Source organism: Centroberyx affinis, unplaced genomic scaffold (assembly GCF_046629955.1).
Source record: "Centroberyx affinis isolate AG114_WGS23_722 - 3 ecotype Tasmania unplaced genomic scaffold, CSIRO-AGI_Caff_v1 ptg001683l_1, whole genome shotgun sequence".
NCBI lineage: Eukaryota > Metazoa > Chordata > Actinopteri > Beryciformes > Berycidae > Centroberyx > Centroberyx affinis.
Window position 1 is genome coordinate 43,844 of NW_027280102.1, and position 61,022 is coordinate 104,865.

Consider the following 61,022-nt stretch of genomic DNA (forward strand, 5'->3'; position numbering starts at 1 on the left):
AGTACATTTATTAATAGTGAGTTTATACTGACCTCATGCTTTATGGTATTTTTTTTAACTCCCATATGGTATCACTAAAGCATTCCTATAATATTCCCATGGGATATTTGTATTTTTATATTTGTATTTGATATTTAGATAGTATCCTTCTAAAATGTATTATAAGATTACTACTGTTCTTTTTCATGAGCAGCCAGACCTACTGGAACTAAGACCTTAGACCTAGCTATTCCCCTGGATGGAAATAACACATTAATAATGTGGAGTGAAGGTGTATAGCCCTCCTAATGTTTTAGATAATATCAGGATCACCTGTCACTTCTACAAAGTTGTTTGTCATTTTGAAAATAGCTTATTGCTGTCTGAATAGTAATACTTGCATAGTTACAGTACAAGTTAATCAAAAGAATATTAGGGGGCAGTGCTTAGAGGTTAGAGAAGTGGGCTTGTGACCAAAAAGTTTGTGAGTTTGAATCCCTGGACCAGCTGGGAGGGAAGTCAAGAAGTAACACTCTCCGCTCGACAACTACTGTCGAGATGTGAATGTGAGGCAAGGCGTTGCTGGAAAAGCACTTTAGTGTAGCGAATTTCATTTGGAAAGTGTGGAAATTGAGAAGTGATAAGCTGTATGCTTGAAGGCAAAGTATGTGTATGTTTATTGCAATCAATCAATCAATCAATCAATCAATCAATCAATCAATCAATCAATCAATCAATCAATCAATCAGTCAATCAATCAGCACAAGCATGCTTAGTCCACTTTCCCTAGATAAATAAAATAAAATAAAATAAAAAAAAAGTTTTGCCATGTTATCCATGTCAGCTCTATAGGCTGCATCTAATTAATATCCAAGGCTATAAAACTAGAATATATGCTTGCTGCAGAGGAAATTGCCAACTTTTGGGCAGAGTTCCCCATTCCAATCTGCCATCATACGTTAACTTCGGCTGGCATTAACTAATGACTATAAAACACACTCATCCATTATAGGAATTGCACGGTCGCCTGCTTCCCCTCGTAATTGAGCAGGCCAAGGTCAGGAGACTGGCAGTGTGGGTAGTGAGAGGTGTGACCGGGGGATGAGAGATAGGCTTACAGCGCACGCGGCACATTTTCTACTCCTTCATGCCCTTCCATCACCAACACCATCCATCTTCATGTGACTCGTGGAGGAAGGGAGGGGACAGAAATCCAACTCCCAACGCACGTTATAAGAGGCGACTGGCATCACTCAAAACCAGGCCAATCCCCTATTGGGCATTTGGCAGCATCAGGAAGTACACTACTCTTTTAGATGAGGTGTGCGATGACAGTGCCCCCTCACTGCTGGACAGAGACTGAGTAAAGCTACTTAACGTACAGGTGGTTCTCAGCACGTGCCGGTGTTGTCCTATTTTTGTGAGCGGAGGCCTTTTTGTCATTAAAGTAGAAGTCCTTGTTATGTTAAATTCAGGTTTGAAGTACAGAATGAGGTTTCTAAACTCTTTGTAAAACTTCCACACGATGGTAAAGGACGTTGGACTTTGGGGATCCTCGGGGAAAAGAGAGGAGTGAAAGCAAGTCTGTGAAACTAGCCCCACCTTGTGGATGAAATGAGACACAATATGACAACAGCTGCCTTTTGACACACTGAAGGGTCTTATGGGAATGGAATTTATATCACATGTTTACGATTGATATATGGGCCTAATTATCAGCATTCAACCATCCCTCTCCTCTCCCATGTGCTCACACACTTACACATATATGCACACACACACAGACAACATACACACACATCATATGAAAAGAGGGCACTGACAAATCCCTTGATATATCATTATGGCAAACAGATCTTAGGGTACGTGTTTTTCTTATGGAAATGCATGAGTTTGAGCCCAATTACTGTTTTTATATTACAGAAAGTCATAGCTTTAAACACGTAACTTCACTGACTTTATTGTTCTTGGATTCCTGACTCCTATTGTGTTCAGTTGCTTCACAAAAGACACAGGTGATGAATTATTAGATGGGCTGTGGCTAAATGTAATGTTAGGTATGAATATCTGGAACGTCTCACTCTTGGAACCTGTGGAAATTATTCACGTCAACTCTGTGTGGGAACAGTCAGGAATTCACAAAACATTCAACTTGTAATTGCTTGCGTTCCTCATACTGGATGGTATTGTTTTGCTTTCTTATCTCCTAAGGTTTAGGTGGAATCTAATAAATGAAAACCATTTGTCATCATGTTAGCTCTGACAATAAAAATACACAATTGAAGCACACCTGCATCAATGCAGTAAAGACGAAAAAGAAGAAATACTTTCTATAGCAGATTTAGGTCAAAAACTTGAATAATTAGAGATACTCTGTGGTCAGTTGATTATAGGTACACCTAGCTAGTACCAGGTTGGACCCCCTTTTGGCTTCAGAATAGCCTGAATTCTTGAGGCATTCACCTGATCCCAAAGGTGCTTCACTGGGTTGAGGGCTTGGGACTGTCAAGGCCATTGGAGTAAACTAAAGTCGTTGTCATGTTCCTGGAATCATCTTGAGACGAAGCTGGATGTATCCACTTGAAAAAGTGTTGACTGCGGCCATGAAAATGCACCTAGTCAGCAACAATATTTAGATATGTTGTGGCATTCAAAAGCTGCTCAATTGGTACTAAGGGACCTAATGTATGCAAAGAAAACATTCCCCCCACCATTATACCACCGCTGGCAGCCTGTACTGTTGACACCAGGCAGGATGGATCCAGGGATTCATGCTGTTTACAGCAAATTCTGTGCCCACTGGAGCTTCATCCTCTTGTTCTTAGCTGACAGGGTGAAACCTGGTACAGTCTTCTACTGCAGAGGTTCTCAACTTTTTTTGGCTCATGACCCCTTAAAATTAAGTGATGCCTACTCGCAACCCCCATCACACGCTGCATATACACAGTTCAAACAAAGAATGATTCAGGTTTCAGGTTGATTCATTTGATAAGGAGGCCTAGATGTTGAAAACTTCAGTATTTCACAAGAAAAAAGCAAAAATTTGACAAAAATCTGAAAAAATATACACGATAACAACTTTGCATAGCAAAAATATGTTTTTTTCCTATCCTGAGGATGATTCATGCAATGCTTGTCTGAACCCTTATATTCAAACAAGCTTATTAACATATGAGTGCTTTCAGCTCTGAACTAGAAATTTTACCTCTATTGCCAGAAATATCAGTTACCTTTCCCAATTTTTCAGATTCATCCTTGTCGCAGAGGGTGATGCTAACTCTGCTCTCTTGTTTATAACTATGTGAGATGGTGAATATTCATTAACGCAGACTGAGCTGCCCTAAGGCAAATTACTAATGCATTTCTCATCTGAAATTCAGCAGTATTCAACTTTTTTGGGCAAAAAGAGGCATGCTATTCTCTCGACCCTGCCTGGAATCTTCCACGAAGATCAGCACTGGCCCTGAAGAGATCATCATTAACGCGCGCACACACACACACACACACACACACACACACAGAAACAGGGAGAGGGAGAGGGAGAGGGGGAGGGAGAGAGGGAGAGATAAACAGATAGACAGATAAAGAATGTCATTCTTCTGCAGTTGCATAATTATAAACACTGGGCATGTTTGAATCTGTGCTCATGTAGATGTGGATGCATTGTTTGAGTGTATTGGTGATCTATAAAACCGCTCCAGGACGGGGACTCTCTGTTACTCTGTGTCGGTCAGTCATGGCTATCTTCGAACACTCGTTGCTGGTTTTGTGTTTGGTGCCGCTGGTACTGGGCTCACCCTACCACCCACCAACATGTTATACCAAGGTGCTCACCATGGCAAAAGAGCTCACCCAGCGGGCGGCAGAGTTAAAGACGCACCCTGAAACTGTAAGTCAGCAGGCAATGTTCTTTAATTTAAATTTTTTCGCAAGATCAATTCTTATTTTTTGAGTTATTTTCTGTGCCATACTTTGTGACTTGTGCAATGTGTATTATTATATAATTAACTTATTTATCTTAATTTTAATTATCTTCATTTTCCATCATGAAATACATATATTCCACAAATAACCATATTGGACATAATTGGTTTTATTCCTTAATCTATTATCTGGATACAGATGTTTAATTTAATCAAATCAGAGCAAAGCAAAGCAAAGCAAAGCAAAGCAAAGCAAAGCAAAGCAAAGCAAAGCAAAGCAATATAACAGTCTAAAATTCAACTGCTTTCAGTTATGTTAAGCTTAGTAATGTGATACAACTGTGATTTTTCAAAGTAGAACTGGTCATAGCAGGCACATATGTGATTATTTTGTCAATATCAAGTTTTGAGAATCAATATGTTTTATATTGATCTTCCAGAGTCACTGCATGGCGCATATTCCAGATCTCTACATAGACATCCATGTAAGTATGACCAGCTTAGGAAGAAGTGGTGCCAATTTCCCCATAATAATATCAATATTTAAACTTTAATCAATCAGAATGTCTCTAAATCAAATTCGTTATTCTAAATACCCTCAGGGAAAATCCATTTCTGAGAGGTGAGCTTGACAAAAGTTTGATCTTTGAAGATGATGGTGATATTTGATTCCTTCAGACAAAGAACTAAAGTCCAAAGAAAATATGTTTCTCATGAGTAATGTTACAGGCATTAGTTGTTGCATACTCTCAGGTGATGCCTAACACTCACACTCCAAATGATTTTGTTGTACAGCTTTTTGACTGCAGTCTGCAATTACGTAATTGTAAATACACACAAGAATAGATATTGCTTGCTGTTCATGCCGACAGAATGAGTGCGTGATGTCCAAGATGCGGACCTACATCTCCCTGGTGGAAAGCCTGCGGGAGCGACGCTGCTCTTATACCAGGGAGGTGAGGAAGGTGGGCGTCACCGTGAGACAGCTCTACATCTTCATGTCACAGAAATGCCACGGGGTAAGACAAGGGATCCACTGGTCTATTAAGTAGAACAGATACGACATAGCAAAGACTCAAAAAGAAAAGACTACAATAGGAATGTTTAGGCTAGAATATACTAGGCGGTTACACTTTATTTGGATAGTCTGATGTTGAGACTGAGTGTTGATGATGATACTCAACTAGCAGATGACAAAATGTAGAAGTTCAACAAAGTGTTACTTGCCTATTTGATGCATCTCCAAAGACTATGTAACCCTAACCAAAAACCCTAGCCCTAACCCCATTTTTAAACCTAAACCCAACCCAAACCTGACCCTAATTCTAACATTAACCTCATCCTAAGATTAACCCTAGCCCAGATATTGAAGATCTATAAACTAATTTTCACACAATTATGAGTATCACTTGAAACTCAATAGAATTTTTTGTGACACATCATAGTCAGTTGATAGGAAGTTGAGTATCAGCATTGGACTATCCAAATAAAGTGTGACCACCAACTCTCCACCATGGATTATTGGATGAATGAATGAATGAATGAATGAATGGTTTATCAGTTGATTAGGTAATTTGTCTTTTATTGTCACCTGGCTGAACATATTTCTATGCTATGTTTCTAAGTGTGAGGACAGAGCAAGGACAGACAACCCAGTCAACCAAACATAAAACAGAAATGGGGAAACAGGAGCAGACAGAGCCACAGCCTAGTTAAAGTCATAAACAGACTAACGCTGATGAGATGCATGCAAACAGACCGCCGTTTAATGGGTCAGTCGATGGGTCGTCCTGTGGGATTAAAAGGGGTTTATGACGATGCAGATTATGAAAAACGCTGAGTGCTCGGTGGATGTGTGTTCCTCCTCACCTGATCTGTGAACCCACACACATCTGGGTCTGCGGTTATTTTCCCACAGCAGACTGACACTGACCTGTCTGAACAGAGCATGCCATAATGTCTGGACGGCAGGGTGACAGTTGATTCATTACGGTCTATTCAGAAAGTAACTGAAACAGGGTGTGCTCTAATGAAGGTCAATTAGAGATTGAGTATATGTAATGGCAGAAGATGGAGCATTAACTGTTAATTATCAAATAAATGACAATGGCTGACCTGATATTGAGGGTTTATATATAAATATCATATAAATCTACAGCCTAAATTGTAATAGAATCCATTATACTAACCATAATACTGGTTAAATGGCAGACTAGTTTCATACAGATTACAGCTCTCTGATTTTTATACGTTGCTCTGATTTCACTCCATAATGTTGGAGTGCATTGTATTTTAAGTCCATTATCCCTGCCAAATGTCATTTGAAGGTTTTTATTTGTTGTTATGCTGGTCACAGACACACATCTCTCTTTCTCTCTCTCTCTCTCTCTCTCTAACCAGCTGAAACACATGTGTGGTCAGTAAACCCTCCTGGGATGAATAAGTGTTGAAGCAAACATACACACACACACCCGACTCACTCGTCTCTCGTATCTTTCTGTTTATAGGATCTGGTGTTCACAATCAATGACTGTGCTGCGCTGGAGCGCTAACATGCTGGAACCTGAAATTACAGTATTGCGGTCTGCAGCAATATTGAACAGAGAGAGAGAGAGAGAGAGAGTGAGAGAGAGAGAGAGAGAGAGAATCGGTGTTTGGGGTGTTTGTATTTACATACTGCATGCAAGCCTCTGAAATGAGGATACTGTATGAAATTTGATTGGTTGAACTATATGGTTGTGTTACATTAACTTGAATGTTTTACTTTTACTATCCATTTCCTGGCTTTAGTGGAGTATATTACCAACAAGTATTGCAACTTTCCTATAAAACCTGATTAGGATTAGGAAAACCTTTTTCATAATACTTTTTTTTTTTTAAAGAGCCTTTTGTCTTTGTCATTTAACATTAAAATGTGTTAACAATAAATGTAAGTGTGGAGGCTCCTCCTGGTGGCTCATTTTGCTCATTTTACTAACTATCCCCTCCTTCCTGTCTCTCTCTCTCTCTCTACTGTACTCACTCCAATAAAGTAGTTGTAGAAATGCCATAAAATTATCTTTAAAAATATATGCAAGTGAAATGTTAGCATTGGTGCTCAGCCCAGAACACATCGCTGTGTCTGCTGACTGTTAGATGAGTTGAATTTAGCAGTCACAGACTCCTGTTCATCACAGCCACACAACACATATACTGCAAAATATTATCCAGTCTTGTTTAAATTCTCCTTAACTCTGCTCTATCAAAACCTGTACCATGTACTTGGTAAAAAATGTTTTTGACACAATATTGCTTCCAAAATGATAACACACAACAATATATTTATTTCACTTACTCTATTTTCTCCACTGCTCAGATCACGCTACCTTGTTGCATGTGTAAACGGTTCATTAAAAGTAGAAAGTTACAAAGCAGAGATGCACTTAACTGCACTTCCCTAACTCCTGCAGCCAGTTCTCCCATGGAGTCTCCCCTGGGGAGAGCCATGGGCCACCCTTGGGTCCTCTTACTTGCATCCCAGAGAAAGTTTGGACCAATCATGCACTGAAATGCTGGAAGTTGACAGATAGTAGAGACCGAAGTGAGGAGTAAACAGTGTTTTGTGGCAGTGGTGGTGATTTACAATCCATAACAAAAATATGTTTGCAAACATATAGCCATCAAATAATACACAGCACAACAGGTAGACAGATAAGATGACATGAGAGATGAGTGAGGAGTGATGGGATTCAATGGAAAAATACAGTTATACTGCAAATGCTATACTGCCTATTAATCATTATATATGCTATCAATATACTACTATGTCTCTGATGAGTTGTGCTGGCACTAGGGAGTCAGAGTATTGAATATTTTTGGCATCCGATAATAAACCATACAACAGGTTGAAAGGTAAGATGATTCACTCTGAAAATACTGTCCAAAAGACAACTTTGACAAGGGACGGTATACTGTAAATTGGTCACTGTATATATACAATTTATATACTGTTATACACCTATTAAACACTTGTGAGTCAGAATGCTTTCTCCAGGCTTAGCAAACTCTTGCAAATAATCTCTTGATGATATTATGGGTAATATCGGGATGTAGTTAGTTATTGTGTGGCTTCGTCCACAACTGCAAGAATGACCAGATATATTTGGTCCATATTTGGATCCATTCACTACTTTGCAAATAGAGGGACGATTGTGGGGTAAAAAAAAAGGAAAAAGGGAACACCATGGTTTATTTTGTGAGCATCTTGCCCCATCTGCTGGTGAAGACAGATTAAGCAGAGAGAGTAAAGTTGTGAGCCCAAAAAAAATCACACGTGTCAAGGGTCTCAGTTACATATGGCAAGGTGTGGCACTTGGCATACTTAGGCCTGGCCGAGTCCAGGTTTGCTCATTTAGTTTTCAACATTATAATGGAGAGTAAAGTTCAAACCAACAATTCCAGAAATCCAGTGGGAAGCCGGAGCTAAACAATAATCATATCAGGGAAGCTTTCAGGGCCAGTGTTTCCTAAATGCTGTGATAGTTTGGTGACCTATTGTATGTCAGATAATTTATCTCATTGACCAAATAATATGAAGATAGTTTGGTGATCTACCTCTAATAATTTATCACAATGCGCAGCAGACAAGTTTTACAAGGAATTTTAAACTTTGAGATGTGAATTATACAAAAGGTACTGAAACTATCAGGAAGATATTTTGCAATATTTTGTACATTCAGTGTATTTGCAAATAGGCTTTGACTCGTCTGTTTCTTATTAATCACAGTTTTCAGTATATATCACATCACACTGTCACCCACTTCCTGATGCAGATGGCGTCCATGGTCGTCCCTCAAGGTGCCTCTTCACAGGTGTCAGCTCAATGCGTTTCAGCTGTTCAAAGATCATTCCTGTCTTTCATGTGTCTCACACCTTGCTCAGCTTGCAGCCTTATCTACTTTCTGCAGCACAAAGAGAGCTGGACGAGGAGAGATTTCTAAAACCCATCATTTAATGCTCAAAACCATCTGACGTCACCAGGCACTTTAAACCTCTTACACTTACACACACACACACACACACACACACACATACACACGCACACAAACCTTATGGACTTGCGTGGACTTGCATGAGCTTGTCTCTTTGCTGTATTGTCCTTTAGGGATTTGTGGGAGTATTCCCAAGCTCAATCAGCACTACAGCAGGTTGTGGTGACGCCACTCACACACAATTCCAATTTCCATCTCAAACACACACTTTCCAGATGTGTGAGATGAAATAAACTGTATGGTGAACATACTGTACAGCAGAAAAATATGTGAATTCTTAGCAAATTGATTGTTTTTGGTTCAATTTTTGAACATGTATCATTATTATTATTTGTAGTATTATTATTGCTAGTATAAAATTAACAAACTTGTATATTTCATTTTACATGCAAATTTTGTTGTATATTTGTTTGTTTGTGTAACAAAATCAAATCAAATTTTGCATTAAAAAACAATAATCAAATATGCCCTAAAATGAATAAAGCACAAGGTAAAAGAACCTCTCATCCACTCTCTATCCACTTGGGGGAAAATGTTACCTGAAGTTAATTGCATATTTCAAAATATAATATAATATTTCAAAATTACGAGTGATTATATCCTCTAAAATGTGAGTCTTTTGTGTAAAAAGATCAATAATAATCAATTGTGAGGTTTATTTTTATGACAACAATAATTTTGGCAGAGTACGGTGGATTGAAGTCTCAGTTTACAGTGAAACTCTTCAGGTATTGAATTCTCAGACATTCTGTGCTACAATTGATTGTTGATCAGTTAGATCTAGTTAGGCTCATTCTCTGTAAAGTCCTATGAGACATGCTTGTGATAAAGGGCTGTATAAATAAACAAATTGAACTTGATGAACTCTCATGCAGTACATTATGCTTTCTTCTAACACCCAGTTTTCTATCTAGGCACTCATTCTATCTTACTGTAATAACACAAGCGATAGTTACATCAGATGCTGTGTATTGGTAAAATTACTCCTCAGTGTATCCTTCCCTCCCTCATTCTGTAACTGCTGCTGCTGCTGTCTGGACCTTGACATGTTCAGATTCATGTTTACTTGCAGTCTGCAATGGAGAGAGAATTATCTATTATTTGCATATCATTAATGCAAAAATACACAAGTAACAAAAGGTCACAAAAACAGTCACAACCGAGTAAAACAAAGCAGAAGTCTTTATAAAGTTGTAACAATACAGTATATCTTGTTCACTAAAGCAAAGGGGATGAGTCATAATATTTCCCATAATTATAATATTTTCCCATAATAGTTGTGGTCCAAGGAGACTAGCGGTGCTGCAGAGATTCTCACCCTGTCTGCAGCAACTGTGCACTCTGACACACACACACACACACACACACACACACACACACACACACACACACACACACACACACACCTGGGCGTCAGCTAGTCAATCTCTGGCTGTTCGGTGTTCTATCCATAAGCCACTTTCCCGGTACGCATTTTTTCATTTTCTTATCCTCAATGCCAGTCTTTATACTGAACACTAATTTATTGATCCAAGTCATTTTGATTTCATGGCATCTCAATCTTTAACCCCTCAGTTAACCTTTATTTGTTCTGCTTCCTCCTGTTTAAAACCAAGATGAAGATTAGACACCGTCATCACACTGCAGTAATTGATTATTCATGGTAGATCTTGATGTCTGAACCCGATGAGACCAGGCTGGACTGGTCTGCTTGGGCTGAACTTCTCACTTTATTGCCGAGGTAACTGATGGGTACAATTACAGAATTTGTTCTTGAAAAATACTGATATTTGCAAGATTTTGTTAGAAAAATATTTGAAAATTCAGGTTTTAGTTTGGTTTGGGCTCACAAACAGCTATAACCCACAAGCTTGGTTTCTGTTTGCAAAGATCAGGCTTTTTGTGATCAGGCTGAACTAAATTTTTCAGGCCAGACTGCAGCTGTAGTTCAGGATGCTGGTTCTGGCTCTGCTCAGCACTGCATGGATTTGTATTTAGCTATGCATTTACGGTACATTTAGTCATTATATTAAAGTAACTTCTGAATTATTATTCTAACAAACTAAATATGTTGTTATTTAATTCATAAAGTCTTTTCGTCTGCCTGCCTACCTTTCAGCTTCCCTTCAGCTGATTGTCTTCCTCCACTTGCTCCAGGCAAACAGGCAGCAGTTGACATGAGTCCAATTAGCCACTGGGTGTCGCTATAGCTCTGCCTACAGATACTGGATGTGAGCGCAGGACAGTGATGAGCAGGCTGTTAATGTAGTTGTAAAATGAATAGGAACCACAATACGATTCATTTAGCCTAATAAACGGCCAGTTTAAGACTGACTGATGTTATAAATTAAGGATCGTAAATGTGACAAACTATCTCCTAAAGTCTGAGTCTCACTTGGCTTTATGGTGTTGGTCTTTAAAGGCGGAAACATGCTCCAGTAGCAGTTATACAAAAATAACTACAGTAATCCTATGATACATTTAAAGGATACTATACACACATCACAGCAAAACTATAAGTAGTAGTATAGGAATAGTAGCCTACCTATAATGATGCAATAGGAGGTAAACGTACAATAAACTACAGTAAGATCATAAACGCACTACTGAGTACCACCTTAGTGGTACTAAGTTCCTGGTGATAAGTAGTGATAGTAATAGTGATAGGTTCTTATAGTGATATTATAGTTCATATAGGGAAATTATAGTGATATTTCGTTACTGCCACAACTGTTTGAGCAATGGGTGACACTGCCGCTGTCACAGGACACACCCAGCACCCAACCCGGACATGAAGTCCTCTGAACCCTCATCGTCGCATAAAGAGGACGGATTGTTCTTACGTAAAAAACTACATTTCCATGACGGCAGTGGGAGCGCTGTTGAGTAACAAGGTGGGGCTTTTCAATAGAGAAGTGAACTGAAGCAACAAGTTGCCCCGGCAGCCACTAATTATCCGCCGTGTTTCCAGCGGCAGGTGGTCACCGCGCGTCCAGCAGCAACCACAGCTCGTGAATGGGAGTATGAAACGTTTTAACCTGAAAGCCTGCGCGCTGGGCTGAAATGGACGGCGTGGAATAACTTGTTTGAATCTATTTTTTCGGTTTTCTTTTATTTTCTCAAGGACGTGGAAAAGTATAGAGCGCTAATTGTTAGACAAGTGTTTGACGGGCTGCGCGTCCGGCGTGCGTAATGGTCTCCGGAGTGGAGTAGGCAGCCGAGACTTCTCCTTTTTATTTGTTTTTATTTTTTAAGTTGAAGTGAGTTTCATAGGAAATAATGGCATTCGCTAGATTCAGCAAGATACTTCGCCTGCCCACTATTGAAATCAAAAAGAAAGTCAAGCAGTACGAGCACGTCCATCGGGATATCAACCCTAACGACATATGGGAAATCATTGGCGAGTTGGGCGATGGGGCGTTTGGAAAGGTGTACAAGGTAAGTGCGAAATGCGAATTGATGATACTGAGAGTTAGTTCAGAGTAAACTTTTGGTTCCCAATTGTCATATTTCTTTCAGACTTTGGATAAACTGCCTACAGTTAAATTGTTTTTGGCACCTGCTCTCACTGCCTGATGATGGTAGGGTACTTCGCATTTGCAGTTTGTCCCCCTGTGACTTTGCCTCTTTTATGTCAGGGAAACAGTGACAAACAGGGGCATCATATACATGTAAAACTTCAAAATTATGTTCATGGCCATCTCTTCCCAAATGAAAAATCACAATCATGTTCCTGTGCATGGGGTACTCGCATGTGGCATGTGGTAAGATATTACAGGCTACATAGTTTATAGGTTTGCTGTGATGCGAATATCGTAAATGATCTTTCACTTAAAGTCTTATAAGAGATAAATCATCTCTCTCTCTGATCACATGCGGGTGCTTCAACAACCCAGCATTGTTGAGTTTATGACTAAAACCTTGACTATGCGGCTGGTCCAGAGTCAACTCGAGAAGAAACTGAGAGTCACTAGTTTTTGGTGTCATGGTTGTTGCCACACCCGACTGGGATGGAGAGTGATTGTACTTGTTTCAGCAGAATCAGTTGACATTCAGCATAGTATATTTACATTCCCATTACATGTCAGTCTGAGATTGTTGCACTCCCTCCTGCTGAGGTCCACTTCACTCCAGTTTGATGCACTAAATACAGTGACAGGTCAGTTGAGTGATGAATCCACACCCAAATTTGACTTTTTTTTTTAAATTTTCTGTGCTAAGTAGCCTACTCTGTTTCAGTGCAGTTTTGATGTTTATGGTATTATAGTTTTACTCATTACATTTTGAGGGAAAGTATCCCACTTTCTACTCCTTTCTGAAAATACCTGTAGTTACTCTTAAAAAAAGGTTTAGAAAATGTTAAAAGCTAATAGACATGAACTTTGCAAATATGAACCAGCCAGTTTTAGGTTGAAGCAATCAGAAAACATGGCAACACTACTGACCACAAGTGCCTCTTTAGGTTTTTCACCCTAACGCTTGCCCTGAAATCAGTTTCGTGCCAGTCAGCGGACGGTGAAAGCACACTTCATTAGTGCTGTTCACTCCTCCCAACCTAAGCAGCAGTTTTGGCTCAGAGGAGCTATTTAATCTGGATCTGCTTGCTAGTTAGCCCCCTCTGTGAAGCACAGGCCCTCTGTGTCTGCGGCCCAGCGGAGCCCAGCGAGCACAGTGAATGTCTTTGACACACCAGGGGCCTCAGTGGAAGAAGTGATGCCTTACTACAGGTCTGCATTGAACAGAAAAGGCAGTCTTTTTTTAGAGGAGTCTGCCTTATTTAGGTATTTTGTTTTTATTGGATAGTATACATGTGTTAGGGAAATGAACAGGGAACACAGGCAGAGGGAGAGGGGTGTGGTATGACAGCGTGGGCTTCAATCCCATTACACATGATTTGATGACCCAACTCTGATTTGTGGTGGAGTGATTGGGACTGAGATAAACTTGCATCTCCCACCCATCCTGGGTGATTCAGGTCTCCCTCTTCTGCCAAATCTTACCCAATGCTCATTTTATGTTTACAAGATGTGTCATGTAATATCATAACCTAAAAATAAAATTATTCATCCAATCATTCATCCCTAAGTATATGTTGCATAACCACAAGTCCAAGTTATAGATTGCGCAAATTCTCATATACTGTATCTTGTGAACAGAGCAGGCATGTGAGACATGAAAACACGAGTAAAGGAACCAGTCCAGTATACTGTGGAAACAAACAACGCTTTCATTTTGCCTCCAAGAAGTGGAAAAAACATACATACTAAGGTTGAGGGAGTGATTGAGCCTGGGGCTAAGGTGCTGCAAGTCTGAAGAAACCATTAAAAGTCAGTTTTAGGTTTTTTTTTGTAGGTGTGATGACAAGGCGTTTGTTTGGGCAGTTCCAACTCCCTAATCGTTAAAACTAAAGCCAAACTAAAAGACACCACCAAAGATACTTTATTTTCTAGATTTGAAGGTAATGTGGCTATAAATGTGGTCTTAAATGGGCTTAACTGGAATAACTCCACTGTGATTAAATGTATTAAACATCATTCATTTTAATTGCAGATGGGTACAGACAGTACAACCACACATAAATCAGACACCAAATGACATAAAGTGATATGAATGGCTCACAAAGAGGTGACAAATGAACAAAAAATTCACCATCATTCTGCTTGATTAACAGGCAAACTTCATTGCAGACTGTGATAAACCATCCAGTCTCCTTTTGTCATGCATATATCCAGCCTCTGCCTGGCTGCTATTTCCTTTCCTTGAGTGCGAAGGGAAAGGAGGAGGAGAACTGATCCACACCTGCAGTTGTCAGATGGAGTGGGAGTGTGGGGGGGGGGGGGGGCAAGAGAGGAAACCGTGGGCAGGAATCATGGGACCACTTCCTGTATCGCTCTGTCAGACCTCCGACTAATCAGCTTGTCTGTGGGAGGGAAAGGCCCCGAGTGGTGGATCTCAGATGTTTTTCCGCTGTTAAAAGTCCTTAATGCCCAGCCCCCCCCCCCTTCCCTTGTAAGTATTTCCACAGTCAATCCAAGGCTCCTCTGCTCTTGGCTAATTAATTGGTAGAGATGATGGGAGGAGCCTCAACATCTTCCTCACCAATGATATCAGCTGCTTTTCGAGTGCTATCAGACAGGAGCCAAGCAGAAAGCTTATAGACTTGGTCTGGGTGGGTGACTGCTGACAGTTTTTTTTTTTTTTTTCCATACTTCTTGCTCTCATCAAAAGACAAAGTTTTGATACTTGACATTTGAACAAACTGAAGCCCCCTGCTTTTTTTTCCAACAGATTTCTTTGAGATTTAAAACATGAACTTTTTCTGACTGTACAGCGTTGAGGTTGAAAGTACAAAGTGCATCTGTCAAGCCGACACTGTAAACTAAAGGTCAATGACACCGGTGGGGAGGACAACACCTCACTCTGCTGGTTCAGGAGAGCGTTAAGAGCAAGTCAAGCTGTGTGTGTGTGTGGGTGTGTGGGTGCGTGCGTGTGTGGGAATGTGCATTGCTGGGAAATCATGCTTAAGTCAGCTGTGGAAAAAAATATCTTATCCACTCCATAACTTTGCAATATGGTCCCTCAGTTATCAGATATATACTGCTGTATATCCCTAGGAGTTTACACTGAAGCTACACTTTTTCATATACTATAGTCTAGTCTAGTGGATCATTTTTAAGAGTTTAAAGACTTTAAAGAAGTTTGATTAATGAGTTAAAGACCAAAATGTTTATTTTGATGATTAAAATTGTTTGCTGGGCATGTGGCCACAGTCTGAGGCTTTTAGTGAAAGACGGATTGCTTTGCCACTTGGTTTAACAATAAATGAAGCATTCAGACAAATAACTTATGTACTGCAAGTCGATTTTTAGTTTTTCAAATCATTGATCTTGTCAGTCACTTCAAGGTAAAACATTAATGTTCATTCACTCCCCAAATAATTTTAATTGCAAATGTGTATTTGCAGTCATGGCAACTGATCAAATATTGCAGAACAGAAAGTTCTTTGTCTGTCTGTATCCTGTTTGTTGTAAATTATTTCCCATTCATGCTCCAATTATTTTGAACCAAGATTCTGAGCACATGATTTGACAAAATAAACAAACTAACCAAATCCAGAATACTCCACATGGCTTCAGTGTGGCTTCATGTGTGTGTGTGTTTAAGATCCATACACATGGAAACAAGCTGTTGTTGACGTTCTCAAGTTTTCTGTGTCACAAGGCCACAGTATCATATTGTCCCCACTGGTGTGTCAGTGACGTCGGCAGGACAGGAAGACAGTGAAGAAGTGTCTCATACACTCGTACCTTGTTTGCACTTTATCACTACATGCCGGGTTTCTTAAATTTGCTCAGCCCGGCCGGGACCTGAATTGGAGAAATGTAGTCTCACCCATGGGACCCAGTTTAATGAAAACATTGTAGGACTGTTGTCAAGTTCTGGCCCAGAAAAATGGCTCAGAAGCTTTCAAATTTACTTAAGGTTGCCAGGGATTCACTCAAGTCTGGCTTCAAGTAAACACTTCCGAAATTAACGGCATAATCGTACTGCAAAATGTACTGAACTGCTTCCAGACCTAAAATGCTGCAAGGTGTGTAGTTTGCATTGATCATGACTGTAGTGTTTGATGCCCTGTGGTGCTTATAGGACATGACAGTAAGTACTAGGATGTATGATAAAGTTTCACAACACATAGTAAGTCTGACAGTCTGTTACATTTAAAGTTTAACTGGGAATTCAGTCCTTTGCTGACATATGTTTCAACCAGCATGGGAGGTATAATCCTTTGCTTTCTCTCTCTCTCTCTCCACACACACACACACACACACACTAGTGTTCCTTGTAATTCACCCCAGTCACTTCACTGTCTTCCTCTATGAGCCTCATCCTCATCTTTCCACATAAGTCTCTCCCACACATCCAGCCATAACAGGAGAATGTCTCACTTCTTGTCCATCCAGTGCGTCACAGGATGTTTTTTTGTGTGTTTTTTTTGTCTGTATGCATGCTTGCACTTGTTGGGAATGAGTGTGTGTGTGTGTGTGCATGTGCGTGCGTACGTGCGTGCTTGAATGTTTGCGGCTGCAACTGAAGCGTGAAACAGAAGTGTTGAATGGTTCCCTTCACTAATTAATGGGCCGCGTGCCGCTGAGCACGCTGCCCTGCTGCTGCTGCTGGTGAAGCATGTCGCCATAGACACACGCAGGCTGGAGGGTTACGCTCCATGAACTTCCTATCATGGGGAAAAAACTGTCCATCTTATCCCTATTGTCTCTAATGTAAAAGACAGTGTTCTAAACCTATTATTTGGAAGAATATACTGGGGAGATTGCTTGTGTTGTGGTGTGCACAAGCCTCATACTGTATGACCATCAATGTATGTATTCTTGATCCAGATGGTTTTGAATCCAAGGGCTACAGTTTAATTTCAATACCAACTCCATAGATTCAGAGCAGTTCCATGCACGTCATGAAAAACAATGTGAACATTATTAACTTGACCTGGGTTCAAATCCCCATGCTGGCAAGTTTCCACCCTGCTGAAGTGTCCTTGAGCAAGACACTGAATCCCTACCATCAAGTCATTACAGGGATCAATAAAGTGTCTCATTCACACTAAAACTTTCAGAGTTTCTTGCAGTGTCAGGCCGATGGAAAAATCACTTGCAGCGTTTATCGTCTTCAGTAAAGCGAAAGAGAAAACAAACTTGCATGTGGCAACACCAGGAGGGGGAGGGGGGGGGGGTTGAAGAGCAACATCCTCTTTGTGACAAGAAGCAGTGAGATTTATGGAAAATGTAGTCTTAATTTTGATAAAGGCTATCACTCATCTCAAACATGGCCTCATTTGTTTATGGTAATTATACCAAGGTATCACAGTTAATTGGCAATGTTATATTGATGTTTAAAAATGCTACATGGAGCACCCAAATATTACAACATTTGATGAATACATTTTCTTAACAAAAATGTGAAATACCCTTTGCCCTTTTAACCAGCTCTCAGTCAGGTGGAGAACTGGGTCTCTCTCTAATCTCAGGGAGCAGCTGGGCCCGCGGTGCCTGATAAGAGCCTGCTGGCTGGGTGTGGGTCCAGCAGGCCGGGAGTCCTCTTCATGCTCCTTATGACGTTGTGACAGATACATACAGGCAGCCTCTCCTGCACTGGAGCATTGCCCCGCCCCTTTTATTGCTATGGTGATATGTACCTGTAACAAGCTCACAAGATTTTCACCAGATTTCACCAGACCATGAGGGGTATTTCAATTACCCACATAACGATAAAAAATAATTGTATAATTCATTGTTGCTGTTTTTTTTTATAATTTGAATTCAACTTTGATATTTGGTCTTATAGATTCTTTGCATAGCCAAATCAGCATCATCTCTTACTTTTATAGACTTGCGTTCACGTCAGTTTTTCCTCGACCTCTTTTGTTTTACTTTTATGTTTCTTGGCTTTACTTGCATTGCCTTTACTGCAAATGCTTTGTAACTATTTGCATAGCCCTTTTCAAAACAAAGATCATGATTATTTAAGATTATTGTTGTAGGCATACACTTGAAGTTATTTCATGATAGTTCTTAAAAGTTATCAAGTCAACTGAATAACCTGGCCTCTTGAAATGCCTCTCTGAGCTTGAGTATTTGGTTGTAACCTTATAACCTTGGTGTTTGTTTAGTTCCAGAAATATGATTATGTAAATCCTCCTTTCCATGGTGACTTGTATTGTGTAGGCAGGAGTCAGGAAGTATGTCTCATCTGTTAACCAGTCATGCCTGATTCATCAGAACTTGCTTTTGAAATACTGCACAACCCTGGCCATGATTAAAAGCTTGGATGTCAAAGTTTGAGTATGAATGATCGAGATCTTCAGAAATGTAGGCAGAGGTTATTTTGTTTCACGGCTCTGTGTTGCACATGGCCATTTTCTGCTTCACTGCTTTGCTCGAGTGAGTTGTGCACACTTTGTGGTTTTGAATGTGGGACATTTTGCAACGTTGATGAAAACTTTCACATCCTGAAAAGACGACACACATTGCTTAAACTTGGGGTCCAAACTTTGAGCTTCCCTCGGTTATGAGCTTCACACCCTGTTACAGTTACAGTCTATAAAAGCATGAATTTATGTTCATGTGCAGTCAGCGGGTTATGCAAGAGAGAAAGAATCTTGTTGATGAGTTGATAGAAGAAAATAGGCCACATTCTCTTTCTAGACCCTCAGTTTTAGTGTCCTTCCCCTTTCAGAGCAGGAAGAAATAGTTCTCTAGTGTTTGCAGTTACACCCAGCGAAAAGGCTTTTCAGTTGTTGGCATTTTCTGGCCAAGATACAAAATTTTGTATTATTTTCTCTGTCTCTATTTAAGGTTAGGGTTAGGCCTTGAGGTTAAAGTTCTGGTCACGTTTCTAACCCAATTTTTAGGTGAAAACCTCTAGTTCCAGATCCAGATTTGCGGCCTAGAAAGTAACAACAGCAACAGCTTTTTACTTTCAAGGAAATAAAGATCATCCTATCCAAAGCCAAAGCTGATTCACCCAAAGCTTAATGTAGGCTAGCCAATCCCCCACAGCGCCTGTTCAGCTTTCTGGGGATAACAATCATGTCTTAACCTTCTCTGTTGATCTTATGATCTGATTCAATCTGATTGAATTGATTGATTGACTGATTCACTGAGTGAATTGTTAAAGGATAATACCGGTGTTTTTAGCTGCAACCTGCTGTTGGTATAATTCACTTGGCCAGTAGGGTCAGTCTGTTGGTCCCAGAAATGTCCAAAAACCCCATTGCACATATAGAGCTGCAGGATACAGAGATACAACATCTATGTGTTTCTCAGGCTGTCACACTGGTGCTTTAGCTCACTTGGTGGGGCAGCAGACTTTCATGCAGGATTCCTGAGTTTTAAGATCAATTTTTCCACCAAGATACAAACAAAAAAATTACACCCCACACCAAAATTAATCTTTCAGTTTGATAACATTGATTGAGGTACAGCTGTGCCCGCTAACACCCATTCGGCACCAAAGTGTGCTAAAACAAACCTTAAAAAGAGCTTTCATATACTTTTCCCAGGTCTGCTGCTAAATAAATCAAACCCTTTTTCTCTGCTTGTTTCTCTCCTTGTCCGTCTGAATAAGAGATCAGCGCTTCAACAGGCGTCTGCTGTCAGAGGTTAGGTTTTACTAGCTGGTGTCATTATGGAGGGGTGAGAACCACATTCCTGTTCACACACACATGAAGGGGGTTGTACAGGTTTATGATCGGGCAAAGGTCTAACATACAGACATTCTCCTGCAGGGAGTTGTTGTACAAGTTGTGTGTGTGTGTGTGTGTGTGTGTGTGTGTTTGTACGGACTATAACACACACTCCAAGCAGAAAATACAGACGTCAGCATAACAGTTATACCACTGATTCAGCCTGGAGGTGATTGACCCCAGGGAAAGTGCTCCATCTCCCCAGTTATGTGAGTTCATCTGTCCCTTATGGCCTTTGAATTATTTTTTAAAACACCATCAAAAGGGAGAAGGAGCTTCCACATCAGCCAGCTTTGGAATCAAGTCTAAAAAATGACATTAAGAAGAGATAGGAGTAAAACTTTTTTGCTATCTCAGTTTATTGTCCTTTTTATAACTGGCAGGGGTGCATCTCCTTTTCTCATTTGACGGTGCTTCTGATCTATGCTTTTGAGCCAACACACACAAAGTAATCGCTAATGCCTTAGTCAACACAGATGGAGTATCAAACATTTTTATTCACAAGTTGATTCATTTTGAAAAGATTATGTGCTCCTGAATACTGGATGATAGAGGCTGGCTGAGTGTGTGTGTGTGTGTGTGTGTACTAACCCTAACCCTATACCAGTGCATATGTTTGTATACTTGCGTGGGGGTTACTAACTTCTCCTTTTACAGCTTTGCCCTTTCTAAATCTTTTGTTTACCAGCAGTGGGTGTGTTTCTCGGCAGGGAGGGTTGCTCTCATGAATTGTGGCCTTCAGATAGACAGCTACCGAAGACAGACAAACAGACATATAAATATGCATGACAGATGGGGAGAGACAGACAGGCATGGATGACAAACTTATAGGGAGGGAGAAACAGAAACAAAAAATGTATGGCAGACAATGGAAGAGCCAGGCAGGCAGAGTACAGTAGGAGGACAGAACAACCAAAAAACAGCTGAAAAGACAAAGAGGAGTGTGTAAAAAAAAAAGACAAAACAAACAACAATTGGATATAGGGAAAGGTGGAGAAAAAGGCATACAGACAGAGAGTAATGTAAAGTAAGTAATTTACTAGAGCTGAACAGTTAATAAAAAAAACAAAAAACAAAACTGAAATCGCGATATGAATCGCTGCAATTTCCAAATTCCAAATTTTTGAGGCTGCAATTAATTGCTCAAGAAAGAGGACCGTCCAAAATCGATTTCTGAACAAGGTGTTTTGTGCACGTAATCTCTGGCCCATTAATCATCAATATTGGTGAAAACCTTTCATCATACTCAAGCTCACTAAATCCTGCACATCTATTTTTGTTTTTTAACAATTATAACAATTTAACAATTTCAAAGTTCTAAAAAATGTATGACAAGAAAAATTTGCAAATGCAATATGTCAAATAATCACATTTAGATTTTTTGCCTATCTTTTAGCCCTATAATTTACTAATCCCATTGATATGAGGTCAAAAAAATGACCTTGCATAGATGCCTCAAATGTACAACAGCAACTTAACATTTGTGTCATTAGTCAATCTCCCCACTCCTTTAGACAGTTTGGTTGAAGCTTAAAAGTGGTTGTGATTAAATAGTGAATCCAACAGTCTGTCTTCTGTCTGCCTTTCGGTCAGGCCGGGCGCTGCAGATAATCCACGTGCTGCCTACATGTAAGCCAAGTCACTAATGAACAGGAAAGGCAGCCAGGCAGGGAACTAGTCAGACGAGCAGCAGGACAGACCGGCAGAAACAAGTCTGTGCGCCGCATCCCTCGTGGTCTCCATGGAAACCTGGGGCCAAACAAAACCCAAAGACGTGGTTGTTCTCTTCTGGAGGAGAGTCTCACTGTTGTTCCCTGTAGGAGTTGGAGAGAGTGAAGCCTTGGCCTCTCTCTAAGAAGAGTCAGTGAGGTAGAAACAGTGCCGTGCTGTTTTCCCCAGGGAGAGCTAGAGCTGTGTAGACAGAGAGTATCCTTGCGTCACTCCTACAGTCCTGTGGCTTTGCACTGTTATTATGTTATTATATTTTACTATGTTTTCTGTTTGACTTACTTCAGAGAGGACGTCTGTGTTGTAAGGCTGTGGCATCTGTCCTCTCTTTCACAATGCGCTGTTTCTTTTGTTTTCTTCTCACTTGACATTCACATTGTTTTTATGTGTAGTAAATAATTCAAAACAGGTAAACATGACGTCCACCATGAATGACGCAGGCTCCCCTTGGGCCAATCGGTAACGAGATGCATCATCCCTCAAAGTTGGACTGGTGGTGTAGCAGTTATGGCCTTTTTAAGTGTGAAATTGTGACCTTTAACTATAGTGTCACCATCAGGTCAATTAGTGTAATGCTTTTAAACACCAGAACACCGCCAAAATGCATCATCCGTCTAATCTTTGTCATAAATGCACCAGTTTGTGTCTGAGATATCACATTTGAGTTAAAATTGTTGACATTTAATTATAGCGTCCTCATCAGGCCAATCGGTGTAATTTGTTTGTCAAAATCGGACTGGTGGTGTCTGAGAGATCATGCTTGAGTTTCAAATTTTGACCTTTCATTTCTTTAACTCCTAAAAACCCTGGAACACAGTGGAAAAGATGCATCATCCTCCAAGTTTCAGCAAAATCAGACCAGTTCCCTGTATGTACTTGGCATTACATTCTCTCTCCAAGTCATTTGGAGTGTGAAATTTACTTATCACAAAGTGAAAGTGGAACCTCAAAGCCTACAGTCTTTAGATAATGAGGGGGAGGCTGCTGCTGGATTCAGGCTGTTCCAAGCCTGTTTGGTGGGTGACATGTTTTCCGCCAGTTTAGCTAATTAGGTTAGTAAGATTAGAGAGCTTTGAGCAGGATGATGCCTTCCCGCAATGACTTCCTTATTTCTCTCTCGTGTGTGCATGCCCAAGTATGTGCGACACACACACCCACACACACCCTAACTTCTAGGAAGTCAGGGGGTCCCATGTGAGAAACAATGAGGCGTTTCAGTGTAATTTCCGCTGTGTACAGTAATGGTACCACATGTGGACGCACACACACACACACACACACACACACACACACACACACACACACACACACACACACACACACATAAATGTGAAGACGCTCAGTTCTCTCTGTCTACCCACTTCTTCCACTCCCCCTATCCAGCTGAAGCCCAGAAGCGCATTCCTCAGTTTTGTTCCCACTGAGATGTAGAGGTGTGTGTGTGTGTGTGTGTGTGTGTGTGTGTGTGTGTGTTTGTCTGTCTGTCTGTTTGTGCACCATTCTGCGCACGCATTTGCCTGCCCTTGTGAATGCCGGGTCGGAGGGTTGTCTGTTAAAAGGCGAGACTACACCACAGCAGAAAGAAAGGTTATAACTCCCAGACCTGCACCTCTCCATATCTCTTGTTTATATCTGTGCACAATTCACACTGTTAGCATTGTTGAGTATGAAAGTAGGACTTTGTCACATCTTCACATGAAGAACGCATTTATATCTGACAAATCAGTTCGCCTCCATTTGATGCACAACTTCTGGCAACATGTCTCATATCTCTGTGTTGTCTGCGAGGCAAGTGTGCAGTGGAAACTTTGGGGAGGCGTATGTAGCCCACATAGAAAGCCTCTGCGGCCCACAGATACCCACATTCCCCCATGTAGTCACTCTGTAGCCCTCTAAATCTGAGACTGATGAACACAAAGCAAGGAAATGATGCAGAGAGCTTTTGGTTAGGGGAGAGAGACAGACAGGGAGAGTAAGATGTGACAGGTGTGATAGCACTAGTGTTGTCACAAAAAATACATTTCAACACTACTTATCCTGTTGCCAATGTTTGAATTTAATATTGAATTTTCTAAGCATGTGATACTTTCACTCGGCGTGTCCTGCAAGCTGAAGTTTCATTTCATCGTCTCCTATAGAGTCCGTATACATGCAGATGGCATGTGGACTGGAATAGTTAAGAGAAGAAGAAGAATTGGAGTAGTGAATTGCAGCAGTCAGCGCTAAATTCAACAGAGACAAACAGCTGAAAACATGTCAAACAGTTCACAACATCTGGAACTGAATCCCAGTTCACCTAAACTGGTTGATGAATGTGGTTCTAGGAGCGAAACTACTGGAACTATTTTGCTTACAGTGCCGACAAAGATGAACACCCAACCGTCAATATGGCAACAGAACTTATATATATATATATATTTATAAATAAATAAATATATTTTAACAAGTTTGTGATGTTGCTTGATGGGTTTTCTTGTTTGCTGATGTATCGTAGTAGTATTGAATTTTTAGATGTTAAACTTCGTATTGGTATCAAAGTACAAATTCTGGTACTGTGACACTAAATGGGACTTTACAAAGCAGAGGCTTGGAGAGATTCACTGTAAAGGTACTGTAAGATGTGTAGATGAAGAGACAATAATAATGTAGCATTTGCCATTTGGTGGACACTTTCATCTAAAGTGTCTTGCTGTACCATGAGTGCATACATTTATAGTATGGGTGGTCCCATTGGGAATCAAAACCCTAACACTTTCATTGGGGTGTGAGTACCAGAGAAGAAGAGTGGAGAGGTTAGCAGAGGAGTGAAAGTGTCAGATGTCTCAGATGTCTTAGTGTTTACAGTCAAGGCTTGTTAACTGACTGTTTGATGGCAGTAGGAGGCGTCCTGTTGACTCACACCACCGGCTTTCCCTGGTGGGGGCAGATCGGCTTCTCAGGAGCTCTGTTTGACACACACACACGCACACATACTCATGCACGTACCAAGACGAATTAAAGTATGTGTGTGTATGTGTGTGTTGCTGTGTGCCTGCTCTGTTGATTCAGATGTTTTCCCACAGCTCCCGTGAGGCACTGAGGCATCAGACCCCACTGGGCTGTTTAGTCTGCCGAGAATCTGCAGGTCACCGGGTGCACATGTGCATGCACACACACACTCACACACAAACTCACACACACACACACACACACACACACACACACACGCTATGGCAGTCCATCTCTTTCTCGTTGTGATACATCACTGTCACATTCATATCTTCACTCGCTTCGACCAGTTTTCTCGAGCACACACCAACTCTCACATTGTTGTTCACACTCTCACTCGCTAGCTAATGTTTCACTAACACTCTACTGGATTGTTCTTTCCCTGCTCTACCCTCGGCTTCTCTTCCTATAAAGAGAGGAGCGACAATCTCTATGAAAGATGATACATGATGTTTTGCATCACCAAAATGTCTTGTTTGTAGCCAATAATCACGTTCATCATGTTTTATTTTTAAGTGGTAATCTGAGAGATCCATTTTTTATTTTTATTTTGGTGACATCTTTGGTGCTAAGCGCTCATTGCTGTGGTGTTTCTGCACTGCACTTCCCAGAGATCACCTGTCAATCAAACAGTGTGTCCAGTACTGTGACGTCTTTTTCCTTGGATTTTGTCTTGATGAAGTTTCTGTAGGTGGCGCTCTCGTCTTCGTCTGTTCAGCTATGGAGGCTATTGCTGCTCATGCTAACTACCCAGTCCTTTTATTTATTTCAAACAAAAAGTTGTTGCTGCTACAGGAAATGTAAAAAAAAAAAAAAAACATGACTTCCTTGTGCCACAGGAATTTTCCAGGGAAAGACCTACCAGACACAGAGTGTTCAGAACAGCAAGTGTAACAAATGTAAAAGCTTTCACGAACTCCATGAGTCTCTATCATTCAGAAAAATGGACGTTTATTTGTATGAAAAATTTGCAGATTATTACTTGAAGACAGAAGCTCTTAAGATGTTGCATCATGGATCGCCTCCTCCACTGACCCACTGTTTTTACATCTTATAATTCCCCTGTTTTTGAACATCCAGTGTGAAAGATCATTTATTATGGCACCGACCACATTTGTGTGGTTCTGACTGCGGGCGTCCAGTCATGTCTTGTTTACCCACAAAACCCCTTCAGTCGGCGTTCACAACATTCTAGCCGTGACACAAGGATGTGCATCATGTGTTTGGTGCCATGCGTGTGCTTCGCTCTGAGTCACTCCGCAGTTTGGGTGTTTTGATGCGTGTTCCTCCGACAAAAACACAGAGCAATCAGCGCTGATGTTTACAACCACTACTTGGAATTCTGTGTGTGTGTGTGTGTGTGTGTGTGTGTGTGTGTGTGTGTGTTAGCTTAGCCCAAGTAACACTTCATGGGTTTCGTGGTTCCTCCTTCTCCCCGATTGCTCAGAGAGGGTGTGGAGTTTCCTTTCCTGTCGTGCCTCTAAATGTTGGCTAGTCAACATTTTAATTACAGCCCTGGGTTCCTTAACGTTTCGGGCTCCCTTTGGTTTTCAGTTGGGCTATAAGAGTCTGGCACAGACTGATGGGCACGTGAAAAAAATAACACAATGGGGATTAGGCTTTGAGCCAAGATGATAATTAGCCAGGTTGATGCTTTGAAGTCTTGGTTGTGTGTTTGGTGGTTGTTGTTGATTAATCTTTGGTTAAATTGTCTCTCAACACTTTGATCTCCATCTTGAACAGCAACTGAAACCACATTCCCTCTGTATGTTAAAACCTTATGATTATTATCATTCTTTTACAAGTAGCGTAATTAGTTTTATGTTTTTGCTAGTGGTCATTGTTTTTTAAGAGTAGGTGTCACTGACATTGACTGACTGAGTTTGATTTGGATATCTCCCACCTTAGTCTGCCGCGTAACTAAAGAAATTAAATGTTGTAAACAGGGTAATACATTTTTGCAGTTTCCTCACCCACCCTCTTCATATCACACAGCCGCACCCTGTGATAGCTCTCCAAGTGCGAACCTTAAACTTCTTCATGCAAGTTTAGTTCATAAGAATAGCTACTTTCTGCAGAAGTGAAACTCTGTGAGTTCGTTGACCCTTAACACTAATCGGAAAATTTAGCTTTTTTGCTTCTGGCGTGGAAGAGTTTTAGCCAAAGAGAAAGGATTTGTGTGTTGTGGACAGACACAATGTGGCTGTGAATACCAATTTTGTCCATCACTTCTGCAGGTTGCAGACCAAAACCACATTCAAACCTGGTTTTACCTGTTTACACTACATCATAATACATATCCAATTGGCTGAAATGTTATCAGAATTTCTCTCATGTTAATTCACTGTCAAATGATGAATGTTGTAAGAGGACAAATAACAGAATAAGAATAACAGGCAGAAAATCCCAAGAGAGGTCCAGGCACTCTTGCCCCTGCAAAACCTCATGTAAAATGATGAAAACTGTGTGAGAACAGTTGTGTGGGGAGAGTCATTTGTTTTCAGCTTATGCAAATAATAATAATAAAAGTATGAAGTAAGAAACCATAAAAGGGGCCTAAGACAGCTGCGGCCTGCCATTAACCATACATGTTGAATTTAATGTTGTATTTCTCTGTGTTTCAGGCCAGGAACAAGGAGACGGAGGCTCTGGCTGCAGCCAAGGTGATAGAGACAAAATCTGAGGAGGAGTTGGAGGACTACATAGTTGAGATTGACATCCTGGCTAAATGTGACCACCGCTACATCGTCAAGCTGCTCGACGCGTTTTACCATGACAACAAACTCTGGGTAGGTAACAGGCCTGTCCTGCAGAGCCTTCAGAGAGATCTGAAGTCTTTACCATGCAGCTGTGTGGTGGTGTGGGTTCAAATCTGGGCGGTAGCATCATCCCATCTCTATCACATCATTCCCATCAGTCTTTAGTGAGTACAATTAAACAAGTCAGCCACTGCAGAGAAAATACTGAATGTGAAAATAATGTAAAATATGAATGTCTATTTAGCTAGCTGTCTATGTATATCTATCAGTAAGAGCACAGCAGGCAAGAAGTCAGTGGGATGTGGTCTAGCATTGAATAATAAAAATGACTAGAGGCAATGTGCCAATAATGGGCTGACAGAGCAATGATGGCCTCACCTTAGAATGATTGATTGTAGTGGAAAATGAAAAGGTGTGTAAACTATGACCTTCAGTTGGTGATCATCACGAGGCAAACAACCACCAATATGAACAAAAATCTTACTTAAATTTTAAGTATATTTAGTTCAGTTTGAAATGGATAAACTGTGTATAGGTTGGTTTCCCCTCCACTACACCCCTGGTTAGAACCAGTCACAAATTGCACGTGTTGTTTTTGTGTCCCACAATGGATGGATGGATGGTGCAAGTTGTCCAAAGCTCAGAAATTTAAGTGGACATTATCTGAAAAAGAACACACACACACACACACACAGCGTAGGCGTGATAATTTCAATCAAGACATAGCTTTTACACTTGCAAGGAATTGCATTTTTACATTTAAATTACAGTTTAAGTCCTCCCAGAAAAAAATCAGATTGAGCAGTATTTTTGACCTTGTATGTGCGTGTTTCAGTTTCATTGTTTCCCACAATGTGTCAAGTCAAGACTGCAGTTACTGACTAACCTAAACACCTAAATAAACAACGCACACACTTATATATACATATTTTCTATCTACCAGCTCTGTGTAATACGCAAGGACAAATAAACTCAGTAAATCTAGTCTAATCTGTGACTGCCTTGTTTATTGCTACAGTATTTAATCTACAGTATATTTATTCTGTTCTACATATGAGACATCTGTTTAAAAATAAAAATAAGGAAAAGTGAATCACCTAAACGGAATGACGGAGGACCCATGGGTGACACAATGAATCAGTGGTGACCTAATCTTCACCCTGAGGTCACTGCAAGAACGCAGATCGATGTCAGTTCAGTGTCTTCTGCTCTTCAGTTATTTTGCCTCTCCCCACTCTCTCATTGAGTCAGCTGTAAACTCTCCAACTCACTCTATAATCTCCCAGTCTGTCTGGCCAAGACAAATACTAGTGACCTCATGCTGGGCCATGACCTTAAATATCTCAGGAATTACAAGGCAGCGTAAAGACTAAAGATAGTTGTGTTCATTTTTTCATTTTTTTCCCTCCCCCCTATAGAATTTGTGATGTTATTATAAACTTTGAAGGAATTCGGATTCATTCCACTTGTTTTTTTATACTGTAGGAACATGTATATTTAAGAATATATGCACATATATTTAGAAGTGTGTCTTATTCCATTTCCAGTGTCCTTTGAGTGTATATTGAAGTTAAATGGTCAAAGTAGGGAAGTTATGATTCCTCAATGGGAGCACTGAATGTCAAGTGGAGACATAACCCCACTAATTTCACTGTGTTTTCAGACCATTATTGAAGTTTGTATACATGTAGATTAGTGCAGAAATGATGAGTCGATTAATCGATTAGTCGATTGATAGAAAATTAATTGATTATAATCTTGATAATTTATCAAGTAAAAATACCAAACATTTGCTGTTTACAGCTTCACAAATGCTAAGATTTGCTGCTTTTCTCTGTTTCATATCATTATAAAATTAATACTTTGAGGGTTTTTTGGCTGCTGGTCAGAGTAAGTAAGACATTTTTTTTAGAACACAAATGGCACAAACTTCAAATGTGACAAATTCTCAAGATGTGACCTAGGTTACTGCCTCTACGTCTCCACACACACACACACACGAAACACACACACACACACACTAGACAGAGTTGGACTGGTCATAGCTGGAATTCCTGAGCATGGAAGGTAAACGTCCCTCTTCATTCAAACCTGGACTTAGTGAGACTGGGTCAGCTTGTGGTGTTTAGTCAAACGTACAAACATCCCTACCTACAGCGTTCAGACCATATGTGAGGTTCCTATGAGTGTGTGTTTGGAGTCTCAGCTTTCACTCTATCTCACTTCCCAGTCTTTAAAAATATCATATATAATGTTCCGATACTACGCTACACTATAGTGTAATCTCACTTACACACACACACTCTCACTCTCTCTGCCGTCTGTTATTCTGACTATATTTTAAGAACAACCACACACACACACACACACACACACACACACACACATACACACGCCTCTCTGGGACAGTATAAACACAAAGCCACAATTGATATTTTTACAATATTTTAAGGGTGTGCAGCTGCGTGTTTGAGGCATCAGACCATAAAACCCTCTGTACAAACACGATATACAGTGAACAAGCTGTATGTACAGTAAGTATAGAACCTCAGTGCTGTGTGTGTGTGTGTGTGTGTTCTAGCTTTAGGATATGGAGAATTGGCCCAGTGGTTGGTGGCCAGGCCTCAGTAACCTTGAGTTGGGTGGAGCGGGCAGGGGGTGGCATGGTGCATTCCTGTGCCCACCCACCCAGAGAGACGGGGAGAGAGAAAGAGAGAGAGAGAGAGAGAGAGAGAGAGAGAGAGAAGGGCTGTTTGTTCCCCTTTAGGGACAGTTTGGTCTTGAGGCCGGCGAGGCAGCCAGACCCACAGCGTGAGAAAAAGGAGGCCTTTAACATACGGACGGCACTGCTGACATAAGCACAGAGAGAGAGATAGAAAGAAAGAAAGAAAGAAAGGGAGAGAGAGAAAGGGCAGAGGAAGACAGACAGATCTCCTTGATTTATACACATCATTTAGGTGTAGATGCAGCATTGTTATGCCTGTATGTCTGCTGGACATTCTAAAGGTAAAGCAAACTGTCTTTTAAAAGGGCGTTAAGTAATCCAGTGGTTCTAAACGTGGGGTCTGGGGACCATCAGGGTTCCAGGGGGTCCCCAGCAAATTGATGACTTGTTAAACTTCAGCATTATTTCATTTACAAGAAGTTAACACAATTGGAGAATGTAGAAGAATGACTGTTTTGATCATAGTTTCTCTGTTATCTCTCTACCCACAATACAGATAGTCATGGAATTCTGGACAAAATCATATCTAACAGTAAAAATATTCTCAGATTTGGGTTTGAGAGACAAAATCTCATCAAATGGGGGTCTGTGTCCCTAATGTGAACTAAATTAGGGGTCCTTGATATGAAAAAGGTTGAGAATCACTGAAGTAATCAATTACTTTTATCGATCTGTGTTGCAACAACACTGATAGAACTTGTCTCCTTATGGTGGCCTTTAATTGACATTAATAATAAAGTCACATTTTTAGCGTGGTGTTGGGGGCAGATACCGTCACGGTTGGGTGTTTTCTCATTTGTAAACGTGAAATACCGGGTTGTTGTTAGTGTTAACGTTTTCCCTGTGCTCCCACCCCTTTTGGTCATTTACATATTGTGGAAGTGATTCATAAAAGCTCACCGAAGCGCAGAAAATACCACCTGCTCTAGACAGATGGTATATTGTAGAAATTGTTACCCAATAAAAATATATTTAAATGATTAAAAAAATCAATAGATGAAGTTACATTGTGTCCCAGGCCATGAATTATGATTTTAATTACCGCTCTGATTGCAGTTATAAAAGCCAGTTTCCATCTGATATGATTGGGTTTATCATGGCCAACATTGCAATTGGCAGCAGCAGGATTGCATGAGGAGGAAGAGGTTTTCTCTGCCGTTGTGACACGTCTGTGTGTCCACACACAGGCGTGGACAGGGTGTTACATATGTAAAGCTTCATTAACATGTTGGTTTTGATTGGCTGTCACCCGGGCTACAGCTGAGGATAACACAGCGGTAGTGTGGCTCCATCACGGTATTCACTTTTACGAATTAGGTAAAATTACCGGGTCGCAGGTTTTGCCCGCCGCTATTCTGTTACTGCAGAGTTTTATGAATTAGACATACTTGACTCCCTGGTTTGAATTCATGTCAGCTTGTTAATATACAGCACATCCATATCTCATTTAAATGATTTGTGTGTGCCTTGACAAATGTTTTGTTCCTGGTTGTCTCTACATAAGAAACACTGAGTGAACACTGAGTTAAAATCTGTTAAGATAAAAAAAAGCTTTGCAGTCGGTTCTTCCTAGTGATCAACACAAAGTGTGCAAAATATTAGGACTTCATTTTCTCTTTCCTCGAAACACACAGATTCTAGATGAAAGCGGAGGCCTTTGGATTTTATTTTTTTTTAATTCCACTGTAATCATGAAGGGGAGGAAACAGGATTAAAGATGTTGGGTCCTAAGCCCTCAGCTCAGTTGTAGGAAGGTGCTCCTGACATTTTGCAGTGTATCATTGTGTGAGAGTGGGTGCTTGTATGTGTATGTCAGTGCTTGAGTGTCTTTATGTGTAATTAGTCTATGTGTATAATTTGTACCCGGAGTCTGTCTGTAACTCTTTGCTGAGTGCTTTTGCTTTGACAAAGAAGGAAGAGAGGCTTGAGCTCTGGCTGTAAAGGAATGCTGCCTGGTGTTGGAGACAGAGGCAGAGAAACAGACGGACATGGACAGAGGCATCAAAAGATTGTGTATCTATCTCTTTATCACTCTGATCAGATATGCAGAGAGAGAAACACTGACAGAGAGATACGTGTCAGAAGAGATCCAATATCAGCAGAGCATTACTTTTTACTTTCTGTTTCCTGCTAGAGAGGGCTTTTCAGTAACGTAACAAACAACAGCTTATTGCGTTTCTAATTGTACAACTTGGGTGTCGCAACACAGTTTGATAGACATAGTCAATTGCTTTGCTCTTTTTGACTGGGAAATAATAATTTTGCCAATGATAAATCTGATTGATTTTGTGTTTAAATGTCAGCTTGTTAGCTAGCAAATCATAGTATCATGTAAGCCACTTTTACAGGCAAACAATACTATGACAATAGTGTGATTAAGTAGTTTAACTAGCTAACAAAGCCAAAACAACTGTTTAGGTCAGCTTAACTGACTCTTCTCAAGCTACAACGTAGTTTTTGCAGTAATCATAGTAATTTAGAATTTCAAAACAAATCTACTTTATCAGACTACGGTATTCATTTTTACTTATAATGTTAATTAATGGATCTACATCCACATCACAACAATCATTTTTTAGCTCTCTCTTTTACTTGTCCGATTGTTATATATTTAGCCATGATTTACGTACAGCCAATTCTACAACTGGACCTCCATGTTGGAGCTGGCCGTGGTTGCTAGGAGATTTGTGATGCAACTGCAAAGCCCCAACAGAAGTCAGTATGTTGTGTCTTTGTTGGCACTTCCTCCTTTTTACACTCTCACACATGCCAAAATACACAGTTCAGAGAAAACACCCTAAAACTTCAACATGTCATAAGAAGGAGAGAGATACAATGGCATTTCTTTCTTTATTTCTTTGTTTTTGCAGTTTTGAAGCAGGTCTATTTTATTAGAACTGTCAAGCAGGGTTTTACGCTCTGTGGACTCCTGAGAAAATGAGGTGGGAAACCTCTGTCAAAGCTGTGAACTGGAGTAACACCCCACTGTTGACGAGGTCTGCTCAGTTTAGCTTTAGCTTTTTCTAGAAAACTTTTTTAGCTTTCGTAGACCGTGTCTAACTGGGTTCAGCTTGACTCAAAAGAGAAAGAAAATGGCAAAATTCTCAGTATAAAACATTCGTACATAGGCTGAATCCAACTTGGCTTAGTTTAAGAATTCAGAGAATGAGCTTTGTGAAATGGCTGATTAACAGATTAGATTTATCTCTTAAGAGTGGACTAAAGAGTCGAGCTAATGCACAGAACTGTAACCAATAGCTACTGTATATTTTTCTAATATTGCTCAATTTCCATTTTCCTATTAAAACAGCAACACTGGCCACTCCAAATACATGGCATACGTTGGCTGTTCAACAGATTTTTGGGCTATGTCTTTACATGTCTACACCTGAAATGCGTAATGATAAAATAATCTTGTGCGTGTGTGTGAGAGCCTGTGTCTGCATGTGAGTTCAGCCCACAGTGGGTATGCTTTGCATGCAGCCTGACCAGTCGGATCACATCTGTCACCAGAGCGCAACGTCGACATCATCCGTATTCCAAGAATTCCTTCAAGCCGGGAGAGAAAATCTAGTTGGAGAGACTCTACCGAAAACACAAACCTTGTATTGATGGATACAGTATAAGCAGCTGCACTGTAAGCAGTTACCTCTGAAACAGTTTTGCAGTGTAAAGTAGTTTAGGTTAGTCAGTACAGTATGTTAGTATTGTAGTGTTGTGCATTTTGTTTTAGAAGATAAGTGTTGAGCAGAAAAAATGTGATTTGATTTTAGTATTTTGCAAAGAAACTTTGATAGCTTTCAATTAATAAACCTCCCTCTGATAAAGTTTTAATGAAATTATGAAGTGTGCTGTCAAACAGGAATATCACCTGACCTGCATTAACTAGGCACTGCATAGAGACATAGCTTGTAAACGTACTTATTTCGTAAATTTCTCGGACAATCAAAACACTGCTGCATCATAAATCTCACGCTCGAAAAATCCAAAATCCAAAATGTATCAGAACATGTTCATTTTCATTTTATTGTAGGTGTGTCTTTGTCTTGTGGAAGAGGTCAGACACTGCCGATGGTAATCTAGCTTCTGTCTGTCTCTATGATAAAATAAAGAGATATAAAAATGAAACATTGTGAGTTGGAGACAGGACAGTGCACAGCACTTACTCTTTCAGATCTCAGTCATGTTAGCAAAAAGATAAGATATGAAACTGTCTTGAACATGACTGTGACGAAGACAGGCATGCACGAGGCCCCGAAACCTCATAAGAGACCATTGTTTTACCTCTGGACGCTTGCCAAAAGTCACAGTCATTTCTTATCTTCTGGGTTTCCAAAAAGTGTGTGTCTTTGTCCGAGTCTGTCTGAGTCTCTGTGTGTGTGTGTGTGTGTGTGTGTGTGTGTGCGCACATGTATTACTCAGTAGATACCTTTTGTACTTCTTTGTCTCCTTGTATGTGATTCTTCTGTGTGTGTCTTTGTCTGGACTGAAACTCCGCACCCTGTCCAGTACCCGGTTGATGCTTTGACAGTGCAAGACTCTAATGGATAACTAGGAGTTGGTCCTTTGTTATGATAACACAAGAGTATATGTGTGTGTATGTGTATGATTATGTAAGTATGACATCACACAGCAGGTATGCTGCACGCCACTTGGGGTTGATCTTCGGTGACTTGGCATCCGAAGGCCACTTATTAAATACTGGTATTAAATCAGTGAATAAACTTTTACGCATACACGTGTCAAACACACTGATACATTTATACATTGTTTATGACGTGCGTATAAACAGACACACACACAGACACACGCAAACACAAACACACGTACACAGACTGAGGTTAATGTACTCCAACTGCTCCCCGCAGGAATATTATTAAATCCTAAGGTCTCCTCTTTGTTTTGTTTGGTTCTGTATTACTTGCATGACAGATTTAGAAGTTTTCCTGACAGTAATGTGTGGGTGAGAGTGAGAGAGAGGCTGACTATGTAAGGAGAGGAAATGAAAGGTGATTGTTGGAAGTTAGTCTTGGCCAACAGGACACCTTTTTAGGGAGTGATCTCTCTTTCTCTCTCTCTCTCTCTCCCTCTCTCCCTCTCCCTCTCTGTTTTACTTCAGTGCTGGACTGGTATTTATTTGGCAATGTGTCTCAGGAAGAGTGTGGAGTTACAGACTGACAGTTTGTTATCACGCACCTCAGTCTGAATCCAGCTCTCCACTTTTCACTTTGCACAGGATTCTTCTCTTCTGCTTGTGTGTGTGTGTGTGTGTGTGTGTGTGTGCGGTTGTGTGCACCTGCATGCACCGGCAACTGCATGCATATGTATATATTCTTGTGCAAAGACTCTTACTGTGTGTATAGTACTTTTACCACAGATGTCAAAAGAAATGTTTGGCTCAGCCGGAGTAGGGAGTGCTCTCCCTACTCCGTAGTGATGACAGTTAAACATTAACACTCCGCAGTCTACTAATAGATTCAGACTGAGTTACTTAATTACTTTAAAAGCCACATGATGATGGCTAATGGAATCCTTTTTTTTTTTCCTTTCCCAAAACTCACCTTCATGCCCCAGTAATCCACCTGGTACTTCTGTTTTTTTAGCAGCACTAAACAGATGCTTGGGGGAAGTGCTTGAATTGTTGCTATGTGACTATTGAAAACCCATTTAAAGTGTTCCGCTCTTTCGCTAAAAGGTGAAATATCAGCTCTCAACGCATCCTAATCACTCAAGCGACAGCTTATCCCTTCCATTGAATATAACAAGAAGAGAATCAAGCACATGCGAGGTTCCTGGTGGACGTGTAACCTAAATTATAAAGACTTGGTTATGATATTTTGTTCACAAAATGGGTCCTAGACACAGAATAATCACAGAATAATATTTAATCTGGATTACATTTAGGGCTTTCTGACTGGCTCTCTGCAGTCTGTATCTCCTGTGTCACTCTGGCATTCCTGTGGAAAAGATACAGCTTGCATGTTATCCTATGCTCCAGAAGTGTTGCAATATTAATAGACAAAGATATATGTAATCGTTGAGACATATTCCACTGCTTAGCACTGGGGAAAGGTTAGGGTTGTCCAAAGCTTTCATGTGTCGAAATTAATGTACGCTGATGTTAATGGAGGATATTGCACAATAACTTTCCGCTGAGAGGCAATGTTCTCTTTCACAGTCAGGAGGGAAGAGACACTTGTTATTGTTATTATTACATCTTCAAAATATTCTCAGAAAATACCTCACCCCATCCTCTTCCCTACCTTCCTCCCATACCTGAGCCTTGTTTTGGTCATGCCTTGCCAAAAAAGAAAAAACAAAATGCTCAACTTCACTCTTCGTTTTTCTTTGTTGTGTTTGCTGATGACAAATGGATTTTCCAGTGACTGGGAATGTTTTCACATATTCTACTGATTTGCTGCTGTTATTTTTATCCCTTCCACTCCTTATAATTGGTTGCATGTTATGTTTGCGATACATAAATTTAAGCTTATTTTACTGTCACACTTAATGCGAGTTGCTCCTAAATCAGAGTGTCTGGCAAATCTAAACATGGAGATAGTGTTGCACACTTTCCTGTTAAAGTGCAAAAACTCCTTTCACAATCTTCAGTGCTGATTGCTGCACTTGCATTTAATAGACAGTTTGTTTAAAACATGTTAAGAATCTGCATGCATGTCAGAATGATCAAGGATAATGCAAAGAAGTCAGTGTATTGGAATAGGACGAGATGAGACAGTAAAGCTGTCATGTATTCGCAATGCCTGGTCAACTTGAACCTCATCTTCTCTTCTTCTCTTCTCCCCTTCTTTCCCCAGATCATGATCGAGTTCTGCCCTGGAGGTGCTGTGGATGCCACAATGCTAGGTAGATCTCTCTCTATCTCTCTGCCTCTCTCTCTTGTCTATTTTTTGCTTTCTGTGTATTTTCTTAAGCACTCCACCTTTCTCCCTCTGTCACACACAAGAGTCAGGTTCCATACCTGCGGCAGTGCTATAACTTACCCCGTCCCTTCAGCGTCGGCTCTGAGGAAATGACTTAATTATAGAGGAATGATCAGAGGCCAAGGACGTCAGGTGCTGTTTTAAAGCTCCAATCTTTACGTCGAAAAATGGTTGCATAGCCGCTTGGTGCACAAATTTGGGAATGGAATATTACCAAACAAATTGATTTAGAAGGCCAAAATTGCAGACAATACTCTTGATGTGCACTTCCAACTAGAAACAGATGGTCATTTAATTCATGCCGGATATTTAATTTTGAGACCATGATTCAGTTTTTCTCTTTGCTTTACTTTCTTTCTTAAGTTTATTTAACAGGGACCACATACAATAAAAAAAATAAACCGCCAAGAAGTCTGACGCATTACAGAGATATAGCTAAACCGGGAATTTTCCTCCCACGTTCCCAGGGCAGGTGAACAGAAGTACAATATACATACAGTACACAGCAAAAAAATCTATGAAATATACATAAACTGCAACAAACATTACAACACAGTATATATTAAACAACAGGAAATTTACAATGGCAGTTTAATCCATTCCATTAAAATCCATTTGTAATGGTTACAATGAATGTGTGTCTCCAATCATATAGTTCTAATTCTATTCACATTTCTGCGAGACATACTGAAACCAGCCACTGGCTGCCAGTGGATCTGTATGACTAGACTCTGATCATGTATAGCACTTTTACTGATTCTGTATGCTGCCTGTGAAGCTCTAGAAAGCAGTCGGACATGGTGGAGTCCCCCGGTGTGGGAAATCCCCCTGGTGTGTTTTTCCACGGTAATCCACGACCTCATATAACCGTCTGTACCCCCACTGCAGCTAACCAAACACACAGGCAGCAGAGTGAAGTCTGTGGAGGAGGACTGGCTTGCATTGGTGAAGCGTTGGCTGATCTAGGATTACTGATCAAGCAACACGATCTCAAATATTATGAATCCTAGATTAGCACAAGTTTCAATTCGCTATCCTTCAGCTCTGAGATGCTTGACACGTATCATCCTAGTTTTAACCTTGTAATGTTTATTCTTGTGGAGTTCACACACTGATTGCTCTTAGTCCTCAAGACTTCTTGGTATGTACACAAAGTAGGGAATGTGCAAGGTGTGCACAGTAATTAGCCTTGTAAAAATACCACTTCACCATTATGGGTTTTGAAGCCTCAATTTAGCAGTATCCAACCCCTTAATTATTTTCTTTCTCTAACTGTTTCCTCTCCCCTTCTCACACCCTGCTCACCTCCACTCCTCTCCTCTTGTCTCCCCTGTCCCTCCTCCAACCTCTCCTCCTCTCTCCTGATCTCCCACCACCCTCACCCTCTCTCCCCTACCTCCTATTTCCCCTCTTCATCGCCCCTCTCCTCTCCTCTCCTCTCCTCTCCTCTCCCCATTAGAGTTGGATCGTGGGCTGATGGAGCCACAGATTAAGGTGATCTGTCGTCAGATGCTGGAGGCTCTGATCTACCTCCACAGCATGAAGATCATCCACAGAGACCTCAAGGCTGGCAACATCCTCCTCATGCTGGATGGGGACATCAAACTGGGTGAGGTTTCAGACTTGTATTAAAAAAATAAAAAAATAAAAAGCCAGGGGACGAAGATGCAGTTGATTGGTCTGCAGACCTTTCTCAAGACCCAATACATTAAACTCTATTGTATCTATCCTGACTTGTTTTTCTTTTGGAGAGGTTGCACTGTCAATTTTGTATTCATAGTGCCCCATTTAAAGTTAATATTTTGGCAGCTCACCAGTTAAATTAAGACACCAAAGTAAATTTTTGCTTTATATTAATTTCAGTTACTTTGATGCATGAAGCTGGCGTTCAAAGCCTAGCATTTCTCATCAGTGCAGTTTTCCAAAAAATACAAGATTTAATGCTGTCAAGGACTGAAAGCATGTTGGTGAACAATGACCATTATTCATTTTGCCGCTCTGTCTGTGCCAACTGAATAGACGGGCAAAGTTAGAAACGTTAGCTTGCACTATATGTTGAGAAGGTAATCCCATTTGTAATTAATATAAGAATTCCGGAATCTTCTCGGCCAATTCCGGACACACACTTGGATGCAGTTTCTAGTCTTTTAGCAACTATTTTTTTAAAGAGTAGGCTAACCTGATGAAAGGACATGAAAGTGACATGAAATTATGCATATTCAAGAAGCTAAAATTTGTATTTCATATCAAAGAGTATGTATGTCTGATTTGGCTAAGGGTATCCAAAATTGGTCAGCGGTATCCGAAATTGGCCACTGGTATGTGAACGGTATGTTGCACTAAAGTAGCAATAATCAGATGGGAGTATAACAGCAAATGTTGCAGTATCAATTTAGCTAATGCTATCCTCATTAGCTTTTACTAGAGTGAGAGACTTTGGTGCCCGAAAAAATGAGATACCTTAAAAAGTTAGATGCAAAGTTAGAAACACAGCTTACACGACACATTGAGGCGGTAACTCATTTGTAATTAGCTGTATGTACTTGCCTTCACTTAAGTATAGCGATAATCAGATGGGAGTATAAGAGCCAGCTAATGTTGCAGTATCAAGTTATATAGCCCCATTTGTTTATGCTTGAGAGACTTTAATGCCCCCACCCCCCACCACTGGGGTAAACTGCCAGCTGGTGGGAAACTCTTATCTTTTACTTTAACAGCATCCCTCTCAGAGGTGAAAACCTTGTCTCGAAGGAACGTTCTCTTCCCCACACTTCTAGAACTGGAATTCTCTTCCCTCACTGTTCCAGAACACTGGACTGATGCTCTGTGTTCCGCTCACATGCCTTTCCAGAACATTGGCTCAGCTGTAAGACGACCTCTGACCCTTCTGTTGTGGGTAGATGGTGGAGGATATTAACAGTGTGGCATTTGATCTATTACCTGCAGGGGTACAGTGTGGGGGAAACCCACTTAAACTTATTTTGCCCAAGCTACTGTAATTTCCAGTTTTGTATGATGATGTGTTAACTAACTCTTGGACCAAATTTCTGAAGCCTGGAGATGTATAATTTGTTATAATAATCTTTCCTTGTGCCTTATCATATTTCACTGAGCAAAACCAGGCCATCTCCAAAATGATGCTAGTATAACTGACTCTCAGATAAACAACACATTCTCATTGCACATTGTAAGTTATCTTTGGAAAGTGGGTCTGTTGTCTCTTCGTCTCGCATGAATGTTCACGCACACACACAAACACACGCACACACACACACACACACACACACACACACACACACACACACACACACACACACACACACGTCAGAGGCCCTGTGCCCCTCCTGAGGCACCACAGGGGGATCATAAATGAGCATTGTGTGAGAAAGCTGTCTTCTGCAAAGTTTTCTCCTTTTATATTCTAATTTATGGGCTTTTTGAAGATTCCTCAGCATTCCTGACATTGCACAGTCAAAGTTTTGGATCCAGCCAAATAGTCAATATGATTTCTATTAAAGCATGGCTCGGCAGACAAGCCAACACTGTGTTTGATTGTCATAGATGCTTTATGTAAGTGTCAGTCATGGGAGCGGAGGGGAGAGAGAAACATCTCTCCTCCACATTGTTGTTTTTTTAAACGCCTGCCCAACATTTGGACCTTCTGGGATGAAGATTAAACAGATTGTGCTGTGCAAGGAAAACACTCAATCATGAGATCACTAAGCTTTCAGTCTAATTCAGTTAGGTTTAATTTGATTCAAAATGTTTGTTATCCCCCAAGAGATATTTGGTTTAGTTATTCTTCATATATTTTTACTGTATGTCTTTATTTTTAATTCTAATTCAATTTTCATTAACACATTTTCCCAGGCACTGTGTTCATTGAGGTTGATGTGTCCTACTAGCGGAAAACCTTTTCCGAAGCCTCACATACTTCCTTCAAAACACCACAACTAGATATAATCACTGGGAGTTGCCTCTCTTAACTCATTAAGTCATGACACTGGCTCATTTACAGCCTCTAGAGTTATCTAACTATATATTAATGCAAACAAGGCAGCAATTAACTGTCTTTGAGGTGAGCCAAATATACCAGCCCATGGTGCATAGCGAGAAAGAAATATCTCAGGGAATATTTTTTTATATACTGTAAATGCAGCTTAGCTTGCAGTCGGCACCCTGGGCTTATTTTTATATAGATCTTCAGAATAGTACTGTTGATCTAGGCTTATTTATTTGACCAAAATAAAAACACTGGACAACAGTTATCAAGACAAAAAAATTGTCTTGCTGCTGTGTCACGGTGATGACCTCCAACAACAACACTGGATTGTTATGCATACTCATACGGGAGAATAAATGCATTATTTTGATTTTTCACTTAAAATGAATAAGGAGAAACCATAGAATCCAAGTCATGACTCTAGAACAGTACTTTCATTCTCAGAAAATTGACTTAATATGAGTCCAAGTCTTCTGGGCTTGCAGTCAGAATACAGTCAGAAACCTGTTTACATTTTCCTCTGGAACATCTATTCTTGTCCATGGGTTCAGTGCATGATGGTGTGGTGCATCATGAGAGCCCTCAGGTGCAGCGTACAGTGTTTTGCTTATGAATATGATAATGCTTCTTTAGAAACGCACCCTTGGTGCTTCTACTCGGGAACATAGATTGAAGGCAGTGATATACAGGGCAAATATTCTGGGGAATGCTGAGGAGTGGCTTGGCACATGGAGCTGCCTTGGCATTGTTGCATCAATTACAATAGGGAGCCCCAAAAATTGCCTTGTGTGTTGCAACCTTTAGAATGTTTGGTATGAAGATGATTCTCTGGTGGAGCCTTGAAGTGGCTTCTGTGGGGTTGCAATTATGTCACATTAGTTACTCAGGCTGAGTCATTACTTATTGTACAAGTATTTTACCAGTGTATGTTACTGGTCTTTCAGGATATTGACATTGATCCCTGAAACCTCAGCTGATATACTATATGTGCTGCAATACTATTTTTTTTTGTCTTTAAGCAGTAAACTCTTTCTGGGAATTCAAGGACATTTGGATTGTAGTCTGTGAAACCAAGACAGTCACTTAAGTCCCTGTAATAGAACATGCCAGTTTGTAATTGAAGCAGTTAGTCTGCTGTCTTATGAGTGAAATCCTTGGCTCCTCTGCCAAACACTTGTCTAATCTCAACCCAGGGAGTGCCACTAGTAACATTCTGACAGAGAAATGTGTTCAGCCAAAGTCAAAATAACACCCCTATATAAGCTCAGGGTCATGTCAGGGAACGGGGATCGCTTGTTTAGGACACAGGGCTTCTGCTATAAATTCAGTGAGCTCGCTTTGCGTCTCTGCCCACCATGATGTCATGACAGCTTTACGACCTGGAAACATATCTGTCTGCCCCACTAGAGGAGAAAAGAGAGGATGGGAGGGGTTGTCAATCAATCCCCTCTTACTAAGAATTACTGTTGTGGAATGTCTTTTAACTTTCTCAACCTGTCTTTTTTTGTTGTCTCTCTTCGTCCTTGTAGCTGATTTTGGCGTGTCGGCAAAAAACACCAAAACCTTACAAAGAAGAGATTCTTTCATTGGAACGCCATATTGGTGAGTAACACATACACTGTGCATGAGAACGCCATCATGTGAAAAAGGATTGCACACACTGCTTTGTGTGAGCTGTAGATGCAGTGGATGATTACTTCTTAAGAGCAAACTTAAACTGAATGTGTTTGTACCAGAGGTGTAACCGAGTCAACTTTGCTCGAGTCCCAAGTCCGTCTCAAGTCTTGAGGCTCAAGTCAAGTCCCAAGTCTAAATGTAGAACACCAAGTCAAGTCAGAACAAATCAAGAGTCCAGTATCAATTCAATTATCTTAAAGAAAACTAAATATCTGACTTTTCAATGCAATATGGTTTTAATAGGATTAAAACTTGGTAAGAGCATCATGAGTTTGATTTCTATAATCAGTTTCAACATCAATAAATTCAATCAGTCCATACAAATTCAGAAAACAGAATTTAAATTCAGTTGTCTGGTAGAGCAAATCTCATCACTTTCAATCTAAGTCATTTACACAAACACAATCTTTTGTCAAGACTTTAGAAACCTTTCAAATCATCAAAGGACAAGTCAAAGTCAAATCCCAACCAGAACCACCAGAACCCAAGTCAAGTCTCAAGTATTCTCTTCATGCATCAAGTCAAATATCAAGTAGTTAAAATTGTACATATGCATACACACACACACACACACACACACACACACACACCGAGTTGTGTACTCAACTCAATACCTTAACCCTCTATTGTTTTCACAACAGTGCAACTCTCTCCACTTTGAAGGCTGCACTGTGTTGGTGTTGCCCTGAACCTTGTTCCATAGTGCTATTCCCTCTGTGAATATGGTCAGTCACAGTTAACCATTGACTAGAACAGGTTCTCATCAGTCAGGAATACCCTCCCGGCACAACGAAAACTTAACCCTTCCCTTTATGTGCTGAATAGAATATTAGCGACAGTTTTGGCGTACACCTTTCGCTGAATGCACTGATAACCAAAGTCAACATGAAACGGGGAGTAAACAATAGTTTCTTAGCACTTCTTAAGTAAATCTAAGAGCTCAGATTGTGGCTCTGTGCTATGAGAGCCGTTTTGCAAATTGTCAGCAAACACACGCTGACTGGAGAAGTGTGCTTGATGTTGACACATGCAAACTAGTGAGTAATGAGAGTGGGGAAACTCTCTCTGCAGTAATCACCAGCTAGTCACTGGTTGCTCTCATTCGGAGATATAAATGTGTTTGTAACTATAGCTTTCAGATAAGATCAGAAACGGTAAAACCATATTGGGACTGCTCTCTCTTTATGGTTTGCTGTGTCAGTTTATGGTTGTCTTGAAAAGTTGTCAGGTAAACCTTTGAAACAGAATCATATTTTTCCAACATGATTTCACGCATCAAATGTTTACTGCTTCAGTTATTTATTAGCTGCGTCACCTTGTTCACAATCATGCTCAATAACACAAGTTACTTTTGACTGCTAATCATTAGGACACATACACCTTGGGAAATATTTTATAGATCTGATCTTGGATTTAAGGTGCACATGGCCAGACGCACACATAAACAGCCTCCAAGTTCAGTAATCCCAGATGGACAGCTGAGGAGAATGATGCCACCATAAGATGCCAATATCATGAATGCTGCATCAGTGTTTGTCCTTGAAGGGTTTCATTCCAAAATGCTATATATCCATTTTGAAAAATGTTGCTACCTGACTCATCAGGCAATATTATTTGAAAAAAATAACTTATTTTATAAGCAAATGTCTTAAGATGACTTCTAACTTAAATACTAACCCATAACTTTCATGCCAGCAGTCAATATGGGAGAGTGGATATCTATTTTTGGAATACAACTCTTCCCTTTCTTTTCCTGTTTTGGTGTTACTCTCTTTATCAGTCTTCTACAGGCGTCTGTGTTTTTGCATACTGTGGTTATGTGTGCTGTGATGCCTTCACTCTAAAATTGCAATACATGTGTTATGCTTGAAAACTTGTAGAAAAAGGAAGATCAAGTGCTCTTCATTTTCTAATATCTTCATATTTTAAACATTTGCTGCACATGCTCAGCTTTATTTTATCCACAACCATGTCTCAGAAAAGTCACATGATGCACTTTTTCACAAAATAGTTAATTCTATAGAAGAACTTTAATAGCACCTGTGGGGAGGATGACACCCCACTCAACACCTTGACTATTCCTTTAAGCCTGGTTTAAGATAATACATCAATAACATGCAGTATAGGTCTCATAGCTTGTTGTCTGTAGAGCTAAAATAGAGTTAAAATAGAGAGTTTTGAGTGAGGATTCGGTGCCCTGCATTATGTCCTGGTCCCTACAAAACTTTAACTGTTGCTTTGTGTGCGTGTTTTGTCTGTCTCCAGGATGGCTCCGGAGGTGGTAATGTGTGAGACCATGAAGGATGCTCCGTACGACTACAAGGCGGATATCTGGTCTCTGGGAATCACGCTGATCGAGCTCGCCCAGATTGAACCCCCGCACCATGAGCTCAACCCCATGAGGGTCCTGCTGAAGATAGCCAAGTCGGAGCCTCCCACCCTGGATCAGCCAAATAAATGGTGAGAGCGTTTAAAATGAGTCTGATTTCCGCTGGATTGTACACATTGGTCAAGAATCTTCCCATGTCAAATTTGCCAATTGAGAACAGAAAGCTGGCTTGCATTGTAGAGAAATAGAAAATAGAAATAGAAACCGAGTATATAAAACCCTGGGAACATCTTTGGGTTGTAGCCCCTTTTGCACAATCCATGTCTCATTGGTTTCAGCACTGAATATGACAGGTGAAGTCAGCAGGGGATCATTTTTTTCACCTCGATTCACCTGGTCAGTCGATTTCATGGAATATGAGCAAGTAAACGTTCCCAAAATTTTGCACAGTCAGTGTAGAGTCGACACTCTATATATCACGTTCTCCTCCTCCTCCTCCTCTCCACCAGCGGTCCAGTTTGGCCGCTCCAAAACTACAGCCACAACTCAGCGAAGAGACAGGACTATAGCGAGTGCAAAGCTGTGGCATTTTCCAGTCAGTTTTACGAGTCTGAGTGTTCCATTTGCCGCACGTACAGCACCGCATAGCTGAAGTTATCGGGTGTTGAACGCGGGGGTTCGGGGTGGGGAGCCTACTCATCACCTCTGCTGAAAGCTTTATTTGTATTAAGAAATATCGCTGCATTTAAGAACCAAACGATTGCTACCCGCAAGGAGTTATGCAGCCAACTGTACCAGCGCCACATTCCTGGAAATGCTCTGTTCTCTGTTTGCTCTGTCATGAAGTTATCTAAAAAAAAAAAAAAAAAAAACACAGCACCTCTCCCCTCCTTCCTCCATCCCTCTCTCCCTCCCTCCTTTCTTCATTCCCTTTGTTTTGATTAATGCCTTTTCCTTGTGTTTACCCAAGGTCGCGGGAGTTTAAAGATTTCCTGAAGAAAGCTTTGGATAAAAACCCAGAGAGCCGGCCGACTGCGGCACAACTCATAGAGGTACGCCCCGATACACAATGAGCACCTTTAACTTAGTGAGTATTGTACAACATGGGCGCTTTGATGCACGGTAGGGCATTGTCCGCTTGCTGTCCTTATCTTGCAGTGGCACACACAACACACACACACACACACACATACAGAACCTTATCAGTTAATCTTCTATTTTAAGCCATGAATGGAGTGATCTATGCTAGGGAGGTGAGCGGTGCCACGTGGAGGGCGTGGGCGTGGGGGTGGTTAGAAAGAGGTATAGGACATTTGGAAGAGGGCAAGGCCAGACAAGAAACCGACCAGGTGTAGACAGAGCCAGAGTGTGTGGGGTGAGAGAGTGTTGGATGTTTGGACACGGGCATTTTTCTTTATTTTTTACTGTTTTTCACATTATAGAATAATAGTAAAGACATCAAAACTATGAAATAACACAAATGGACTTATGCAGTGACCAAAAAAGTGTGAAACAAATCAAAACTATCTTTATATTTTATATTCTTTAAAGTAGCCGCCCTTTGCCTTGATGGAAATGCAAAGGCTTTGGAAAGAAATCCATACATAGGCATCAACTTCACTATTTATATTTGTCTGAGAAACAAATTTCAAGCATTTAAGCGTAAGCCTTTAGATCAAAATTGCTTTAAGTTGATGAAAAACATAGTACATTCAATCAGGTGTGTCCAACTTTTGACCGGTAGTGTGAAGAAAAGGCGAATATAGGGGAATGTTCAGGATTTTTAGAAGCCGATCCTGTCCAAGTTTTTGTCTTGGGATGCCAGACTTGCTGTCTCTGAAATATTGACACCAAGAAATATTACTCTCAAAATCGTTGACAAATCCTCTCAAATAGTTTTTTCTTCTCTTATTAGCTAAGTATCAGAATCCCCTTTGTTTGCAGTACAGTAAATGCACAGGGATTTGTCTTGGTGACACTGGTGCAGCAGCATACAGTATAAACAACTCAAATGGTCCCAGAAGTGCACTTTGGCACACATGAGACAACAGCACCTCACATTTAAGTGCAAGGGGGACTTTGACTTGCAGTATCATTGCCAATAAACACTGGTGCCAATTTCTCTGGCACAAAAACTCTTCTGTCAAAACTGTTTTGAAGTTCGTGGAGGAGCTTTGACAAGTGATCCATGGGAAAGGTTTCTCAAAATCCTGAATCCTGAGATGAAGAGAGAGAGAGAGGGAGAGGGGAAAGAATGGAAGAGAAAACAAGTGAACAGGGTGTGGATGAAACGGAGAGAGAGAGAGAGAGAGAGAGAGAGCGAGCAACATCTATTAAAATTCAAGAGCCACAGTTTCCTGTCTGCATCCCACAGCTGAGGGAATGCCAGCTATTTACATTCCCGGTCTCAGCCAATAGCACGTCTGGATCACTCCGAGCTCGCCACCTCTGGCCAATTAGAGAGAGAGGGAGACGAATACCCTAGACCAAGGCCTTCTGGGAATTCTGCATGTGCTCTGCAGTCGGGGAGAGACGGGCGCGGTCCGGTTTTGGTGCCGTGCCGGAGGTTTCAGATGGTTATCATGCCACTGCCGCTCCTAACGGCTGTCAGATAGCGTTTAGATAGCTGGGAATAAATCCCGCTGAGTAATGGATGTCGGCTGATGATTGCTGGCTGTAAATGACCGTCAGTTTATGTCACACTTGCTAGGTCAGACTCATTATTCCAGTTAATCGTTCGGATGGTCTGAATGTGAAAAACGCATGTAGTACAGTAGGTAAAAAGGCAAATAATGATGAATCATAGATAATGGAGACAGGAGTATAGGTGGATATATTTTTTAGTGTGTATGACTGCAAATAAAGAGAGGAAGATAGATAATGTCTTGGTCATCAACTTTTTTTAAGGGATACACTACCAGTCAAAAGTTTGGACACACCTGATTGAATGTACTGTATTGTACTGTACTTATCTTAAAGCCATTTTGATATAAAGGCTTATGCTTAAATCCTTGAAATGAGTTTCTTAGACAAATATAAATAGTGAAGTTGATGCCTATGTATGAATTTCTTTTCAAAGGGCGGCTACTTTAAAGAATCTAAAATATATGATAGTTTTGATTTGTTTAACACTTTTTTGGTCACTGCATAATTCCATTTTTGTTATTTCATAGTTTTGATGTCTTTACTATTATTCTAAAATGTGGAAAATAGTAAAAATAAAGAAAAATCTGGTGTGTCCAAACTTTTGACTGGTAGTGTATATGCAGGGGTATAAACTGTAAGCTCTCTCTCTCGCTACTGTTTGTGTCTGTCTTCCTCTGCTTGTTCTCTCTCTCTGTCTACTTTATATCCCAGCCTGGGCTTTGTAATGGTTTTGCGACATCAACATCAACATACGCACACACACATACACACACTCCCCTGTCATTACTATACAGGTAACTGTGCCTTCCTGCTGTCCCCTCTCCTACTACTCTGGTTCCCAAATAGCCCATATGGTTCACATTTAACCATTTCACGCCTTGTCGCCAGGCAGCCATCCATATAAGACCCAAAATGGCCAGACTCGCGGGGTCTAAAGCAATGGAAACATCAAAGACAGGACATAAGCTCCATTGATCCGCATCTTGATCCAAAATGGCGGTAAAATAACATCATTATATCCAACGGGGCTGCAATACTACACCGTCAGCCTTTTTCCCCCTGCTTTGATTTGCCCCAGTGAAACTGGGTTTAGCTGGAGCAGGGGTGGTCTGGGTTCAGTTGTGATAATAAACAGTTTGGAGTTAAAATCTCAGAAGTGCGCTACTGTAGGTGTTGTAATGACCCCTGAGGGGAAAGGAGAAAGGGATACACTGCTAATATTTTGTTTTAAACCAGTTAATATCACTGAACAATGTAGACTTGGACCATTAGTTGGGGCCATTGGACAAGAAATTTTTATAATCCATTTTTGTCATTCAGGTTTTTGTATTGGATACATTCTGATACCCATACTGTATTTACGGCAATATCTGAGACCAGTATCGATATCTGATAACTTATATACATATTGATATATCCCTAGAAGCTAGGCTAACAAATTTTCTTGAACCACATCAGTCTATATATGCTTTTTACTCAGCTCACGATCCATCTTGAATGAATTTACCCTTTTCCTGGGATCCAGGCTTGAGATATAGTTCAGACTCTTGCTCTGACCCGTCATTTTGACAGCACCTCCACAGGAAGCCCAGAATGTCATGCCATTTTGCTGTTGAGGAAGGGGAGGAGCAGATGGCCTCTATATAGAGTGGCTGGGTTATTTATTTTATTTCACTTTTATGCACGTACACCCCCTGCACCGCCGCCACCACCACTACCACACCCACTTACAAGAAATACTGCTTAGCTCAGTAAATAGGATCCCAAATTCACATATGGGGTTTTTCAGGTGTTATTGGTCGCACAACTGCAAATTATTTAAAATGGAAGATTACTGTTTTCATGTTTTTCAGGATTTTTTAGTGTGTTCTTGATGACAACCCTGCAGCTTATTCAGCTCACTCGGTACCAACGCAGGTCCCTGCTGTGGTTTTGACAGACTGATGGCTGTTTTCTGTCTGTGAGAATGTTCTCAGGAAGTGGTGCTGTGGTGTTGGTGGAGTCTAAATCATTTCAGTTCAATTCGTAGTGGGGCTTGAGTTACTGGTATGTCCCTCCTCCGCCTCAGTAGCTGGGTTTCCACTGAAGTACATTTGTGAAAATTAGGACATATCAAATTGGGAAGGCTGAGCAGAAATGGCAAATTTTAATAACATTTCCTCAATATTGCAAAAAAGTTTATGCTCACTTGTAATTAAATTTCCATGTCGTTTTCCTTGTGAATGTGTTTTCTGATGTTGCTTTAACCTAACATTCAGGAAGCCAATTTATTTGCTTGAACTCAGTTAATGGAAACTTACATAATTTGCATTCTATGTTTTGCAACATTTCAAAAGTTTACTTCACAACTTGCTTCACATTGGATGGAAGCATGTTACATAATTGGAACTTAAGATAATTTGCAGAAGAAGAAGAAGTCTCTGATACACTAGGACATATGGGACAAAAATGTATCTTAAATGCTTCCAACAAGAAGTCCCAATGTATGCAATACACAATACTCTCTTAATTGGGAAATGTTGCCTTAAATGTTGTCTGTTTTGTCCATAAGTTGTCCAAGGTGTGTGTGTGTATGAGGCCTTTAAACTGATGTTTTCATACCATGTTAATGTCTGTGTCTTCCAAACTGGATAATAATAAATAATATTCAGTGCCGTTTGAACTGCTAATAAACAGCAGCATCACTTAGCAGTATTGTTTCCCTCTGCCTCGCTCTGTCCTCTCCCCTCTGCAGTGTAATAAACGGCTAGATGGCACTCAGCTTTTACCTGAGTCATTAGAGAGTAGCTGACTGTTGTTTGTCATTGGAGAAGGTAAAAGCTAAGGGCTAATGCGGTCCTCATGGACGGGACCCAGCACACAAACAAACCCCTGTGCGTGCGCGCACGTACACACACACACACACACACACACACACACACACACACACACACACTCTTCATAATCCTCTTGCAGCCTTCCCCTTTGCCAGCTGTACCAATTAAATTACACTACAGTGCAAAGTAGCTGAATAATAGATGATAGGTCTTTTATCCCTGCTGCACTCACCTTTTAATTTAGCTTCTATTCTCTCGCCGCTCGCCTTTTTATTGCCTCGTTTGAGCCGCGGAAAAACACTGTTTTCTCCTTATAAGTTGCAGGATATACATGGCTTGCTATTTTAAGGACATGCTGTTAGTTTTGTTTCATCAGTATATCATTCATTGGGACAGTTGCATTGTAGAGTGACTGCTGATCAGGAGCTGCCAGGTGGTAGATAGGGTGACAGCAGTGAAAGTCTCCCCTTGCCTCGCCTTTCTTGCCTTGTTGTCTTTCAGTCTCACTCCTCTCCTGGTGTTAACATTGTCCAGAACCCATGCTTGTACCGAAGCTACTGTACATGTTTGTCTGCAGCAGTTATTTTTGTTCTTTTCACCAGAATTTACTTTCATTGAGTCACCGCACTTCCTCTCCCTTTTCTCTCTAACTCATTGTTTTTCTTTACCCCAGCATGTCATAGCACATTTCCTGCAGGCTGTCTCGTCTGATTTAAGTAAAGACAAATACAGCTAAAGTAGTGACACATAAAATGGCCAGAAGTCAAACCACTACCAGCATATTTACCAACATATATTGGAGGTTATCTCTTCTTCTTCTCTCCCCATTCCTGTACTTGCAGCGTCCCTCAAGCACGGCTGTTTCATGGTGGTCTACTGACACTCACACACACCAGTTTAATGGTTGTATGTGTGTTTATCCTGCGGTTACGTCAACCTTTTCAATCTCTCTCCCTCTTTGTACTGGCAACACCCAAATGTTATCTGGTAAATGTTTATGGTATTGTTTACAAGCTCATTTAAGCTCAGAATATGGTGCGTAGATTCAAAATGGGAAACTGAACGATGGGTGGTGTAAACTGAAAAAGAAAAATGTTTTTAAGGAATTTGTTTTGTTATTTTTTTTGAAGAGAACAGAAAGAGTTTGTCTCTGTAAACTCAGTCTTGCTTTTTTTATGCTTAGCACTCATTTTGTTTGACTGGTGATGCCGCTAACACCCATCTCTCCTCTGTCTCTGTGTCGACAGCACCCCTTTGTGAGCTCGGTGACGTCCAACCGCCCGCTGCGGGAGCTGGTGGCCGAGGCCAAGGCTGAGGTCATGGAGGAAATCGAGGACAATAGAGAGGAAGGAGAGGAGGATGACGCCGCGGAGCTCACTGTGGTACCAAACCTGGATCTTTTCTCTTTTCAATCCCTTCATAGTCTTTTTTGTTGTTTTGTTTCTAAAAGGAGAGTGGGCAGTCCACTTTCCCCCAGTAGGTTTTTCTGTTTTTTTTGAGGCAGTAAGGCTGAAAGAAATATAAGGCTCTGGTGGCATTTAGGCCTAGGCCAGTACATGTGATTCGAGAGGCAGGGGTCAATCCACAACACCGTCTCTGGACCCTCTTTCTAATCATCTACTGCACTCCAGGGAAGCATAGTAAACTTTTTCAGCTTAAGTAAATTAGTCTCTTATCTTTGGACAAAGGCCCATGAAAACATAGTACTCTAGTAATGTGAAAACCCATCTAAAATAGGCCCATGACCAGTTCCAGGTACTGATCTTTTATTTAGCTCTAATCCCTCACCTCTAATCCAGCACCTTGGTATACATCTTTTCACATTTTCATTGGTATATTTTGGTTTTCACTACTCCAGTTTTATATATTTTACATTTCATCCATCTATCCTCCATCTGTCTTTATATCATCTACCTGTCCTTTTTACATTTCTATATATATTTCTTCTGTCTGTGGAAGTACTGAGTCATTCATTCTTTCAGTCATTCATTAATTTTCTCTACCCGCTTGATCATTTTCAGGATCAATGGGGGCTGGATCCTATCCCAGTTTACATTGGTGTTTATTTTTGTCTCATAACAACTGGGAAAAATCTGCCATTGGGGTCAGTTGCGATCACTTGTTTCCAGTGCAAATCAAGTTTGTTGTTGTTTTTAAAGTGATATTTTCTTCACACTAGTGAAGTGATCTGCTTTTTTCTGCCTTGTTTCAAAATATTGACTCTTGCTTTCTAGAAAATTCTTGAAACAAGTGAAATTATCTCACCCCCATTAGCAGAGTTTCTCAGTTGTTTTAATAATAACATTGAAAGACTGAATATGAGTATGAACAACTTGTTTTTTGCAGTGGTCTTAGACTTTCTCTGTCTTTCTGGGCGGTCTGAAGCTGAATCTGACAGTTTGGGTTCAGTGGTTTTAGAAAAGTGTGTTTTCGGTCTAAGTGTTGACAACTGACAGAAAGATGAGAGGTGGAACACACATGCACACGTTTACACACACACACACACGCACACACACTCTTTTCCTTCAATCTCGACTTCCCCAGCTTTTGAAGTCCTTGCTTGTTGACCCCTTAGAGCAGCATTTCTTGTAAACACGGCCTTCCTGTGCTCTGCCTGCCAAAAGATTGAAGGTCCGTTCTGCAGGCGAGCGTTTCTAAATCTATTAGAGAGCACTGGATTAGAAAGTGACATGGCATCAGCCTGCACTTAACCACGCTCGGCACAAACACAGGAACAGAAACCGGAACACTGGCATTCACCCACTCCCATGCGGCAAGGTTAAATTTAGGTGCTGCCTTAGACCTTACTCGTGTATAGAAATGCTATCACCTCGCAACCTCTGACAGAGTAAATTATTTAGAGTCTGACATTGTTCTGCCTCTGCAGTCTGACCCGTAAATAAACATGGGCTGTGTACGGTACATCTCATGACCTTGAGGGACCTGAGAAATAATCTTGTCAAGAGGTAGTTTTGACTAGAGAAATGTGTTTTTTTTCCTCTTCTCCAGGCCATAAATTCATTTTTATTAGGAGATTATCCCTGCTTGTTGTGTTCCTGAATGCTAGCTGTTCAAGCCTTAGGCATGAAGCTAACCTTCACAGCCTCAGTGTCAAGTCAATTCAAGATTTCAAGATTTTATTTACCCAGAATGTTTGAGAATAGACAAGACTGATTCAAGTCATGCTGGTTTGATACCTGCCTGAGGCACTAGCAGAATTGACAAAGTACCAGCCACAGCCTAAAGTTGCCAATGATAATGTCAACAGTTAGTGTGACGGCTTATTGATGACTTTATTGAGGTGAATATAGGCTGCAGAGTAGTGATTAGTAAGAGTTGTTGTAGGATCTGTCTGGTTGATTTCAGCCATTATTTCAGCTCATTCATGTTCATTATCAAGTCCTTTTAAAGAAGATTTTGGCAACATCTCTGGTGCAAGCACTCATTGCTGTGGTGTTTCTGCGCTGTGTTTCCCAGACATCACCTGTCAATCAAACAGTGTGGTCAGTACTGTGACGTCTTTCTGATTTTCTGTTGATGAAGTTTGAGTTTCAGTATGTGGCACTCTTTTCTTTGTCTGTTCAGCCATGGCGGCTATCGCTGCTCATGCTAACTGCCGAGCTGCTCTTTTATTTATTCCAAACAAAACACTGTTGATGCTGCAGGAAAACGCATCACTTCCTGTCCACCAGAGGATTTTTCCTGGGGAAGACCTAACTGACCTTTTGTGTTTATATCAATTGGCAATAGAGAGTAGAAAGATTGACATTTTTTAATATGAAAATGTTTCAGATTACTATGATATACTTTAATGTGCATTACTATACGTGTATGGCCTGCTGGTCCAGACGAGTTGGCCTGCAGAGTCTGAACATCAGACTTCTTCATCGCTGAGCTCAGCTAACTGGGAAGTCGTCACATTGCAAACGACTTTCACTTCACTACCAGACCCTCATCTCTTTTCCTCACTGTCTCCCAGAGGGCAGCTGCAAGCGCTCTCTCTCTCTCTCTCTCTCTCTCTCTCTCTCTCTCTCTCTCTCTCTCTCTCTCTCTCTCTCTCACACACAAACACACACACACAGGTACACCTCGACCCACATGCAGAAGGAAGCTAGCCCAGTGCTGTAAACACCCTTCAAGGCCCTGGAACCCAGCCAGGCAGTTAGCCAGCCATTCCTCTCTAGCTATATATCATACACAGCCAGACGGAGATGTTTTCAGACACCATTAGGAAGGCTAGACCTGATCATAAAGATGTATGATGGCATTGTTTACCCATGCTGGGAGACGGCAGAAGAGTATTTCAAAAAGCAGAATTGCTCGGTTAGCCATATAGCTCTACACATGATCATGAAATAACTTATTCCGTGTTGTTTACAATTATGGTTTATGAAGTTTCTATGGCTACAAGACATGAACATGAAAAACCCTCATGCTTAGTGAAATACCCCCATGGTCCCTCTCTTCCTGCATGTCTGCCATGATTTACACAGGCTTTTCACCTCTGTAATTATTATTGCTACTTATTACTGATTAGATGGCTATCTCAGCCCAGGTACAATAAGAGGGGAAACAAGTAGCGCAGGAGTCTAAACAGGAATTACTGCATTCCTACTAAACCAAAGGTCAAGGTTAGTTCAGTGTTGGTTTGAGGCTTAAAGGACTTCATCCATTAGCATTTGGGCTTAGACCAAATAGCAGCGAGGCTAAAAACATTAACATTTTGGAGAACACCAGCAACACAGAGCCTAAAAACATTATCGCTGAATGTTTTGTCACATCCATGCATGACAATGACTCCTGTTCTCTCTCCTCTGCCCTCCCTCCTCTTTCTTCCTTCAGCCCCCAGGCAAGGAGTCATGCCAGACCAGCCAGACCAGTTTGGAAGGAGACCAATCTCCAGACACCCCAAGCCCAACAACACCCTCCCCCACCACACCTTCCCCCACCACACCTTCCCCTACCATACCAGTACCTGTCCCCAGGGAGGAGGCCAGGCCGGACACCCCAGCAGAGGGGGACCCCGGCGGCGTCGTGGTGGTCCCCATTCCCCTGCCACGCCAGACACCTCACCAAGAAGATCAGGGCGACAAGCTGCCCGAAGAAGTCATTCTTGAGTCGGAGAAATCTGAGAGCGAGGCCTCAACCAAGACCTCCAGCTCGGACTCGGGCATCGAGGACGGGAAGAGTACACCCACATCAGAGGAAGAAAAGGTGCTTTTTTTGAATCTGTTGATTCTTTGGCTGTTAGTGTGAAGCCTGTTGCATTTTATACCGTTGCGCAAAATGTATTATATATGAAAATTAGGAACACTTGCTCTTTCCACAAACTAGACTGACCAGGTGAATCAAAGAAAACAATATTACCCCTTGTTGATTTCACCTTTCAAATTCACTTGAGCAATAAAGGGGAGATGTAAATAAACACAGGTTAAGGAGGGATGTTTAGACCTTAGCGAAAGATTTCTCTTTCGCTGTCAGGGGGATATTCCTAATGTTTTAACTGTGTATTCAAAGATTTTATACATGAAGTTAATTTGATTTAACTCCCAAGGTTATCGTGGAGACCCCGGAGACAGAACAGCCACCGTTGCTGGCCCAACCGGAGGCACAACCCGAGGAAAGGGTTGACATCGTCATGGTACCAACAGAGCCAGAGGTGCCCAAGATCCTGGTGTCCGAGGAGGAGAGCAACGTTAGGGGTAACGGAGAGGTACGAGCTCCAAGCCCCAGTCCTCCTCCCAGCTCCACTGTCACCCCCACCCCAACTCCTACGCCTTGCTCCACTCCTACCCCAGTACCTGCACCTCGCTCTGGGCTGAACGGCAGCATGATGAAGGGAACCCCAGAGCGGACGTCGATAGGAGGAAACATGGAGACTGTCTCGCCCCACGCCAACGGAAGGATAGCCAACAAGCGGTACTCGGATGCGGGCAGCATGGCCTCAGAGAGCATGGACATGTCGGTCAACAAGGAGAACATCTCGCTCTCTATCAGGGTAAGTCAGCATAAAGCAGAAATTATTCAACATTATTCACATTTAGAAATACGTGGTAAAGGGTATTTCTGTGTGTACTCAGTTACCCAGCAATCAAGATATTTGCCCTTGCTCTTAGACAAACAAGTCTACATAAAATGTGAGTAATTTCCCTTTCAGTCAGGTTATATAAATATTATGCAGAATGATTAAAATCCTTTCATGTAATAGTTTCTTGATGCATATATGCATTCATCAAGAAATCCTTTACATAATGTTTTCTTGAAATGTATAAAAAAATAAGATGAACGAACCTTGCATATAGACCAATCATTAATTTTTACGTGCTACAACACAGCATGTCTTCAACATGAAATGGGACAAGGTGCTGAAAAATGGTCCGCTGTAGCTCAGCACCTCGGTAGCAGGACCCCTCCTTGGAAAAACTATTTCTCGGCACCCACGGAGGAACTGAGACTGTATGGTGTTGTGTTTTGGGCTGTGGGTGTGAACCCTCTTAAACAGAGGCAAGCCTGTCTTCCATTGGGCTTGCCCTTCACATTACATTCAGGGTGGATACAGTGAATGAAATAAGAAAACACTCTCAAACTTGAAGCTTTGAAAATGCAATATAATTTCAAATTGGTTATGATCTATGGTGAATATGGATTCATTTAGTGAAGCTGGCCCGAGGGGAAATATTTACAAACATTTCTAGCATTAAAAGCATTAAAAAGCCTCTGCAAAGAAAGTTCTACAGATACAAAAACAGCTTCTGAAATAGCTAGTGCTCAACCTGAGAATCCCAGGGAGGGAGGGAAGTGAAGAGAGAGAAGAGAGAGTCCATTTTATCATTAGACACCAAGCCTTTCTGAAGCAAAATATGCAACATTTTCCATTCACTGGGACCAATGGTGGCCTTTGTGTGGGCGCTATTCAGTATTCAGTACTGTGAATGGACGTTTCTATGCAGCCCATTGTCACCGAGTCGCTTCTGGTCGCTTATGGACTGACCATGATTGGAATCCTATTGACTGTGTGTGGAGTTGTGTCTGTTTGTGATATGTAAGTTTTTCCAGAACAGATTATTCAGCAGGCCACTCAGCCAGCGGCCCACAGTGAAAGTGAATGGGCTATCTTTGTTTTTGGATAGGAGGCTAGGCAGACTCTCTCACTCTCACTTGCTCTCTCTCTCTCTCTCGCTCTACATGTGCATTTGTGTGTGTGCGCATGAAAACCTGTTTGTATGTACTTGTGTGTGAGTGTGATTTTCTGAATGACAGTTCATGGGAACACAGCAGGATCACATAAAGCCTCAAAGCCAAACACAGCAGCTGAGCTACAGAATGACCCCCAGGTTCTCTGAATACACTGTCAACATGTACTTAATAACACACACACACACACACAGAGGTGTCATCATTATGAGTGTCAGACATGTAGAGAAGGTGTCGACAGTACAGAACAGAACAGTACAGAAGTAGCTTCCAGTAGCTGCCTTCCCTATAGTGATAGCCTCACACAGAGACTCATATGGAGTCTATTTGCTCAGCTGGCGGATTTCACTTCAACTTCTCAACACTAACAGGATGATTGGGGGCTGTAGCGGAGTAGTGGCTTCATGATGCAGCTTTTTCAGTGTTGACAGCAGTTTGTGCAAACCAAATGAATTCCTACTCTGCCTAGAACAGAGCTGCTCTTCCTTCATTCTTCCCTTGCTCTCTTGATTCCATTCTCTCTTCCTTGTTTCTTTCAGTCCTTCCTTGTTTTCTTGCATCCATTGTCAATTTCCTCCTTCCTCTTCTCTCGTCTTTGTAGAAACAGTTGATATATGTTGCAACTAGGAAGTGATGAAATCCAGGGGTTGAGCCTCCCAGTGTTTACTGTGTAAACTCCACCCTATCAGTTTTGTAAATATTGTCAGTGGAAGCTGATTTAGATAGGGGGCAGTGGAAATATATAACCATTCAACAGCATGTGCCTGGTCAGTCATGGCAGGTTTTGCCTATGAAGCTGCAAAGACGGAGACAAGTCGGGCGCTAACGTCTCTTAAACATTTCTTTTTATTAAGTCTCAGTGTTAAATAATATGGACTTGTCTCTGGATATGTATTTCAAGGCTCATGCTGCAGTCTCTGCTTTCGCAGTTGTCTTTCCCAATGCTACCAAAAAGGGGTTCAGGGGGTTCTTAAACTTTGATCTGAGAGCCAACACAAAGGTCATGGGCCTCTTCCTGGTAGGTCCCATGAGAGAAATATAATGAAACATCAACTTTTCAGGAACTAAGAAAAACACCCTTGCTATTAGTTTGATGACGATGCATTATTGATTTAATCTTATTGGCTTTGTGGTTCACTCAAGCGGTTTTGCAGAAGTTTCTCAACCAACAGAGGGGCGTGAAATCCTTCAATTGAAGTGAAAATGTGAAAATCAGCCAAATTTGGAGTAATGAGGTTTTCACCCAGCAGTGACACTAAATATGTTTTAAGCTGAGTCCTAGGTCTGAGGCTCGGTACTCAGATTTTGTATCTTGCTGAAAAAGAGGCCCAGCCCAGCTACAGAGTGTCATATTTAGGGGATGATGTGATGTAGTTGTGTTAGACAGGGTTACTTCCTGCTTGGCACTCCCCATTAGAGTGACAGAGAGAGCATCTTGGTGCTTGCTACAGTAGAACCGGATTAACAGGAATATCAGTGGACACACACACACACACACACACACATTGAGTTGCCCCTCCTGCCAGATAAAGAGACTCAAACTCATGCACACACATATTTTTTATTTTCAAAACTTAGCAATATCAAGTGTCCTTGTGTTGCAGCAGGTACCATGCAATAGCACGTTTGAATCTGCCTTCCCACATGTCACTCTCCACTGTAGAGCTGAAAAGTAAATCGAAAAAAAATCAAAATTGTAATATAGACCTCTGCAATTTCCAAATCGCAGAGGCTGCAATTAATTCCTTAAAAGAGAGGGGCGTCCAAACTGGATTTCTGAACATGGTGCTCTAGAGCTCCTGGTAATCTTGGTGAAATTATTGGTGAAAACCTTTCATCACACTCAAACTCAGTAAATCCTGCACATCTATATTTTTTAAACAAAATCACTTTGCCTTAAAGTTATAAAAAAATGTATAACAAGAAAAATCGCAGAATCGCAGTTTAAATCGCAATTGCAATATTCTATCAAATAATTGCAATTAGATTTTTTTGGTCAATATCTTTCAGCTCCACTCCACTATAATAGTGTTGAAATGCCCTAAAATAATCTTCAATCTCCAATATATTTGTTCCCAAACGCATGTAGTTTAGAAGGAAACACACACACACACACGCACTCATAACCTTTGATCTTCCTCTCTCTCTAACTGTCCCCCTCAGGACTCTCGCTTCTCCAGTAAGACCCTGAAGCGAACCAGGAAGTTCCTTATCGACGGCGTGGAGGTGAGCGTGACCACCTCCAAGATCATTGGCGACGATGAGAAGAAGGACGAGGAGATGAGGTTCCTCAGGTAAGTCTGTCGCTGTCTCTCTCCCTCTCTCTTACACACACACACACATTAGTAGGACCAATGGTGGCTCTGCCTGCCTGTCTGTCCCCCTCTTGTTTCCTGGAAAAGTGACGCTGTTTTATTTCTCGTTAAACGAGGGGCATGAACTCAGGGGTCCATTCATTCTTTGGCTCAGAGTTGAGTCTGGACGGTTGTGTGTGTGGCTGCTCCATGTTGGGATGTCCGTTTACTAAACAGACTTTTTCAAGCATCCTGCTCTTTTGGTCTTTAGTCCTTTGAGATTAGTGGACACAAAAAGCTTGAATGCTTTTATGGAAAAATTACTAACTTGGGTTACAGTAGGAAACTAAAAAAAACCGATGTCTGTGAAGTTACTTTTAGATTGGGGTGAAGATGAGGTCAGTTAGTTGTAGTGTATGTGGGAAGTGGGACATAGGGAGTCCAAATCTTCTGAGAGGAGGATCTACACTTTTGTCCAATGACTTCAGTTACTTAATATGCTTTAAAAAGAACCATATTTTGCCCAGTAAAGACACTTTTAACATACACACTCTACACCCTTTGAAGCCCTGGGGATTTCCTAGTGTATTGCCACTGCCATCTAGTGGCAAGAATATGACACTACATCTGATGTGTGTAGGGTAATAACATCAGACCTGGGTCAAGTCGTTTTTACCAATAATTCTTAGAATTTCAGTGATCACATAATTTTGTTAATTATTACAGGGAT

General features: G+C 41.0%; 2 protein-coding genes across 2 annotated transcripts; both read left to right on the forward strand.

The window, feature by feature from the left end:
* The first annotated feature begins 3,712 nt into the window (after nt 1–3,712).
* Nucleotides 3,713–6,454, forward strand: LOC139651560 (cytokine-like protein 1). The gene is made up of 4 exons (XM_071528521.1): nt 3,713–3,868; nt 4,343–4,387; nt 4,775–4,921; nt 6,410–6,454. Exons 1-4 carry the CDS (start codon nt 3,716–3,718, stop codon nt 6,452–6,454), a joined length of 390 nt encoding a protein of 129 aa, XP_071384622.1. The 5' UTR covers nt 3,713–3,715.
* A 5,434-nt stretch (nt 6,455–11,888) lies between these two features.
* Nucleotides 11,889–60,292, forward strand: LOC139651561 (serine/threonine-protein kinase 10-like; the record flags this gene model as incomplete). The annotated part of the gene is made up of 11 exons (XM_071528522.1): nt 11,889–12,370; nt 27,530–27,694; nt 37,208–37,256; nt 38,793–38,942; nt 42,866–42,938; nt 45,279–45,473; nt 46,313–46,394; nt 52,052–52,186; nt 55,647–56,018; nt 56,359–56,802; nt 60,162–60,292. Coding segments are annotated over exons 1-11 (1,955 nt in total), but the record flags the coding sequence as incomplete, so codon positions are not given.
* Between the last annotated feature and the right edge of the window lie 730 nt (nt 60,293–61,022).

What these genes read in the sequence shown, in the direction of transcription:
- LOC139651560 (XM_071528521.1), top strand. Translation starts at nt 3,716, where the DNA reads ATGGCTATCTTCGAACACTCGTTGCTGGTTTTGTGTTTGGTGCCGCTG. An exon ending in TAAAGACGCACCCTGAAACT is followed by an intron (nt 3,869 to 4,342) that starts GTAAGTCAGCAG and finishes TTGATCTTCCAG; the next exon opens with AGTCACTGCATGGCGCATAT. An exon ending in TGTCACAGAAATGCCACGGG is followed by an intron (nt 4,922 to 6,409) that starts GTAAGACAAGGG and finishes TTCTGTTTATAG; the next exon opens with GATCTGGTGTTCACAATCAA.